This window comes from Pyrus communis, chromosome 8 (genome assembly GCF_963583255.1).
Source record: "Pyrus communis chromosome 8, drPyrComm1.1, whole genome shotgun sequence".
Taxonomy (NCBI): domain Eukaryota; kingdom Viridiplantae; phylum Streptophyta; class Magnoliopsida; order Rosales; family Rosaceae; genus Pyrus; species Pyrus communis.
Window position 1 is genome coordinate 11,319,595 of NC_084810.1, and position 72,089 is coordinate 11,391,683.

The window sequence follows — 72,089 nt, forward strand, 5'->3', positions numbered from 1 at the left end:
ATGTGGATAACAAAGAAGGGATATGGAAAACAAAGGTTTTTAAAGAAATAGTGAGCAAAGCATTTGAATCAACTTAGAATTCACTTTTGAATGAAAACTCAACTTTTGAACAAAAAGGGAGAGTTTAGACAATTTACACCCAGAATTGGTGTTTTGGAACCTTTCTTCAATCACTTATTCTTTCATTTTTTTCTTTTTTTTTTTTTTTTTTTTTTTTTTTTTTTTATTTTTTTTTTTTTATTGCATTTCTTTTGAATCTCAAAACATAAACACTTAAACATTCTCTCCCCCACACTTATTTTCTTTCATAATGTAACTCAAAAGGAATTCAATTAAGTCATGCTCACTATCTTTTAAGAACAAGGGTGGGGATTGTCCTAAACTAGGCTAGGTGAGGAAAATGTGGGTAAACAAAGAATAAAGGCTAAACAAGGCTCAACGGGGTTAAACTTACAACATATACGAAGTATGGGAAGTAAGGCTATTTGGCTATGGTGGTGGTCACTACACAACTTCTTCTTGAATATGTGTTATGCAAATCAATAACATGCTTTGAATGAAATGGGCATGAGTTCTAGCATTTAGTTCTATCATGATACAATTGCATTCTAAGTAGCAACCAAGCAAGGAATAATGAGATCATGCAACAACTTTAGAAAATAAAGAATCACAGAAAATAACTCTCCGAAGAAAGTAATGGCTCGAGTCTCACAGGGATGTAGCGTTTGTTTGAGTTTCTTCCTTCAAGCATGTTACAAAAACGAATTTTTCTTTTATGATTGCATGTGAAGTCATACATTATAACCATAACCAAGCATATACCAAGAGTAAATCAAACTTTTCTCTATGTTTATAACTCTTTCTAACCGTCATGCAATTATAAACCAAATCCTTATCATTGTGTTGGAAGGTACCCTAAGACACAAACACACAAAAACGACTTTTAAAACAACTCTTTTTGGGTTTTTCAAAACAATTTTTTTCAAATTTTTATGGGATTTTCGAATTATAAAACAAAACACACTAAAACACTCTAAAACAACTTAAAAACACCTTAAAACAGCAAGGAACAACATTAGAAGTTATGGTGGATAAAACCCTACGAATTTGCATCAAAACACTTTAGTTACCCCCCCCCCCCCCCCCCACACTTAAATCAAACATTGTCCTCAATGTTTTAAGCATAGATTCACACAAAACATAAGTAAACACACAAAAAGCAACTAAACATTTTAAACATGGCATAATGTAATTAACAAAAAGAAGAGTTTAGGGACGCAAATCTGGTTATGGAGTGTAAATTCCCTCTTCTCCTTGGTGATTGCATTGAGGCTTTGATCTTTGTGATTCCACAGGCTTACTCTTGAACTGGTTTCTGCCCATCGTTGATTTTCCTTTGTGCTACTTCTTGAACTGGGCAGCAGGATGGTTCTTTTGGTTTCCCCCGAAGGTCTGAGCTTCCTCCTGTTATCTGTTTCTTTGTTCAATCTTTGCAGGAGTGGTCCCTTCTCTGGAAGTGTATCAACCGTTGAAGATGACTACTCGAGAGCAACGCTAGGTAAGCAATCAGGAATAGATTCCAGGCAGTTGGCTCCAGATCGGAAGACTGACTCCAAGTGCCGGCTGATTGCTTCTTTTACTTTGCCATGCAAGTAAGAACAAGGACAAAGAAAAAGACAGGGAAAGAGCATGATATGAGATACTTTTGCTTTTGACCTTGATGATATGAGATACCTTTGCTTTGAAGAAGCGGTGAATGAATCAGCACATGCTTCAATCCGCCGTTTCCTCCTGGGTCATATGTACTCCAGGCATCTGGTATCATCTTTGGGGAAGAAGAAAGAATTGAGTATTTTGAAAGGCTTTGCTGGGAGTGCGCCCTCAGAGGTGAGGGAGAGTTGGGCATTTTCTTCAGGTTTGCCCTGCCATAAAAGACGAAGGTCGACATATATAGAGATAATATCAAGTGGTGGTACTTTTTACCCTTGTCGACAAACGTTTTGATCCCGCAAATCCGGTTCTTTGAAATAGTGGCGCCTCTTCGATCTTTGAATACGCCTCTTCGATTTCTGAGCAGGCGCCCCTTCGATTTCTGAACGACGCCCCTTCGCTTTCTGAACGACACGTGGTAGTGCAGATGCGGCTCCTTTTGACAAAGCTGCACGTGTCTTCTGAAAAGCAGAGAAAGCGTCGCCGAACTTTGCGCTTGTCGGCTAAAGATGTGTAGATGCGATGATGGCCTCCACGTGTTTTCAGCTTTGTCAGAAATCTTTTGACAAAGTTGAACGCGTTTTCTTGAAAAGCCGAGGGGGCGTCGCCTAAATTACGCCGGAAAATTCGGCTCTTTGAATCGGTGGACGCGTCGTCTTGGCTTTTTATAGAGCTATCAATCACCCCAACACACACACTCTGAAGATTTCCCATTCCTGAAACTCGACTCCGGCCCTTTGTGAAATTTTAACTCCATCCACCCCTTCTCTTTGAACACTTTTGAAAAAAATGGCAAACTCATCGAACCTTAGCTTAGATTTGAGTCTCAGCAGCGATCCGGTTGCGCCCCGTCAAGGTAATGTATGGCGCCCTTCTTTTTTATCTTCTAACGGTCCTCTTTCAGGTGAAGACTCTGTGATGCAGGACGCCACAACAGCTACAATAGTAGCTAAAAACCTCCTTACTCCAAAAGATAGTAGGCTGCTGTCAGGACGGTCCGATGAGTTGGCCGTTCAAGAGTCCCTCGCACTTAGTGTTCAGTGTGCGAGTTCTGTGTCCAACATGGGCCAACGCCTGCTTGCTCGGTCCCGCCAAGTGGAATCGTTGATGGCAGAGGTGGAAAGACTTAAGCAAGAGATCCAGCAGCTTAAGTACGAGAATAGAAGTTTGCATGTGCTTACAAATAACTATTCGTCGGGGATGAAGAGGAAGCTTGATGAGCTGCAAGAATCTGAGGGTCGAATTCACAGTGACCGTCAAAGGCTTGCGTCTTATCTCCAGAGGCACCTTTTTCCTGGGTCATCCAGCGCTTGGCCAAGTATTGAGGCCTGGAATGCTCTAGCTCCGATGCCTTCCGCTCCGATGGCTTCCGCTCCGATGCCTCCCGCTTCTATGCCTCCCGCTTCTATGCCTTCCGCTTCTGTGCCTCGTAGTGGGGCTTCACGCAAACAACCTTTGTGAAGCTCCACCTTTCTCCATGTTTAGTATCTTTCTTTTTTTTTTTTTTTTTTTTTTTTTATTTTTTTTTTTTATTAACATAAATAAAATCAAACGGCATGAAATTGGTCCTTGAATGGAAGGTGATACTTGAAGTGAACCGGCAGTGGTTTGAATTCTAGTGTAGGTGCCTGATTCAAAAAAAATAGCAAGTTAGTATAAAATCTAATGGAATTTGGAAAAAAAAACTTACTTGTTTTGTCCGATAAGAACTCAATGACAAACACCACTCCTTTGAAAGTTTCAGGGATATTGGATTTGGCCAGATTGCAAGTGATGGTTATGACTTGTCCAATGTCATCAAATTTAACTTCTTTGGATTTTGTGGTTTCAAGAACGTCCTCTTTGATGAATTCATGACATTCCTTACTTGTCACCTTTGGAAGGGCTTCCAAGATGTCTTTTTCACCTTCTTCTTCCTTGGAAGTCATGAATCTTGGAACAGGGTTAAAAATAATGAAATTTGGAACAACCATACCTGTATTAGATGGCATAGGAGCAATAGGTGCCTCCGGTAAAGGTGTTTCCACCCTTTCCGTGGGTTGGGTGTATTCCTCTTCCTTGTGATTTGATTTTGATGGTTGAGGGTCCGTTCCAACCTCCTTGTCACTTCTCAACATGATTTCCTTGGCAGTTTCAAATTCTCCCTTCGGATTTGCAATGGTTGAACTAGGGAGTTCGCCTTGGTCTCGAAACTGTCCTACGAACTCCGCGATCTGCCCAATTTGCTTATCCAAGTGGTCCAACCTTTGTGGTGGCTGCATAGGCGTTGAATAGAACTCCTCATATGGCTGCCAATATCCTTCTTGTTGAGCCTCATTGTCTTGAATTTGTGAGCCCTGCACCAAACAAATTAATTCATTAAGCTTTTGATTATAATCTATTGACGAACTTGAGTTTGGTTGGGCATATTGAATATGAGGTTGTGGTGGCTGCCAATATCCTCCTTGTTGAGCATTTTGAGGTTCCCACCACATAGAGTTTGAATGATCACTCCAATCCGAATTGTAAGTATTGGAAAACACGTTATTCCTTGATTGAAGATTAGATATATCAACTCTTTGCATTTGGGACCTTTCCATGAGCTGTGACAAAAGAGAAGCGTTATCAAGTGCCATGTTGTTCTTAACAAACAAAACACAAATAAAAACTAAATCTAAAAGACAATACAGAAACAAACAATCCAAGGGATTAGCAAATTTTCTAATCCCCGGCAACGGCGCCAAAATTTGGTGCGTGATTTATACGCACACAAATTAAACCCTCTTTTCGTCAAATTATAGTATATGTATAAGTAGGGATCGTTCTGGACCGGGGATTAGGAGGGATTGTTAATCACTTGGATTTGACTCAAAAACGTAAAAACGTAATAATAAACACTAAACTAGACTCAAAGAATGTAAAACTAAACTTTAAAACACTAAGACAAACCAAAGACTCAAAATGCTTTTAAAAACACAAACTAAAATGATTTCTAACTAAATTGACATTAAAGTAAAGGGGGATTTAAGTTTATACGAAAATTGAAATAACGAAACAAGTTAAATAAACTAGACAGAATGTAATTATGGAATTGATGAAATAGAATGGATGAATGCTAGCTAAGGGGGTCATCTCCACATATGTTACACTTGCATAATAAAAAGATTTCCAATTACATTTCAATAAATTATGAAACTCATCACCCCGGGTTAATTAGGTCCGCTTAAATTAACCGTCAAGTTTTCCTTAAGTTAATGAATTGGATGGGTTAGCGCAACGCAATTCACAACATTCTCCAAAAGTCCTTTACGTGAACAGCACAATAAAGATACAATCAAAGATCATTAAGCATTATGAAAACTATAAGTGTTGACGAGGCATTCGTTACTATGATGAGCATGAAACTCGTGCCAAGAATTCATTTAACGCGATTGTTTATAAGCAACCTCCACTACTTGTGAATATAAGTTCATAACGATTAGGTGAAAATCACTTATATTCTAGCGTCATATTCATGCATGAAAATTAAGCGCGCATTCTTAATAAACATACATAAATAAGTTATCAATCAAACGGTTAAACAAATTGAATCAACAACTTATGAAATGCAATTAGAAGTAATCAAATCAAAATGCAAGCATAAACATATATTTCGAATCACCCCCTAGCTAAAGGGGGTTTAGTTTATTATAACTTTGAAATCAAAGAAATACCTAAACATTCCAACAACTCAAACTTGAATTGTATGAACGTTTAGGCACTCTTCTCTTCCATTCCTCATACGTACAAACAAAGAGAATTGAATTTAAACATTGAAATCAAAGAAATACCTAAACATTCCAACAACTCAAACTTGAATTGTATGAACGTTTAGGCACTCTTCTCTTCCTCGTTGTTGTAGCACAAGGTCTAAGGATAGTTGGTTTGGGGGAATGGAAGTGTGGAATGGAGTGAGGAGTGATGGAAATGGAAAGATGGTTTTTGGATTCTAAGGGAGACTCACGGCTAAGAGAGAAAGGGATGTGTTTGTGGTGTGTTGTGTATGAAAATGAGATGTTTTTGAATGAATGAATGCAAGGGTATTTATAGGAGTAGTGGAGGGAACATATGGCTATGTCATTTGTAGGTGAAGTAGGTGGATGTTGTAGGTGAAGTAGGTGGATGTTGTAGGTGAAGTAGGTGGATGTTATAGGTGAAGTAGGTGGATGTTGTAGGTGAAGTAGGTGGATGTTGTAGGTGATTATGAGTGATAAGTGATAAGTGTATGATATGTTAAGTGATAAGTTAATGATTATGATAAGTGATAAATGAATGTATGATATGATAAGTGGTGAATGATATGTGGTGAATGATAAGTGGTAGTGTTTAAGTATTTAAAATAGGGAACAAAACCCTTCCTTGCATGGCAAGGAAGGGAGACACAAGGAAACACACGACAATGTCCTAAGGTTGCTAGGAATGTTGTTTTTGTGTTCTAAAATGCGTAGGAGTTTTCAATGATGCTCAAACATGAGGTCTTTTTAGGATTTAACTTTCCTACTTCAAGTCTTCAATTTCGTCCATCCTTTTGGCTCCAAGCATATGATATCCATTCCAATCTCTAATTTGCTCCAAAAGGCTCCAAAAGGCATCCTTTTGCATACTTTGCCCTTAGAACCTGAAAACACACAAAAGAAGCATAAAGAACTAAAATAACTAAAGAAACATAACGTAAATGTACGAGAACAAGCCATTTAAGTCGCATAAATATGCTCCTATCAACCCATTAGTAATTACCTTGGTCCACCCCACCATAGGAGGTTTTCAGACAATAGGGATGAAACGCAGGGCAGTAGACAACAAAGAAGAAACACCTAAAATCTGAAAAATAGGAGGACTTGACGCAAAAGGAACCGAAGAAAAAACCGAAGAGGCAAATTCTCTGGAACACAAAAAAATACTAGCCTTGGCATGAGAGATACATAGCTTAGCACCCTCAAAACGGATCTTGTTTCGTACAGACCCTAAATACCAGCTCAAAAACTCATGATTAAAGAGGTCATTTAATAACTATTTCGTTTTTATATTTTAGTTTTCATTTTTTTGAAATTGATGAAAGCGTTTTTTGTGAAAATGTTTTTGGAATCAATTTTTAGTAAAAATGCAAATGAATTTTGAAAAAGCACTTGAAGTGCTTTCTACAAAAAGTACATAAGGGGTGGTTCTTGCAGAAAACACTTTAAGTGCTTTTGGAATCCAAAAACATTTTTTCTAAAAATAATTTCAATCATTCTAAAGACACTTTCAAACGAAGCATTCTCATTTTTCTTTTCGTTTTCATGTTGTTGTTGCCTAATCCAACGTCTGATGTCTCATTAAATAAGGAACTGACTCCTCTTGAGACTTGAGTCACGACAAACATAGGGCCAAAAACCCCAAAAATGGAATCAATGTCCTTATTTTATTAGGCTTATCTTCCTGAACTTTTGTAAACTCAAAATCGTCTTTTCATTTTTTTTTTTTCTAATTTGTGTAAAATCCCTATTAAATAGAAATTTTGTCGCTCCTTTAATCTGCCACATTGATACCAAATTGTAGAGAGCATTGTATTTGTGTGTAGCTTGACCGGCATGTATTAAAACTGCCATAACACCTTCTAGAAAAATGTTTGAATATTGAAATTCTACAGAAAATACACATTCATATCTTTCGAAGCATGTATGAATCATCATCTAGTGAGTTGGTACATTTTATTTGGCGAAATCGAGTGATCTACATAGGCAATGCTAACGGCATAGAATTGTAAAGGCCTATTAATCTCATTATTTTTTCTTTTTAGCTCATTTTCTACTCTTTTCTTCTTACAACCAAAAAATCATAAAAGGAAAGTAAACCTATATAAAAGAGTTAAACAAAGGTGTAACACATAGAGAATTAATATGAATGAAATGTCAAATTTATGAGCAAAATAGCCCCTAATCTGAATTCCTAAGTTCATATGGTTCATATGAATATAATTTATGACTCTCTCTCTCTCTCTCTCTCTCTCTCTCTCTCTCTCTCTCTCTCTCTCTCTCTCTCTCTCTCTCTCTCTCTCTCTCTCTCTCTCTCTCTCTCTCTCTCTCTCTCTCTCTCTCTCTCTCTCTCTCTCTCTCTCTCTCTCTCTCTTAATTATATTCAATACTCTGAGCATAGATTCTCAAATCATACCTTATAATATTCCTTTTTTACCAAATATAAAGTTCTTTGTTGTACACTCACATGCCTTTATAAATAAGTTAATGATCCCAACAATACATGCATGTGCCCTAGGTGGAGCATGGTCTTATTGTATTGTCAAATGATGATAAATTAGTAAAGACTACCATATAAAAAAATTCCATTTGGTCGAATTCAATGAACTCACTCTCTATTGAGTACCTACACATTTGTCTTGGTGTTCTTTGCATGAATGACTCTAGACTAGTCATTCTCTAAAGTGAGAGAGCATATTATGAACTGATTTTTGGAATCAAATTTTTGCACATCCATGTGTGGAAGAACAATTGCTAGAATCCTACGAGACAAACAAAAAATTGTAAAACAACCTAGGCACCGTATGGTACCGGCCAAGAACTCTCTAATGGTCAAGTTAGTAAAGTCTTTTAGAACTCCAACGATGATAGAGAGCGATAGTATGTGATACTTTTAATATGAACCCTAAGGGTGGATTTATACTAGTTCATATAGGATCCTTGTTAGGATAGTAACCCTTATTAAATCGGGTTTAGAGGAAACATAGATTTCCTTCTTATTATGATTGTGATTTCTTGCAGAGTATGCCAATCCTATAGAAATTTTCAAGGTATACACTATACACTCTAATTGGAACTTAATTAAGTTTCCCTTTTGAGGAACAAGATGGTCTTTCTGGATAAGACAAATCCTGCCCATGGATAAGGGCTCATCATAATGACTTGCTGCATAGTCCGTTACAATATATTCAAACGGGACTATACAACCCGTTAGGAAGCTTATATATGTCACTTTGGTCATTTTGGCCACCTAGATCCAATAGTCTGAAAATTCACGGTTCCACACTCTTCTTAGTAGATTGTCAATGCTAATTGGTAATCTTATGATCATAAACATTCATGATATGTATATGAAAAAAAAGCTTAATAAATCTAACTTCTTTATATCTTGTTGATGTACAAAATCAGGTTGATTTTAGATCAACTTAGATCCGACCCTAAATTACATAAACATACAAAAACACATGATGTATTGTGGTTGACATCGAGTTTTCTACCTCCATTTTTCTTCCATTTTTAAGTATCATATTGTAAGTTCAATTTCGACATGCTTGATATCAAATTGCTATCGCTGTTTTAGGATTAATGAATAAATAACAAAGAAAAAGAAATTGGCACTCCATCTTTTTGGGTTAAAAATTTCCACTCCCATGCGGACGTCAAATTCATATCTCCGAGAGCTATTGGGTGGTTGGTTGACTAATTGGCCTCGTATGTGGGTTTCCCAACGCAATAAGATGCAAAATTTTACTTGTAAAGCACGCACTAAGCTAAGGGCTGCCACGCGTTAACTGTGGGCCAACACCAAAATCTCACTTTTAAGAGTTGAGCATTAGGTGGGGGTCGTCAGTTGGGTTCTTTGTTTTAAAATGATGGAAAATGATCCGGCGGATGGCGGATCATTTTCTTCGGAATTCTAGGGATTACGTGATTGTGATTCTTCATCGCATATCGTACGATTAGAAATCATTTCAAAATTTAAAAATTAAAATTTAAAATTAAATATGAATATTACCTAACGAAAATTGATCACACGATATACGATAAACGGTCACGATAATGAGATCCCTATGAAAAGGATCCGATGAGGATCCTTTTCTTAAAATGATGTCACACTTACTATGTATTATCGTTTTGTAGGGTTGTCTTATTAACACCTCATATTTTATTGACTACACCTCGCCTACTGAAAACACCAATCAGTCTCTGATTCATAGTTAATGATTATGCATGTATCAACATCAATCTATTTCCCTTACGAAAAATCCCATGGGTTCCTTGCAACATTTGCGAATTGTGATTGCGATGCGCCCCACCCAAAAAAAATAAATCTATTGAAAATTTTCTTTGAAAAAACTGGTATCTGAATTGTAGAAAATGTTTTCAAATTTGAACCCTTAGACTGCAACTCGAAAAAAAGAAAAATCTCAACATGTTCTTGAATTATTATTAGGTTTTCCGTTAAAAGAACTTAGGGAGTGTATTTTTTTAGGGCTTAAATAGTCATTTTATAACAAGATACGTGAATTATTTAATATTAGAATTTATGTATGGTGTAGTCAACAAAATGTGATTTGTTAATAAAAAAACCCTATTTTGTATTATCTCTTTAACAAAGATAAGTCGACTAACGCATATGATTCTATCTCTATTATAAAGATATACAAATGATGATACAAATAAATGGTAATAATAAATTTTTTTTGTTTCTTATGGGTTGTAATATTTTGTTTTGTTTTTTTGTTTTTTTTATTTTTTATTTTATTAATCAAAATGTGACAATCCACCATTTTGAGGGTAAGGAAGTTTCGCATAGCATTTAAATTTTTATTGGGTATCATCGTGTGATTCATCAGTACTAGAAATTGAATCAAATACGTGTTGTATGAAATATGAGCCTGAAATTCGTTCCGAGCCCTGGACTTGTGATGGTTGTTTATATAATGTTTGGGTTGTGGGTGAGAGAGGAGGATGAGAGAGGTGTTGGCCCTGTAGTTAGAGCATCTCCAAAGGAAATGTCAAAACATAAATGTCAAATGTTAATTGGATGGTTGATGTAGCAATATCAGATTTTTTTTTCTTTTTGCAACCAATATTTTTTTGTTATAAATAATATTTGTATGACCTATTTTAAAAAAGAAATCAATAAAAATAAAATTTTAATATCTATAATTAATGCATTTATAGGATCCACACAATAAAATAATTAAAAATGATTTGACATCATATTTTCTCATATGTCAAATTTGTCATATGAAAACTCATATATCAATCCACATAGGAATGACATATCGGTTGAAGTTTGTTTCTACTTTTAAATTTGATTACATGACATTTCACTTAGAATTTAATATCTCTTTTAGAGATAGTCTTAATAAATCAATCTCCAAAAATCCCATTTTCCTTAAAAAAAAAAATTAAAAAAAAATAAAATAAAAATTGGAAAGTCTGAATCTTTGTGTGTGGAAATACCAAACATGGAGTAACAAATCAGAAATCTCCTATCTCCAACATTTGTAGGTTCTTCCTTCCTCTTGGAGAAAGAAGAAGAAGAGGAAGAAGAAGACAAAGAGGGATCTTTTCCTCCTCTTTTTTATCAGATATATTTTGTTCAACTCAGCCATGGTTCCCAGCAAGCTCAATGCTACTGTAATCACCTCTCTCTCTCTCTCTCTCTCTCTCTCTCTCTCTCTCTCTCTCTCTCTCAATTATGCTGTAATTAATTAATTAATCAATCAATTTTCATTTTAAACTCCGTTGGATTTTGAATTTGTAGTGTTGTTTTTGGTGCATGTTGCATTTCTAGGAGAAGCTAATGATATATATATATATATATATATTATAATTCTGAATTTTGTGATTGCACTCAATGGCCAGTATTGGACTGATTCTGCTTGAGTACTGGTGTTTGGGCTCAATTTGTTAATCATTGTTATCTGGGTGACTTTGGATCAATCTAAAATTCCAATCTTTGAAGGAAATTGCTTAATAAGTACTTTCGTTTCCTTCATTTTCCCCATTTGTAAAAATTGAATCAAACAACTTATCCAAATCTCAATGCAATACCAGGGTGGTTATATAGGTTAGCTGAAATCTGAAGAAACTTGATTTGAGTGTATTGCGTAATCATACGAGTTAAATAGATATGGAATTCTATTGACACTACCCGAAATGAGATAACTTATAGTCGGAGTGCTGGCGTGGCGCTAACAGTTCCTTTTTGTAAGAAGCCTGAAGTAGTGATAACATGATTCTTCTCCATTGATTTATGACTTTGTGCTGATCTATTGGGCCGGAAACTAGCACATATTCGCTGAAATGAATTTATCGGAAATTTGGTAACTTTACTTACCTCTGCATCATACAATAATAACTATCCTGCTCTATGTTGTTAACAAGATATCCTCGGAGCAGAAGAAGTTGTGCTTCTTATCTGATATGCTTCCTGTGGACAGGGCGAACCAAGTGTTTCATGCTCACAGCCAGAGAACGGTTTTCTCAATTCAATTTCGCTTTTAAGTTCAGAGAAAGCAGTCCAGGAACTTTTTCATCAATCTCCCGTTCAGAGCAAAGATGACCACCTCATAGAGTTCTCAGACGCTATGAGAAGTATGGTCATGTTCTATTCTCAAATTTTTTACAGTAGTCAGTGAAACAATTATCATTAATAATTAGTATACATTGCTTATATTACATTCAACTTTCTCTAGCTGTTGAAAAGGCCCTTAGACGGGCTGCTGAAGGAAAGGCTTCTGCTCAAGCTGAGGCAGCTGAATGGAAGCGTAAATATGAACTGGAGAGGGCTCGCAATCTACATTTGGAGCATAAAGGTTTTTCAATGATTGAACAACATAATATAATTGTCATGCTGCTTTTGTTCTTTCACATAGATATACATATATTTGATATATTAATTTCTGGTGATGGAAAACACAGTTTTTCAAATATTTGTTGATATTATTCTAGCACGATTAGAAGCCTTAATACAAATACTTGGGTTCATCTAAAAAAGTGCTTAGTTTCCGTCAGTTTTTGTCAAAGCCATTTTTCCTTTTCTTCTTTTTTCATTACCTAAGAGTCCTTTTATTAGTGCAAAAGAATTCTTCTAGCACTTTGTCGTTGGTCTACATTGCACGTCACTTAACCATTGAACTGGAGCATCTTAGTTGATCATTCTTCATTACTTTGGATTTTAGCTTCTTGCAGGCCTTTTCATTGCTTTTGAGATTCTGTATTTGTGTAGCTTTTGTTTCAATAGTAACGAAAAAACAAGATTGCACGTAGTGGCTGAAGTTTGAGAAAGGCCATAGAATAAATCTGTAACCTGGTCCCAGAATTAGGTAATGCTGTTTACACTTATAAAAATCAATCTAGTTCATACGGAAAAGCTTTTCTGCTATGTATACTCGACCATAACCACAAATAGTACTACTTTAAGTTGCCCTACATTGAGTCAGTTTGGAAATCATTTGGCCTCCCTGTTATCCTCTCTATCCCCTATGTTAGTTAAATGAGAATTAATTTATTGATGATGAATTTAAAAACTTCTCGACTCTAAAGCATATAGGTTTGCATTCCTGTGTCATTTTCTAGTGATATGTTGTTAACTAATAGCTAATGATGTAAATTGGCGTGATAGGGCCTTACTCTCATACCTTGTAGAAAGTCTTTTCATGTTTCTAAAGAATTGTTCTAGAGCACAAATTAGACTCTTCAAAGAAAAGTACCAGAGATTCAATGCTGGTATCTCAAGCCCTTGGGGTTAGTTCAAATGGTGATGGATGGAAAATGGGACAGGATTAGGATAGGTCAAGATTCAATCCACTCCAATTTAACAAAAACAAAGTACCAGAATCTAAAATGACTGTTCTAAGAAAGACGCCTTTGTGAAAGAGGTTACTGAAATATTCCTTAACAAAATATCATCAATGTAATGTGAAAAATTACATAAGATAAAAGCATACAAGAAAAGATAAAAAGTATAGAACTTTTTCTTCGGAAGTTCATGGCCAAATTTACTTGTTGAAACAAAAGACAAAAGGAGAAACGCTCTAAGCATGAAGTGTCTTCCCACCCCCCACCCCCCCCCCCCCCCACCCCCCCCCCCCCCCCCCCCCCCCCCCCCCCCCCCCCCCCGGTAGCCCCTATTTTGTGGTAACATGGAAGAAGATGTCTTTAAATGTTAAGGGGGGTTTCATGTTCTCAAATATTGAACTGAGGTTGTAGAAATGAATCTTCATAAGTGAAGGCTCTGGATAATTCAATGTTTGATGGGTTTCCATTTTCCTAAACCAAATTGCTTCTGTGTTTAACACTTAGTATACTGTTAAGCCTGCAGCCTTAAGCTGTAAGGGCACCTTAGATATACATGTATACATACGTGCAAAACTATACATACATATAGTTGATGTTACTGGAGAGGGACATAGTTAGCACCTGTTCAAACAGTAGAAACACTTTCAATCTATGCTATAACATATAGAGGCAAACACTAAATCTCCAAGAGAGAAAAACTAATAATTTAAAATCTATTGTTGTTTTGCCAGAAAAATATGCTAAAATATTTCAAATGTGCCAAGGGTGCTCCGCCACTGTATACACCTAGTTCAATGAGGTCACATTAATTCATTTCTTCTCCCATCATCTCTCCCCTTTTTTGGTAAACAGGAAACTTTCGTGAAGCTTTATGAAATGATCTTGTCTTAGAGGGCCCTTCATATGTTTTCATTTTGCAATTTTCACAAACCTTTTGTCTTTTCTTCCCTTTCCTTCTGGACAGGGTCTCCATTTATTGTTTTTGCTTATCCATTCAGTAGTGCTTATCCTAGAAAAACCTTTTACTTCTCTCGGAATGCTTCTTGTGGTTGACGATCTTATTGGCCATAGTATTGAGTTGACTTCTTCGTGATACCTCTGCAAATGTTTAAAATTAGCTCAATTGCTTGGTGTTGCTGGTCTTTCTAATCATATTTGGACTCATTATCATCAGATTGTGGGTATTCCACTATCAGGCGACAGCTTTTATGAAAAGCTACGAAGTTTGTGGGCTCTGAGTTTTCTATGTAATGCAATGGGAATGATAGGATTTATGCTTCCATGTGTATTCTGCTTGGAAATTTGCAAGCAACCGGACAGGGAAGTTTCTGAAGGTACTTGCTTTGTCTTATACACAAATAAAGTCATTCCGATGCGCGCACAAAATAAAGCTGCACATTTCTAACAGAAGATAATTCCCCTTTCTAGTTCTTTTGGGGTCAATTTAAATAATTAAAATAAGTAGAGATATATAAAAACCTCTTTCCTTGAGAGGCCAGGATAGAAGAACGTTGTTAAGCTTTGAGGTCATTTGATCTTGTACAACAATATAAATTACTAACTACAAACTGAGGAGCTGTTGTTAATTTGAGTTGATGGTGCTCCGAGGACAAGGGCTAGTTATGCAGCAAAGTATCAGTAACTGTCCCAGAGTAATTTTCTATATTGGTTGAACAGACCGTGACAAATTTTTATTTGTCTAAACTTTTCCAACAATATATTAATGTGCTTAATATTTCTTTGTTACAACTTAATGTGAATGAATCTCACGTTATTTTTCTGAGCAGCCTTCAAAACTACTACACTTTTTCTCATGTCAAAAGTTTTCCCTTCCTTAACAAGAGAGTTGCAAGAGTCTTGGAGTTAGTGATGTTTTGGCTTATATATTGTGAATGCATTTGGGGTTTCTTTGTGCTTAGACTCATGCATTTGTTGGTTAAAATTATGTAGTTCTTGGTAATTGATTTATTGCATTTTTTCCGAGATTATTAAAGTTTAGATGCCGAAGGGGGTGTTTGATGTGGGGGTTTCCCCTGGTTACTGTGGTTGTTTCTCAGTTGCACCACTGTTGTGGTATCATTAGTTTTGTTCTTTTGTGCATGGTACTTGTGCTCATTCGCATAATTCGATGTATACTTTGTTTCACCTTAAACTAGCATAGGTGATGTTGCCCTGAGCTTCTTTGTTTCACCTTATTCATACCTTAATAGAAGGGATTTTCTGGCTTATGTTACAGAGCAATCAAGTAAAGAGAATAACTGCATTGATGAGAGGACAGAGAAGTTGGCCAGCCAATCAAATGAGCAATCTGAACAGTGTTGTGGGAGGAATGGGATATGCTCCTATGAAGTTCTTCGGGATGAAAGCTGTTCTGATTCCAAGGCATTTCTCAATAAATATACCAGAAAGGTACCCTTTCTTTTGTGTCCTTCCCCTCCGGTTCAGCTAATCTCTGGCGTGTTTTGTACACCGTGATTCATGAGAACTATTTAATATCTAATAAAAGTATCACTCCAATTTGGACTTGGATGGTGTGAAAAGTTTTAGGTTGGAAAAAGATTTTGCTGATCATCATTCTGCTTCCAACGTGAATTGTTTAAACCATACGAAACCACAGTAAAAGGAAAGTAATATTCCTAGTAGTTACAGGAAATTAAAGCTAAACAAAAGCTTTCCCAAACAATTCAGTCAACAGTTGGACCAAAATAACAACTATTCAGTCAACTATAGCGCTCTACACGTACCAACAGATGGTAACCCCGTGACTTTTTGTATCAGTTATTAACATTTCATTACAAACACTCAGCGTATAGATAATGAGCCTTAACAATTCTAACAACTTAGCATATGGTCAAAACTTAAGATTTACACATGTTCTGTAGCCTAATATCAAATTATTTTTTTAGTAAGATGTTCTTGGTTACCATTATTTTTTTCTTAAATAATTTATATTTATACCACCGCTACTACTACTACCACCAACTGAATGCAATTTTCTTTGGCTGTCATAATGCATTTTTCATGTTAAACATGTTGACACATTATTACTGCAATGAATTTTATTGATTATATCATGAAATCCATGTTTCTTGAGACAGGCATCATTTAAACTTTCATGGTGGTGCAACGGCGATGAGAGTGACCAGCACAAGCATGACATCGTCTCTTTTGAAAGGGGAAACATTACAACTGCAGAGCGTAGCAGTAAACAGGTATAACCTATTCTATATATGCATGCTGCTTGTTTTTTTCCCACTGTTTTTGTGTCTTTTGAATGGCTCCCATCTACTGTCTATTTAAGATCTCGATTTCATTTCAGATTGCTTTGAAGTGGGAATCTCAGCCACAGACCGTGATTATATTGACGAAACCAAATTCAACTTCTGTTCAAATTCTATGTGCCGAGATGGTCAGGTGTGGCTCTTAAGATTTCTTTAGTCTGTCATCTCTGATACCAGATTTTGTTTCCTGCATTAGCTGTTTTTCATATTATTGTAGGCTTGAGATCTGTGACCTCAACACATTATATTCAAGAAATGACGACTTGTAGTTAAATCTTAAGTATGGCAATGCTGCAACATTTTCATTATTACAATTACTGAGGTTGATTACTCTGCTTTTTCATCGCTAAGTTGTATATTTTAAGACAATGTGGTTTTTTCACTCACCTTACCAATTGCCTCCCATATGGTTATTTAAAATAGCCCCCCGTCATGCACTGAAAAAAAAACGCATTGACGCAATTTCTCAAAAAAAATGGTCATGTACATTCTTGTGATGTCCCTCATGCCAAAATTCAATTTATAGATGATGCTGTATCTTTGCATTCTTGCATGCCTATGTAACTTTGTACTTGAATGTTCGCACATGTTTTTCCTTTCCTCAGTCTTGAATTTCCCTTTCCAGATGGTTGAGTGAGCAGAAAAAGTTAAATATTTACGTGGAACCACGAGTAAGAGCTGAACTTCTAACAGAGTCATCTTACTTCAACTTCGTCCATACATGGAAGGATGGTGAGAACCATAGAAGATTGTTTCTTTTCTATTATATTTTTGAAGAGACTTCTATCCTAGAGTACATGCAACAAATTCCGAGACTTGTTTTTGTTATGCTTTTTACAAAAGATTTGTTTACAGACCTTTTCGCTACATGCATATTTCTGTGTATGTAATTCTTCTTCTTGTTTTATTTTTTTCTAAATAAGAAATAAATCTTCTATTGATAGTAGAGGGTCAGTGTAAAGCAAGGAAGGACTATCCGAGGCTAACAGAAGAACGTTAAACAAAACAATTCAAATCATTAGGAAGATACTACAAGATCATGGGTGAAAATCATTAGAATTACACTGACCAAGTATTTGGGAAATAGCCTTCTAGGGATGCTTGAAAGTCATTCTACCAGCCTCGATCGTTTTCGTGCAATTAACATGTTTCATTATTACATAATCCACAAAGATCTGTTGTTAATCCATATCACATTGATTTTTTTCATGTTGGTCAGAGTTATTATACATATGCAACTGCACTTGTGTGAGTGTGTCTGTTTGTTTTTTATTTGAGTAATGATCTTACAAAATGTCCAGCCACAGAGCGCTTTATGCATGCATACGTTCTTTCTTTAATTCCCAGTTATGGTTTAAGTGATAACAAATTGGGCATGCATTTAAGACTTTTGCATAATATTGATCTCAGGTGATTGTTTGTAACTTGTAAATTAATAAATAAGTTTTGTTTAATAATATATTACTAGCTTGCTAATTGTGCTCGGGATTTGCTGTTTACTGTTTAGAGTTTCATCTTTTGCTTTACAGAGACTGAAATAATGCTCCTGCACACAAAAGTGGACCTTGTGGTAACTCTTGGCGGGGATGGAACTGTCCTCTGGGTAAGTGCATATAATTTTGAGCTTTAACTTGATTACTTCAGAATGTTTTAGTGCATTAAACTGTTTGGGTTGAGGGAATTAAACATGTATCGGACCACTTTTCGGTTCATTTTAGTGCATGTGTGCTCCTGTCAATAGCAGATATCTGAGTTCTGATTCATGTCTGTTATCCCTTGTTTCTAAGCGGTATTTATCTTCCAATATGGTTGTTATTTTATAGTCAAAGAAGTTTCATGGACAGTTGATAACTTCAAAACCCAGCTACTGGAGTTTTGCGTCGCAGATCCTACCTTCCCAACAGCATGCAGCCCCTCGGACCATGTCAAAAGGACAAAAAAGAAAAAAAAAGGAGAATACATAAACAAAATGGTTTAACAATATACATGATGCAATTGTGCAATGGAGGGGTTGGAATTAAACACGATCATATTGCTCTTTCGTTTTTACAGTTCACAATAATTTATTGTCACACGTATTTATGAATCGCTATGCCATGGTCGAATATGTTAGACGTAATCAGTATGTTGACTAGAGAGATCAATCCATTAACAGAAAGAAAGGCATACAATTGATTAATATTTTGTTGTACTTATTTTGTTGGCAGTAACAACTGTTTTCATTTAATTTGCAGGCAGCATCTATGTTCAAAGGACCAGTTCCTCCTGTCGTGCCGTTTTCATTAGGGTCACTGGGATTTATGACTCCTTTTCGTATCCTTTTGTCATCTCTTTTGGAAGAGTTCCTTTTTAAAATGAAATACTCCAAAATTAGTTTCTAAAGTTACTCTAAATGTTTACTTGCCTTTTATGGGATCTTATTGTGTTACTTTTTATTGTTCCTGTATCTCATTCAAAGTGATCTTTAACATGCTTCAGACAGTGAACGCTACCGAGACTATCTTGATTCAATTTTAAACGGTCCCATTAATATCACATTGCGACACCGGTTGCAGTGCCACGTTATTAGAGAAGCAACCACAAATGAGTATGAAACTGAAGGGCCAATGCTAGTACTAAATGAGGTTACAATTGACCGTGGGATATCATCATACCTCACAAATTTGGAATGCTATTGTGACAATTCTTTTGTCACATGTGTCCAAGGAGACGGGCTAATATTATCAACAACTTCTGGCAGTACCGCGTATTCATTAGCAGCTGGAGGATCAATGGTCCATCCCCAGGTTTGTTTTTATACTATGATCTATAAGTGCCTGTTACAGCTATCAGAGATATTATATGGTAGTTCTGCACTTTATAGTGCCTGTTGCTTGGTGTATTGGTAGATAAGATAAGACTGCTGACATGTGATGCTCATAATCTTGACATAACTGTTTGTGTTGGAGACGTCAAATGAGCGATTCTGAATCAGAGTTACTGGGAAGACAAAGCGAGTTTTCGTCAGATATATGTTATACTACTGCGTATATTAGCCTCTTAGCGCGCACTCTGCATATTGTGGGGAGGGTTTTCTTTAATGAAATAGGGTGAAAACATAAGAGCAAAACAATCCCCGTTATAAAATGCTCAAAGGCGTGAAGTACTACGTAGATGATTAGCAGAGAAACAGAGTGTTGACGAAAACTGTTCCTAGAATATTTTAAAACTAGTAAGTAATAAATTACAGTTAAAATTTTGAAAGAGAGATTTGCAGTAAATTCCTTAAAGCTGTTATTATCTGTAGCTGTTCCATGTTTTGCAACTGTAACATTGTAATTATGATTTTTCCTTCGTAATTACAGGTTCCTGGAATTCTTTTTACACCTATCTGTCCACATTCCTTATCATTTCGGCCTTTGATATTTCCTGAGCACGTGACGTTGCGAGTACAAGTACCCTCCAACAGCAGAAGCCATGCATGGGCGTCGTTTGATGGAAAGGGCAGGAAACAGTTGGCTGCCGGCGATGCACTTGTGTGCAGCATGGCGCCTTGGCCTGTCCCTACTGCATGTCAAGTTGATTCCACCAGTGACTTCTTGAACAGCATCCATGACGGCCTCCACTGGAACCTGAGAAAGACTCAGTCGTTCGATGGCCCTCGGGAAGCATAGTGCGTATTTTATCTTTTGTACACTAATTCTCTAGTTTGCAGATCCCGATAGAACCAAAACCTAACGTGTTATTAAGGGAAGAAAGGGGGAGGTGAGTCGGGTGGAAGGTGAAGAGCAAATCTAAAAGTCCTGGGATTATTCATCTTTCATGTGTATGGTCTCCTCCTCGAATAAGTTCGAGGGTTGAAGCAGAGCACTTGTTAAATGGATGCCAAAAGATTAATTTTACCGCTTTCGTCATTAGGAACTTGTAAACTGGATGTTGATCACTGATCGAATATATACAAGCAACTTAGAAATTGTCCAGTCTTCGAATTCATACTCTCTTGCATGGAGCATGCATTTGTATTGCTTTACGTATATGTTTGTTTGGAACACTTTCGTAAGCACTTGTACTGATAAACGCTTTTGGTCAACTGCTTTAATTTTATTTGAATCGGGTCAAACAATTTTTTTGCTTCTCTATTATAAAATGCAAGTGGGCTTCTTAACAAATTGCACCATAGCAATCTAGACTCAAAAGTAATCGAATTGCTACACGCCTCTCTAATTCAGGTGAGACTTACATACAACAGCGGGGCACACCTTTGCTAAAGACATGGCCGACAATATGATCAGCTTATGTGTCAAATTAGCGTTATTTATAATTTACTATTTTACTCAAAGAATTGTTTTACAAACCAAGCGTTACTCTAATTTTTATCTGCAAGGAAATGCCAAGTCTGCGTAATGTGTTCATCTTGTGCACCTGTTGTTTGAGGTGATTTTGTTTGGAGAGATAAATCACGTGCGTGCATGGGTCAAAACAGCTTCTTACGTTCTATTCCAATCATACACCTCGCCAACTCTAATTCATGTGAATTACCCTAATGGGAGGGATTTTTTTTTATTTATTTATGTTTTTTTTCAAATTATATAAAAACCTTGTCAAGTAAAGGTTGTGATGCACTAATTTATTGAGATTATTAATAAATAAAACTTGGTTTATCTGTGAACCCTATCTTTTCACTTTAAGAACATGACTTACGGGATTTACGTTATTCCAATCCTTCTCATCCCTACACAACTCTACATATGTTTGGATGATGGGAAAGTGGTGATAATAAAAAATGGAGTTCAATGTCCTAACCGAGAAAAACTATTCTTTGTGTGACTGTGTCGTCACTTGACATACCGATGTGGTGTTACCAATCTACATGAGCGATATTGATTACTAACTTAACCCATCATATATATAGGTTTGTACATCATACATTTTGTAGTGCATTTTCTAGGCAATCAAGGGAAGGGCATCTCATCATGCTTTTTGCAAGGACTTGTCCCATAGATCCTGCAAGTATTCCACGCAACGTTGAACTAACATTTTACATGCATTAGACCTTCATGCATGGTTTTCTATGCCTCTCACGTAATGCGCCAAACGGGGTCCTTTCTTCGTCGTGCATACCCCTTTGCACGACGAAGTCTTCTCCTTCGTCGCACAACTAGTTTTTCCTACTAGTGTCACATCCTTCAAAATACGTTCCCCACAGAACACCAACTCTACCACAACCCAGCAAAAACCTTTACCTCTTGGAGCTTTATGCAAAGCCGTAGCTATCTCAGGAGTAACCCTATTGTTTCTCTACAAATATTTGTTTGAAAAATTATCACAAAACTACCAATTACCTTCAAATCTATTCAAAAACTTTGAAAGAAAGCTTTCCGGTGAATATGACTCCCGAGTCCCCCTTCTACCAATCTAAGCCGCACTTTTATCGGAATTATTGGCTCCATGAACACATGGAAGACGAAAAAAAACCAAACATTGAGGCATGGTGGCGACCTAATTTCACTGGGGTACCTCTTTTTAGACAGAGCTCCTACGCCGGAATTTCTACCTTGGCCTCTGTCTTATCTTCCTTTTCGAGTTAACGAGGCATCACTAGACTGAAGGTTTACCCCGAAAGTTCATAAGCCAGTCCAAGTACACATAGTACGTACAATCCTGGAAACATTTAGAGAGGGTGACATCAAAGATGTGAGATGGTATGTAATGGCGGATGACGATACTGTGTCTTCTTTGTTGATAATTTAGGGAGGCTCTAGCAAAGTAGGACCATAACAAGTACCACCACATTGGTATGGAGGAGTAGTGACGATAGAGGAATCATGGAGAAGAGGTCGATATGCTCGTTCCCAATCCTCACTGCCACTGGGGAACTTGAAGAGGAAGATACAGAATACATATATTGGGGGTATTTTAGTCTTTCAATGCCCAAAAATTCCTATAATATCAAGGAGCATGGAAATTTTCTACTTCTACACTGCCCTCTTTAAATTTGTTTTATTCCGGATAATTTCCCATTTGTTTATGCCTAGTCACGAAAATGACATTTTTTTTTTTGGACAAATAATATTATCTACACTGTTGAGTAGGAAGTGGACTAAGTCTCACAGTAGGTCAGCCATAATAATGTGGTTTAAATTCGCATATGGCAAAAATCAAACCTAAAACTTCTCACTTACAAATAAAGAGGAATACAACTTGTAACACCCCACCCCGCCAATTTATTTCAGGATTACATTTAATGGTATCATTGTTACCCTTCAGGTTAACAACAACCATTCTAACATTCATTTCTTTGATGATTTTCCACTAAAATTTAATCTCGTTTTATTTTATAGCTGCATCTAACTTCTGCAACAACCAAAACAAGAGTCATATAATACTCTAATAATAGCAATGCCATGGGAAGAATATAGAATGCTTATAACACAAACCCAACCCTTCAATTTCTAAAGAGAACCGAATTGATGTTAGGATTTCAATGTTCTTCCCTATATATGCAACCGATCATGACTACCCGGTTCCGATTCAACTCCTAAACAATACAACAAGCATCATCTCAAATATGCATACAAAATATCGAATTCAAATTCGAAACCAAAACTAAAAGTTTTAACCTTGGGAAAATACTTACGCCAGAGGAGAGCCCACGTGGGGAGAATCATTATTTTCACTTGGGTCCAGCCAGATTCCAGCGGGATTGCCCCAAATCAGAGAAAAGTCGCCGGAACACGTCAATATGTTTGGACCTCGTTTTCTTTATACAATGGTTTTCAAAGGGTGGGTATCGTAAGATTGAAGACGGCCTCGCTACGAAACTATAGCTTCCGACCTCACGTGATTTCCTTATCGTATGAGGAAATTATGATGAATATAGTTTGAAAGGGATCCCGTGAGCGAAGGAGGAAGGAGGAAGGAGGAAGGAGAAGAAGAAGAATTCCTTTTTCCCCCTTCTCCCCTTTTCCCCTTCTTTTTCCGTTTCTTCCCGATCCTCCTCCACCTCCCATCTGTTAATTTTTTTTTTCTTTCCTTTATTCTATCATTAATATTTTATATCTAGTGCTATTATCTTTTCCACTACTTTAAATAAAATGATTTATATGGGTTTCGTTCATAATAACGAGTGCTGTTAGGATATACTAATTAATATATCACACGTGACATGATCAGTAAGTTAATGAAAGTCGACACATACCCTCTAAGAGCATTTTTGTCTTTTTACTTATCGAACAAATATCTGTCGTAAATTATGATTACAAAATACTTAATTTAATAATCAAATTCAGAAACAGGATTTCACATTTCCTCACTGAAATATTCTTAACCATTTAGTGATTCATTTCCCCATTTTGCCCACATATTCATAAATATGAATATCCTATTCATATACTTACAATTTTTTTTTTCAAGGTATTACACCACTAGACCGTAGTACTAAATGGCTAGTCACGAAAATGACTTACATTGCAAACTTCACAAAACACGCTGACCAAATTGAAAGAAATTAAAAATTTAGTGACCGAATTAGATTCTAGCCATAAGTTCTAATCATTTATGGCCCTAAATATTTTGTACTCCGGATAAGGGTGTAATACTAGGGAGACTAAATTTGTAAATCAAATGACATGTAAGTTGATGATTAGATCATCACTTAAGTGTTGATTAATGTGCTTATTTTTTTTATAACACATCATTTGATTTGCAAATTTAGTCTACACTACATCTAAAAATAATCTCTCTAATAAATGTAAGGTCGACAATACAAGAAGGTTCCACCTAGGAGTAGAGTTTAGGAAAGATGTTTTCAATTTCCAAATTTTGGATGACTCAGATAGAAAACAACATTTCTAATTTCCGTTCCAAAATTTCAAAATCGGATCGAACATAATTTTCAAATTCAAAATTTTTGAAGTCATGGTAATCTCAAAAATTTCGAAACATAATTCGTAAATTCATATTTTATAGATTTTTTAATATTCTCAAACTTTTTTTTATAATGAAAACTAATGAAAAATGCTTGAAAACTTTGAGTTTTAACAATAAGGACAAAATAAAGGATAAAGTGAATAGTACCATGATTGACTTTTTAGTGTAGAAATGTAATTTTTCGTTAAAGTGAATAATACCGGAAGCTTTTCTTTAAAGTTCCATTTTTTATATGCAATTTATTGTTCTTTCTTAATATTTGGTATATATTTATATATATATATATATATATATATTCAATTAATTTTTAGGAAAACTAACGAAATGTCCAAAAAAAACTTTAGTTTTAATGAAAAATGACAAATAAAGGTGCAATGAATAATACCAGTGAAAGGTAAAAATGTGGTTTTTCGTTAAAATTCCCTTAATTTTTTGGTATACTAGTATGTTTATCCTTTTAATATGAAAGTGTATTTTAATATAAAAACAATGAACAAAATATATCCAAAACTAACCATAAAATACAAAAAAAAAAAAAATTTGATTATAACATACATAATTTGAGTAAATGACTACAAAACATCAGAATATTCAAAACTATTTTTTTTATTGGAATAGGTTCGGAACACAAAAAAAATATTCAAAATCGGTATTTTCAAGCTCAAATTTGAAATTTTTATTGAGAAATACCATTCCAAGTTGCACCCCTAGTCCCAACTTTATTAGAGAAATGATTTAAATGCGATCTCCCTAATTTTACACAAGCTCAATATAATTTTGTAAAGGGACATGATTTGTATACGCCATTTTCACCATGTGCACACCCTTCTTAATTTTGACCCTCTGATTTGTTTAATCCAACCGTTGATAAACAAAGGGTATGCAGAGGTGAAAAATGTGCAGATATCATTTCCCAACTATAAAATCCATTTCCTGCTGTTCAAAATTCTGTAGCAAAATCCTTACAACATCTAAGGGAAGTAAAACGAGAGAATGTGTGAAAGAAAAATGCAAGGGAAAGTAAAGAAGAACCAAACACAAAAAGTTAGCTCAGCCATGAGCGGTATAAGTATATTTGCGGAAGAAAAAAACCGAAATAACCTAGCACTTTTAACTCGCATTACTTCAATTATCTCAGTTTTGCCCGATTTATGCAACGAATTGGAATTCATCAAACCGACAATGACGCCTTCACGAAACTTAATCAAATGTGGAAATGATCCCATTGGTATACTAATGAGCCTTCTGAATTCCTATGAAACGAGCATAGTCCACCCACCTGCAAAGAAAAGAAGTAGAAAGAGGTGGGTGACAAGGGTGGTGGTGGGGGGAATAATTCGAACCGGTGTAAAAATTCAAACGGCACAAGTAAGGCACAAGTTCTCACAATAATGAACCCAAGAATGTGTTTCCAGTCCGAATGGCAAAGCAAATTGCGCTTAGCATGAGCTTGTTTTGATGTAATAGTGGTTCCAAAAACCTTTGTTCAATAACACCAGCCAACACTTGGTACCTGCCAAAGAATTTTGCATTTTATTATAAGCTTGTGCTGGTAAAAAAACACAAGTTATTGTTCCGTTTCCTCGAGCTTTGTTATTATATGCTTATGCCCGACAAACCAATACTGATAAAAATTTTCGTACCTGAGATTGCTAGAAACTGCCATGTAGACACCATATGCAACGCTAGTGGACACTATAGGCACATTCTCAAGTTCACCTGCTTTGTCCTTATCAACCGCCTTCCTTGCGTTGATCAAGGCATTTGTCACAGCTGTGCCAACCTAATCAAAGACAAGATTCATTAGTGCTACTGAGTCACATAAGTTAGCATAGAAGTAAAAACTTCTGCAAGAGATTTGGATGGACTCATAATTAAAACTGCAAAGGCATACATACTAGCTAAAAGTAGTAAAGCATCCAAAAGCCATGTAAAGCTTTCAATAAGATGTATGTTTGAGCGTGTGCTTGTGCGCTACATATCAACTATCCATGCCAGTTGGGGAACTGTGCAGATGTCGTAGAGGTTAAACGTAAGGCATTTGAATTCATTCCAAGGAAAGCACTGATTACTTCACACTTATCTCTCTCTCTCTCTCTCTCTCTCTCTCTCTCTCCCTCCCCGAAGAGGTTCAAATTGGGTTTCTCTAAACATCGTTGGCTCTTCTTAGAGGTTTTCTAATTTGGAATAGAACACCACCAACAAGAAATGCCCTCCTTAAGTTTCGGTTGCCTTAAAAGATGTCTTGTCCACCTGCCTTCTCTAAACTCTAAAGATGCCACAAAGGTTGGTATATCATTAATAGATATGTGACCATGTGAACACTAAAAAGCAAGAAGACAAGTTACTCAGCTGTAGCAAGGACAAATCCATTATATATCTCAACCTAACCGAAGCGTGAGGTCCATGGGCCTCCAGGCAAAAACAAAGGGGAAAGAACCTAAAATTGGCTCAAATGCTCAAACACAGTGCATGTCGGCTGACTTCACCTTGTGGACAGCCAAAGTAGCCTCTGTAGTACAAAAGGTCACCACTGATCCAAACCAACCCGCAAAAAAAATTGCTCCTCAATTTACATGCTATTAGGAGCAATAACATTATCGCATTGAGGTTACAAATACAAGGGCTACACAAAGAGTTTTCTTTCATTCAGCTATACCTTTGGTGCTTCAATACAATTATAACAATTAAGATGCTTTCTCACCACTTCCAGCACTAGGCAGAAGAATCGACTCAACATATCAACTGAACATTTTGCTTCTTTACATTAACCTATTGAATGTGATGTGAAAAAATTCACAATATGATAAGCTCGTTGTGAGCTTTACTTTACCAGCTTTACAAGATAATGAAATTTACAGGACGTGTCTACGATGCATGAGAATTGCTGTCACCTCAAATTGAAACGAACATGCAGAGACAAATGAACATGAAAACACACCAGTGGATGGACAAGTGGATCACTTCACTAATCAATACGAAAACAATTCTCGGAATCACCATTTCGAAGGAGTTAAAATGTACTAACCAGTGACGAAGCAGTACCAACAGCAAATAGCTTGGTCCCATTTCTCTGCCAAAACAATTTAAATATGTGATTTCGTTCTTACCTTCAAAATTCAGATGAAATGAAAAACAGTTACCAAAAGTATCTTACCACTACTCCACCAATCCTCTGTAATAATGAGTATGATGTTCCAGACATAGCGATCTGCATAGAGAATTTCATAATCATTTTAAGTAACTGTATCTGGCTTCTGATTTGATCTAACAAAACAGTCAGTACAGATTCAGGAATTCATAGAAAATAAACCTGGAAGGCATTGTCGGGGCAGCCATGGAAAAACCTAGTGATTGCTCCTGCATTGAGCCCAAGTGGAGGTCGAAGAGATACAGTTGGGGCAGGAAGATAAACAAGCATGAAATCTGCAAGTATGGCCATTACCTAAGGGAAATACACTGCAAACATAAATGACAGAAGCTAAAACATATATAAGATGCAGTTTGATGTTAACTGAAGATATTTCAACAAAAAAAGGCTATTTGCTGACTATTATGCAGCTAATACATAGTACGCATCAAACAAATTTCTTGTCAATTAATCTTCACATAATCATTTGAATTCATCACTACGAAAGTCCAGTACCCACAAATGGATCGAAAAGCATCAAACTATCTCACTGTGGCTTACATTATTCATCTACAAATACAGCAAGAAATTGGAAGAAAATAGATTGCTTATGAGATGATGCATTAGAATCATAATTTGAGGACTATAAAATTGATCATGTGCTTGGCCTTCGATTAACATGCCGAATAAAAGGCTATGGACTTAAACATGCCTACTCACGACATATAATACATGGAAAGCAGCCAATTCTACCCGAAAATACCCCGTAGCTAAGCAAGCACTATAAAACTACTTCCAAATCAACTTCCATAAGCTAGAATGTGTAGCTTCAAGCACGCCAAATGCCAATAAAAAGTAACAACACGGCCAAGTTGATCATCGATATGCATATAAAAGAACAACGATGAATCACGAAAGTAAGTCGATATCGAAAATGTGCAATGTTAGCTAAAACCAATGTGATTGGCAGAAAGCAAAACTCGTACCACATCTGCGAAAACAACTTCCAGCTCGTTGAAAAAGTTCTCTCTCCGCCTCTCGTACTCTGCAGCAGTCTACAAAAACCGAAACAAAACCAATTAAAATCGAAAAAAATGAGAACTTGAATCAAATTTGAATTAAAGAGAAAACAGAGGAAACAGAGAGAGAGAGGACCTTAGTGAAGAGACCAACGCCACATTCCATGAAAACCTTAGCAAAGAAAAGATCATCAGCGAGCAACCTCTCTCTAAACCCAGCGAATTGCATCAACCACCGGAACAGACCCGACTTCTCCAGCTCAAAGTACCGCCCCACAACCGACCCGGGGATCCGACCCGCCTGGACCGCAGCAGCCAAGTCCTTGGGCAAGCTCTCCAACCCCCGCTTAGACTCCGCCAACACCATCAACGCCTCCGCCCTGTTCTTTCCACCGGCATTGTCGGACCCTCCGTCGCTGTCGCCGTCATCTCCGCCGCCGCCCCCTCCTGAGGAGTCACGTCCGTTAATGCCCCCGTCGTCGCCGGCGGCGGAGAAGAGGATGCGGCGGAACTGGCGGTGGCGGTGGGTGAGGGAGGGAGGGGTGACGGTGAGGCGGAGGTGGAGGAGGGGCGAGGAGGCGGAGGCGGAGGCGGAGAGAAATGGACGGTGGGGATTGAGTTTGGAGAGGGAGGAAGAGGATGCGGCGGAGGAAGAGGGAGCGAAGCAGAAGGCGATCGCCATTGTTGGTTGGAGTTTTTTGTGAGGTTTGGGGTGGGCGGAGATTTTATGCGGGAGGGTGTATGGGTTGGCGGTGGGCTGTGCGCTCTCTCTCTCTGTTTCTCTGTCTCTTTTGTTCGGTAGGTTGTGGGGAAGGGCGTGAGTTCAGAGGCAGGGAGAGAGAGAGAGAGCGGAGGGGAGGCGGAGAGAGGGAGGAAAGAAGAGAGAGAGGTTTTATTTAAGTAGGGGTTTTTGGCACGCTATGCCGCCAAGTCAACAAGAGTCCAAAACGACTTTCTCGTAGGCGTCGAGCGCGCATTAAGTCACTCTGATCGTGGGGAAATTTTGACTACCAAATTTTGTACTTTTCTTTTTTGAAAAAAAATAAAGGAATTATTATTATTTTTAAATAAAGGAATTAGTTTTAAAAAGTAACAAGGGAAAGTCTAAAACCACATTATTACTCATCTATTGCGAAGATAAGCTCATCTCCCTCTTTTTAGAGAATTTTCAATGTGGGCAATGACAACAAAGTAAATCCAATCCCGCCCCCCCCCCCAGCCCCCCCCGCGCGCGTAAACCCCTCCAGCCCACCTTGAGCAAATTGGGCTAAGGGGAGCCCAACTAAGAGGTCAGGCTAAAATCCAAGGCCCGAGTGCTTGGATGGATGTAATGCAAAGCTGACGTCATGTGGTGCAAGGTTGACGTCAGCACGTTATAAAAAAAAATTGCGTTAGGCGTGTGGGGCTGCGTCTCCGACATATTTTCAGATAGTGGGGCCCTGTGTCAGCCTCACTCAGTTACCGTTGAACCCGGACCGTTTGATTTCCAGATCAATGGTTCACGTTTTCAGCTTTAAAAAAAAAATTAGAAATTTTACGATGGGCCATGTGTCATAATCTGGACTGTTGGATTTCAAAATTTTGTAATCCAATAGTCCAGATTAATTAAGTTAATAAAAAATTAAAAAAAATTAAGTAAACGACATTTCAAATTTTTGTAATCCAACAATCCACATTACACCACATTTCAATATTTTCAACAGGTAAGTACACATCGCGCTACAAAATTGGTTAAAAATCTTATCAAAATTTATCTATAAAAATTGTATTTTCGGATAATGACACGTGGCGTGATGAGATTAGTTAAAAATCCTATCCGAAATTAAAAATAAAATTATTTTATAAAATAAAAAAATACTAATATTTTAATATGAATTGCCTAAGCTATTCTATATATGGGTGGAGATGCAATAGGCAATTGCTGTTCATTAAAGATAGTGACTATTCACTTGAGGGATTGAATTGTCTATTGCCAAGGGGAGCCTTTACACACTGGAAGTGCTCTTATTGTAGATAATATCGTTTGTCAAAAAAAAAAAAAAATTAAAAAGTCTCGAGAACACCCAAGACTTCTAGAGTTAAACATAAGACAGTTTTTGATTTGGGAAGGGATAACCCCATCTCAATACACATACTTCTACTATGATGACTTACAGAAGTAACAACACCCTCTATAAAATTCGCTTCTTTGAAAACATGGTTTCATTTAACTGACTCAAATGAGGATTCCACCCAAGGAACACTTGCTAGATACAGTACCCATCTGTTTTGTAAAGAACTAGAACTCTAACTACTCGTAGTTACAGCCCGTAATTATAGTTAGTCTTGCTCCTGAGCTTCCAAATCCTTACTTCAAGAGATGTTTTTATGTCAACAACAGAAGCCTAAGCTCATAGATTTGTTGATCTTTTAGTGATTGAATAAAAAAGAAAAAATAACAAAAATTTCAAACGAATCGGTGAATTGAGATTTTATCTTCTTACCAAATTTAAGATTCTATTCATTAATATCTTAATATAGCTTCAATAGGAGTAGTGACTAGCATTATAGGTCGTTAGGCTGCTAGAAGGTTGCCACAAGTCAGTCAGTTTGGGGACTGAAGGGTGCACCAGGCACGTAACTTATCGAATCCAGTTGCTACAAGAATGGGAATGCATGCTACAAAAGATAGAGTTAAGTTTGATACATCAAACGTCTAGTCAATATCCTTCTATGAGTCCACAATCAATACACAAGGTAAACCTTGGTAGGTTGTGGGGAAGGGCGTGAGTTCAGAGGCAGGGAGAGAGAGAGAGAGAGCGGAGGGGAGGCGGAGAAAGGGAGGAAAGAAGAGAGAGAGGTTTTATTTAAGTAGGGGTTTTTGGCACGCTATGCCGCCAAGTCAACAAGAGTCCAAAACGACTTTCTCGTAGGCGTCGAGCGCGCATTGAGTCACTCTGATCGTGGGGAAATTTTGACTACCAAATTTTGTACTTTTCTTTTTTGAAAAAAAATAAAGGAATTATTATTATTATTTTTAAATAAAGGAATTAGTTTAAAAAAATAACAAGGGAAAGTCTAAAACCACATTATTACTCATCTATTGCGAAGATAAGCTCATCTCCTCTTTTAGAGAATTTTCACTGTGGGCAATAGCACTATGAATTGGCAACAAAGTAAATCCAATCCCCCCCTTCCTTAAACCCCTCCAGCCCACCTCGAGCAAATTGGGCTAAGGGGAGCCCAACTAAGAGGTCAGGCTAAATACCAAGGCCCGAGTGCTTGGATGGATGTAATGCAAAGCTGACGTCATGTGATGCAAGGCTGACGTCAACACGTTATAAAAAAAAATTGCGTTAGGCGTGTGGGGCTGCGTCTCCGACATATTTTCAGATAGTGGGGCCCTGTGTCAGCCTCACTCAGTTACCGTTGAACCCAGACCGTTTGATTTCCAGATCAATGGTTCACGTTTTCAACTTTAAAAAAAAAAAATTAGAAATTTTACGATGGGCCACGTGTCATAATCTGGACTGTTGGATTTCAAAATTTTGTAATCCAATAGTCCAGATTAATTAAGTTAATAAAAAATTAAAAAATTAAGTAAACGACATTTCAAATTTTTGTAATCCAACAATCCACATTACACCACATTTCAATATTTTCAACAGGTAAGTACACATCGCGCGACAAAATTGGTTAAAAATCTTATCAAAATTTATCTATAAAAATTGTATTTTCGGATAATGACACGTGGCGTGATGAGATTAGTTAAAAATCCTATCCGAAATTAAAAATAAAATTATTTTATAAAATAAAAAATACTAATATTTTAATACAAATTGCCTGAGCTATTCTGTATATGGGTGGAGATGCAATAGGCAATTGTTGTTCATTAAAGATAGTTACTATTCGCTTGAGGGATTGAATTGTCTATTGCCAAGGAGCCTTTACACACTGGAAGTGCTCTTATTGTAGATAATATCGTTTGTCAAAAAAAAAAAAAAAAAAAAAAAAGTCTCTAGAACACCCAAGACTTCTAGGGGATGTTTGTTTGCCCTCACTAACTCGGACTGAACTGGATTGGACTAGCTATTAGTCCAATACTGTGTTTGTTCCATGCTAGGACTAACATTAATGAGACTAAAGGGGACTAGCATGGACAAAACCCTTCACTAAGAGGTCTTAGTGAGACCCCCCAATAACCATGGGACTAGCTAAGACTATCCTCTATTTCTCGTCCTTGTCATGCTCAACGACCACTCTCGACAGACTCCTCGTCATTGCCGGTCATCTAGATCAATCATTAACTTCCCGACTCTCTTTTAGATCCATTTCACAACCAACTTACATATAAAATATACCAAATTGAAGCTGGGAGTGACAAGATTACGATTTTACTTGAATCGAGGCCAAAATGTGGTTGAATGTGGCCGAAAAATGGCCTGGAAGTCTCGACCTGTTTGGGCTTCTTCAAATCCATGACAAATTCGAGCATGCAAAGCTAAGATCTCGGTACAGGGATGGTGATGAATTTTTTGGCGATGCTAACTTCATCCAATTTAATGAGGGTTGGCCAAAAAACACATCGGGAAACCTGCAACTCGTCAGGAAAATTGTAACCGTGAGGTTTCGTTCGAACAACGCATAGCTAGAAAGGGAGGGAGGACAGAGAAATAGAGACTGGAATCAATAAGGAGTTTGACCAGGAATGAGAAAGAGACATGAATTGAGAGGTCTGAGAGGAAAAAAAGAGGGAGAGGGTGGGACGATGAGAGAAGAGGAAAAGAGTGGGACGGAAATGGTAGGAAAAGATGGAGAAAAAGATAAGATCATAATAAAATATTAATAATTTATATATTAAATAAAATAATATTAGAATTTGTTATTATCCAGCTTTTTAGTCCAATACTGCACCAAACGCTTCACTAAGTTAGTCCAGTTTAGTCTAGTCTAAGCCAGTCCAGCTTAGTCCTTGAAGCTAATCCAATCCGAGATAGTCCGGCGCAACAAACGCCCCCCTAGAGTTAAACATAAGACAGTTTTTGATTTGGGAAGGGATAACCCCATCTCAATACACATACTTCTACTATGATGACTTACAGAAGTAACAACACCCTTTATAAAATTCGCTTCTTTGAAAACATGGTTTCATTTAATTGACTCAAATGAGGATTCCACCCAAGGAACACTTGTTAGATACAGTACCCATCTGTTTTGTAAAGAACTAGAACTCTAACTACTCGTAGTTACAGCCCGTAATTATAGTTAGTCTTGCTCCTAAGCTTCCAAATCCTTACTTCAAGAGATGTTTTTATGTCAACAACAGAAGCCTAAGCTCATAGATTTGTTGATCTTTTAGTGATTGAATAAAAAAGAAAAAAATAACAAAAATTTCAAACGAATCGGTGAATTGAGATTTTATCTTCTTACCAAATTTAAGATTCTATTCATTAATATCTTAATATAGCTTCAGTAGGAGTAGTGACTAGCATTATAGGTCGTTAGGCTGCTAGAAGGTTGCCACAAGTCAGTCAGTTTGGGGACTGAAGGGTGCACCAGGCACGTAACTTATCGAATCCAGTTGCTACAAGAATGGGAATGCATGCTACAAAAGATAGAGTTAAGTTTGATACATCAAACGTCTAGTCAATGTCCTTCTATGAGTCCACAATCAATACACGAGGTAAACCTTGGTTTGGTCCACATGTGAGGAAACCTGCATATACAATATTTAGTGGGGATATTTAGTTAAAAGACCGGTCGGCGCCCACTCGACCAAAGGGACTAAGAAATTGATAGAGTGCAAAACTTATCTTTAAGCTTTACCTTATTCTGATTGTTTAGAGGGCAATCGCAGAGTCACTAAATGAATTCCTTCGTTTTTTTTTGGAGGTGTGGGCCTGTGGCGAGGTAGACATGACTAAGTGAGATATGGAATATGGTGACGACAGCATGTCATAGAAGGAGATAACAGGTGCCTTGATTAAGGAGTAGTTTCACAAAATAAAGATGAATTAGCGTAACGTTCGATCTTGTTTCTGGATTGAGTGGAAAAGGTGATAGGAGCATATTTAGGCGACTTACTTAGCTTGTTTTCGTGCATTTATATTGTTAATTCATAGTTGTTTTAGTAGTTTAAGCCATTTTCGTGTGTTTTTAGGTTCATATGGCTAAGGAAGCAAAAAGATGCATTTTGGAGCATTTTGGAGCAAAATTGGACTTGGAATGGATAGCTTATGTTTGGAGCAAAAGGAATGGACGAAATTGAAGGATTCCTAATCCATTGCAGCCACATGCACATTCAATCATTCACACCAAAACCTTGCACATGTTTTCCCATTTCATTATTCATTCACTTTGCAGCCACCATTCACTCTTTAATCCACATGCATTCATCATCATTCACCCTAGCTTTAATTCACATGCAAACACATTCATTTTCAGCACCAAACACCATCATTGACATGCACTCCCATTTTCTCCCAAAACATTGCACACTCATTCATACACATTTCAGTCACAACACACTTCCATTTCAGAAATTCATCCATTGTACATACCACAAACACTTCCCCCTTTGTGCCGTGAGTCTCCCTTACAATCCAAACACCATCCTTCCATTTCCACCACTCCTCTTCCATTCCTCCACCACTCCCCAAACCATTCACACCATCAAACTATCCTTAGACCTTGTGCTACAACGAAGAGGAAGATAAGAGGGCCTAAACGTTCATACAATTCAAGTTTGAGTTGTTGGAATGTTTAGGTGTTTCTTTGATTTCAATGTTTAATTTCAATACTCTTTGTTTTGTACGAATGAGGAATGGAAGAGAAGAGTGCCTAAACGTTCATACAATTCAAGTTTGAGTTGTTGGAATGTTTAGGTGTTTCTTTGATTCTCTTTGTTTTGTACCATGAGGAACTAAACCCCCCTTGGCTAGGGGGGGATTCGAAATAAATGTTTATGCTTGCATTTTGATTTGATTACTTCTAATTGCGTTTCATAAGTTGTGGATTCAATTTGTTTAACCGTTTGATTGATAACTTATTTATGTATGTTTATTGAGAGTGCACGCTTAATTTTCATGCATGAATATGACGCTAGAATATAAGTGAGTTTCACCTAATCGTTATGAACTTATATTCACACGTAGTGGAGGTTGCTTATAAACAATCGCGTTAAATGAATTCTTGGCACGAGTTTCATGCTCATCATAGTAACGAATGTCTCGTCAACACTTATAGTTTTCATAATGCTTAATGATCTTTGATTGTATCTTTATTGTGCTGTTCACGTAAAGGACTTTTGGAGAATGTAGTGAATTGCGTTGCGCTAACCCATCCAATTCATTAACTTAAGGAAAACTTGACGGTTAATTTAAGCGGAATGATCTTTGTTGAATGTCTCTATCATGCGTATTCCATGTTAGGGACTTTGATTAGGAATAATTTGGTTGTAATGCGTATCCCATTCAATCCAATGAATCTAGGGAAATCTGAAGGTTAATTTAAGCGGACCTAATTGACCCGGGGTGATGAGTTTCATAATTTATTGAAATGCAATTGGAAATCTTTTTATTATGTAAGTGTAACATGTGTGGAGATGAACCCCTTAGCTAACTTTCCATCCATTCTATTCCATCAATTTCGTTTGTACAATCTGTTTTATTTCCAAGTTTCTGTTTTAGTTTTAAATTCGTCAAAACCTAAATCCCCCTTTACTTTAATGTCCAATTTAGTTAGAAAGTGTCTTAGTTTATGTTTCTAAGTGTTTTGATTCAATTTATTACATAAATTCGTCCAAATTCACCAAAGTGCTCAAAACTGCCCAGAAGTGTTTTTAAGGCAGTTTTGAGTGTTTTGGGTGATGTTTGAGTCTTTTGGTTTGTTTTAGTGTTTTAAAGTTTAGTTTTGCATTCTTTGAGTCTAGTATAGTGTTTTATATTATGTTTTTACGTTTTTAAGTCAAATCCAAGTGATTAACAATCCCTCCTAATCCCCGGTCCAGAACGATCCCTACTTACATACTTACTACAATTTGACAAAAAGAGGGTTTAATTTGTGTGCGTATAAATCACGCATCAAAAGGGATATATGAAGTTTTCTATGTTTCTCTATGCATCTCCGTGATGGGTAAATCTCGATGAAAAAGGGGCAACTTTCGTGTAGTTTGTGATTGAATGTAAATGTTAAGATTTTTACTTAGATAAATCTTTCTCTTAATAGATCTCTTCTTGTTCATCAATCTTCAGAGAATGCGGCATTGTATTATTGTAAGTTCACTATTCCAAACATTTCTTGAAAGTTGACGACAAGTTTCTTAATGCAGGCATGACATATCTCGTTGAATCAGTCTTTTTCAAACCTGAGATTCATCAATTTGAAACCATGTGGCTAATTTAATAGAAAATTTCCCATGGTTGAGGACCCCAAATAAATTCATCCTCCTTAAGCTGCAAGGGCATAGGAATAGCCAAGATTTTCTCTGGTTACATCATTAAGAACAATTGACAAATTAACTCACTATTCCACATTCAATCTGTAATCACATTACTTACCTTAAGATCCCAATTTAAAGATCTTCTTAGTTGAGTATGGATGAGATTTGAAAGAAGGAAAGGCAAAACTCAGTTATGGTCCAGAACATAATGTTTTGACCATTTCCCATAATCCATCTCAAACCTTGATGAAGAATATTTCATTTCTTAAGTACTTTGTTTTCACAATTTGAACCTACCAATTGTTTTCATTAGTTGGGATTTTTCAAGCAAGTTTTATTAAAAAAGCAAGGTTAAAATGTTTAGTTTTTCGCCACTTAGTACTACGGTCTAGTGATATTTCTCTTCACTTGTAAGTGAGAGGTCTTAGGTTCGATTCTCGCCAAAGGCAAATTTGAACCACATCCCATTGTGAGGCTTAGCTATGCCCCTCCCCCTTAGTATAGATAATATTGTTTGTTAAAAAAAAAATGTTTGGCTTTTCGCCCAATGTTTTAGGTAAACAAACATCCTTCCAAGTTATTGGAGAGAAGTTTGACTTTTTACTCCAGAGAAATTTCTGATTCTCTCTATTATAGCATCAGTAATCTTGGGGGGACACTTAAAACATGCCATCGTGTGGTTATGCATCCCAGCTAGACAATATTTAATAAGAGTAAGCCTACCAACTCTAGATAAAGTATTGGCTTTCCAACCAATCAATTTATGTTGTATCAAATTTTGTACTATAAAAAGTTTAATATATAGGTAAAAATAAAGTTTATAGTCAAATTTTGTACTATAAAAAGTTTAATATAAAAAGTTAAAAATAAAGTTTATCTTAAAACTAAGGAAAGGGTTTCATATATAGTTCTTGGCTACGTAAATGAGTGCTCTATCATATAATGATTAAGATTCGTATACTATTGAATTGTAATTTGTTGTTGAGCAAATTAGTTTAGGGTGTTTGTCGGTTCGTGTTAAGTCTAGAACTTAATTAGGTTTGGTTTTCCTTGATCAAACAATGTACTCTCTATAATTTTACTATTAGACAAAACTCAGGAAAAAAATAATTTTGATCGAAAAGTTTTACATCAGTATCAAATTCTTCTGTTGGTTTTTTTCTTTTTTTTTTTTCAAGAGCAAAAGTATGTTTTGTCACATATCATGCTCTTTTCTAGTCTTTTTGTTTGCTCTTACTCTTTCCTGCAAGTAAAAAGAGAGAGAAAACGATGAGTCCAAACCTAAAATCGAATTTCTAGTCTGGAGCTGATTGCTTGGAAACCTTGCATGATTGCTTACCTGGCATTGCTCTCAAGTAGTGATCTTGAACTATTGTTGGCAACAAGTTCAATCACCAATGCCCCAAAAAAATTAATACGATGTCGGTTCTTTACAATGAAGCCACTAAACATGAATAAGTCACTGAGAAGTGATGCTTTGAAAGGTAAAGGTTGTGCACCACTTTTGTTGTGCATGGGGCTAAAGCAGAAAGATCTATAATGAATCCATAGAAGATTAAAGGGAGAAAATGAGTGGCTGACTAAATGAATAGAGAACCAAAATTCAATGATAGGAATCCTACTCAGTGCCCCAAGATTCAACATGGAGCATTGCAATTGTGTTGATGTTCCTGTGAATAAAGGTTACAAAATTTCTCGATAGCAGAGTCCAACGAATGAGTTAGACAAAGAAAAGATGAATTTGAAGTCATATGCCTCTCTTGTAGGTAGTTTAATGTATGCTAATATTTGCATAAGGCCCGATCTTGCATTCATAGCTGGATTACTTGGGAGGTTTCAATCAAATCCTGGTGAAGCACATTGGGTGGCTGCAAAGAAAGTTTTGAGGTACCTACAGAGAACAAAAGGTTACTCGTTGGTATATGGAAGAGAGAATACACTGAAAGTTGTTGGATACACAGATTCGGACTTGGCTAAGGACTTGGATGAGAGGAAATCGACTGATGGATATATATTTATGTTGAATGGAGGTGCCATCTCTTGGAAAAGTGCCAAGCAATCTATAATTTCTACTTCTACTATGGAAGCCAAATTCATAGCATGTTTTGAAGGTATGAAGCAAGCGGTGTGGCTTAAAAACTTCATTAGTGAATTGAAGGTTGTTGATTCAGTTTAGAAACCATTGAGAATGTTTTGTGATAATAATTCAGCCGTGTTTTTCTCAAACAACAATAAAAGGTCTTCGGCTTTTAGGCTAATGGATGTGAAGTTTCTTAAAGTTAGAGAGAAAGTGAAAGAAGGTGCCATTGTTGTGGAACATTTGTCCACAAATATGATGATTGCTGATCCACTAACAAAAGCCTTGCCTAATGGGATTTTTAAAGCACATGTTTCTCATATGGGTGTTGTCGATGCTTCGAATAAGTGGGAGTAGTTGATATTGTCGAGCTTCTTGAAGATAGCTATAGGATGCTTTTTCATGAAGAAGTGTGCTGCAGTAATGTTTTTTGGAGGCTAGGTATTTTGGTTTATCTATTTAGATTTTGTTTTCATTTTAGAAGTTAGTTGAGGTTTTCTTTTGGTTCAACTAGTTCAGATAAATCTGTGACTAGTTGTTCACAGGAAACATTGTGATAATTCAATAAAAGCTCTTGAGTCAATTTTTGTTTGTTTTTATTTTTATTTATTTTTATGTTTTTTTATTTTGACAAAGCTATTGTGAGAATTATATTCAGTTGTTCTTTTTGGTGAATGACTAAAGAACTTGTGTTGTATTTTGGGCAATATGAGTGAGAGTAAACTTTTGGTTTGCTCGTATGCAGAGTTAATTTTTTGTGAACCTGTGTTAGACTTTGTGATTTATAAGTTGATTTTGCACATTGTATTGTAGAGGAGATTATGAGTTCATTGCCTTGACACATGTTTTCAGTTCTGTGCTTTACTGGAGAAACATTGTTGTGAGACTTATGTGATAATTTTATGTTAATACTTTACCTTTTTAAATCATACTCAAGTGGGAGAATGTTGGAATGTGAGTATGTTTTCACACGGTTAAGTTATTGTGGATTAACATAAAGAAGTCTCAATATGTTTATGAGAGTGAATCCTATTTGGTTTTGGATTAGAGCTTTGCTTTGGGACATGAGTTTAGTACTCATGATTATACAAGGATTTAGTTTCCTTGTAGGATTGTTATAGGTAGTCTAGAACTTGTAGTATAAAACCACAATCCCTGCTCTCACAAAGGCTCGCTTATATTGTTCCAATAGCCTATAAGTTGGAGAGTATTGTGCTTTGCAGAGAGAAGAAGGTTGTGTGCAGATTATGTAATAGCCTTTACATTGACAAACATGTTTGCAAGTATGCTTCGATCAACATGTTTTGTATCTTATTTGCTTTTTTTTACATAGTTCATGATTTGTGATTTACTTGATCAATCCTTGTGTTCTTGGTGGTTATATTGAATACTTGTTTACTCTTACACAAGCAACAACCCTCATTAACCACAAAGAAGAATTAGGAGGAAACTAATTTTCTACAACGACAAGTTCTTTTCCGAACTTGTCGAAAGAAGAAATATGCAACTGATGATGACACTTTAATCATCACTTGTTTATCTTTGGTTGCTTGTTGCTGCTCTGTGCTTCAAAGAATGCTCAGAAAAGAGGAAGCAGAAAAGTCTTTTAAATGACTTGAATGTGTAAGAACCATGTTTTTTTTTTTTTTTTTTTTTTTTTTTTTTTTTTGAGCTAATGATATTATCTACACTAAAAAAAAGGGGGGGGGGTGGGCTTAGCCTCACAATGGGCTAGAAATAATGTGGTTCAAATTCACTTTTGACAATAATCAAATCTAAGACTTCTCACTTACAAGTAAAAAGGAATGTCACTAAACCGTAGTACTAAGTGGCGTGTAAGAACCATATTGAGTTGCCAAGGGTTGCGTTGTGAATCACACGAGAATGAAAGCAGGGCAAGTAATTTGCCTTCAGTGTGATTGAATGATTGATTGGCAAGAATCATGGAGCCGTTGAAACATTTGTTGACTTTGGTTAAAACTAATTTGGAAGATATCTTGTACATGCCTCAGTGAGACAACATTAAGAATTGAATAGTGATTAGGTGTATCAATCCAATCACCATGATAGGCGGTATTGAAGGAAACCCTAATAGCTATAAGTAAGGATTTCCCTGCTCTCCCTAGAACATGTTCCATTCTTAAGCAATCCGTATTCGTTGCTGGAACAATATTAGTAGAGAGTAGGAGACTTCTTGCGAAGAGATCAGTGAAGCATGCCTCCTCTTGGTGCAGTTTAGTATTTTTTTCATGCAAACACTTCACTCCATAAACCCTAGCAGCCTTTGTATGGTGCTAGTTGCATGTTGATCCAAATGAAATCTTACAGAATGAGGTCACAGTGGACAAAGGCACATCAACCCGTAATCAAATACAAATGTAATAGGTGTGGAAACAAAATGACAAAAGCTACAAGATAAAAGTTAAAAAAGGGGAAAAAGCCAACAAGACATATTTGCTCTCTTTTATTGACTAAACGTGTGGGATTCTAAATCCCACAAAAAGTCTTTCGGATTTTCAACTTTGGGCCACAAAAAAGGAACAAAAAGCCTCTTGAAGGGAAGATGTCAATTGCTGTCTCTGTGTTTCCTTTGTCCAAGAAACAAAGGGATGGCTGAGGGACACTGTCGAGTGATGGGGTGCTTACATTAGGCCTCAATAAAAAAACCAAACAGGAATTAAAACCTAATTAAGTCCAAATACATAACTTAAAAAAAAACCTCAAATTTAAATATTGTCATACAAAACATAAATTTAAAACTATTATTTCGATGGTCCTGGTCCATTCTGTAAGACTTCATAACGCCATCGATTTGTAACCTGCCTCCAAAGCATCCTCCATCAACTTCATCAACTGTTCATTCGTATCATTATCCGGAGTATACTTACATTGTTACACATATATGCAAATAATTAATTCCAACATATAACTAAAAATTTCACAAACTTAATTATTGATCCATCAACAATATACTTACTAATAGTTCATCCATTACAACCTTCTTCACATTCTCGGGCACATTTTTTCAAGAACGCCACTTAGCAGTGGGACAATTATTCCCCATGGCTCGCATGCGCGAACTCAAAATGTTGCCTTAAATCATTCAGGTTGGCGGCGGGCACGCTCTGATCCTTATTTTTATCCTTCATCTATTCTTGAAGAATAAGGAGAACATAATTGTGAAGAATAAGGACAGCAGAAGCGCATATTTATAGGAAGGTTAGGGCCTTTGCGTGATGAAGGCTTTGTCACGCAAACATCTGTATTAAATGTAGTATTGATTCCTCTGATTCACCTACAATGAATGGTCTAATTGAAAATTTACAGGAACTAGCGCGACGAACCCTTGGTCGGGCAAATGTCTCCTTTTCCTCGCGCAAGTTTTTCACGCCAAAAAAAATTACCCCGTGTTTTATTTCTGATTTTACGCGAAGACAACAAATATTCGTCATGCAATTTTTTTTTCTTCTTATCCTGTCTATTTTGCACAACGAAACAATTTTTTCATCGCCCAAGTACGTCTTATGCAACGAAATATTGTTCGTCGCGCAAACTGTTTTTTCTACTAATGAGAGGAAATATTTTCTCTATTCCAAGTATGATTCTCTACAAATTTGTCAGCAGAAAGAAGTTGCAAAGGAAGAAAAAAATTAATCAAACGCCTCTACCACTCAGCTGCGTCTTTTATAATCATAATCCAACAATTAGTAATGATTTTTCCACGTACAAACTGTGTAAAATTTTATCCTCCAACATGTGTGACGTTTATTTTGAATTACAAGGTAGAATAATAATGGCTGAAATGGCAACATAAGTAGACTAAATCAATTATTGACCGAATACATCACTCATGAGAGACTACAACTACTTGTTTTCCAAAGTTACGACCCTTAAAAAGTCCAACAAGCGCTGCTGGACCATTCTCAAGGCCTTCAACTATGTCTTCCACATAAACAATCTTCCCTTGTCTAATGTAAGGCAACATAAACTCAAGGAATTTAGGATAGAGGTGATAGTGTTCAGAAACTGAAAATCCTTGGAAACGAATGCGCTTGTATATGAGCTGCATCAAATTAGTTACCCCTTCAGGCTTGTCAAGATTGTACTGTGAAATCATTCCACATCCAGAAATGCGCCCATGGAGTCTCATGTTAAGGAGCACAGCATCCAGCGTTTTACCCCCAACATTTTCAAAATATATATCAATGCCTTCCCGGAAATATCTGCAATCGTAATCACAAATATATATTAAGCATGTGTTTTTTTTATTACATGCGATATTCTATACTAATCTACTATACTAAGTTCGAAGGGAGAGTAATAAAAAAAAAAAAAAACAAAAATTATTAAATCCTTCCTAAAATCATGCAAAGATTAATACCAAATAGGGTTTTATAAATTTTTTTTCATCAATTTTGAATTGTGTGAAATCTAATTAGATTTTGTGTTTTTTTAAAATAAAATGTTTTATTTTTATTTTTAAATATTGGTAGGTTTAAACTAAAAAAGAGTACATTTTATTATAAAGTATGGGTACATTATAAATAAAAAAGTGAATAGATTTTACATTTAGACCATTTCTAACACTTGGGTTAAAACCTAAAATTTTAAGCCCAGAAAATTTAGGTTTTAATCCATAAACTTTTTTGCTCCAACTCTTCTAGGTTAAAATTTTAGCCCCAGATGATTAAAGAATAAATTTAGGCTTTTTTTTTTTCTTAAAGTAACTTTTCTAAAAGAAAAAAAAAATTATGGAGACTATCCTAATTTAATTTTATGAACAAGTTAACCTAAAACTATTTAGATTCCGACAAATATTGAAAAATCGCTAACCGACACCATGAAACTCATGAAACACTATGAAAGAATATGAAACACATAAAAGATTTTTTTTTTAATTACTTTAGCTGTTGGATTTAAATTTGGACAGTTAGATTTTTTTTTTACCGTTGGATTTCATCAAATTAGATCTTAGCCGTTGGATTCAATGAATTTATAAATATAAAACTAGAAAAAAATATACATATATGGTGGGCCAGCCCCATTAACCTAGGGGGAATCCTAGGCTAAATTTGGTCCAGAAATGAGTTTTGAGTTTTAATTCATATTTGCCCCAAGGGCTGGAGCAAGTTGCGGTAAGTTTAGAACCTAAAATTTGAGTTTTACTTCAAGGGTTGGAGTAGATGAAAAGAAAATGGGTACATTATAAATCAATTATGAGTACAAATAAAAGATTAAAAAAACTATGAGTACAATGAGATTTTTGAAGTGACAATAACAAATTCTTTAAAAAATGGGTACAAGTTAAAAGTTAAAATATATGATACAAAACTTAGTCATAAATATAAATATATCAGATTCAATGTTTCTAAAACTTGAAAAATTAAAAAAGAATAAGGTTTTACTGAAATACAAAAAAATGAGGGATGGTATATTATGTAGGAAACGTAACGAAATATACATTACCTTTTCAAAGCCACATTCATGTCATTTTCTTCTTTGTAGTTAAAAGCCTCGTCAAATCCAAACTTATTCTTCAAAAGATCGACCTATAACAAGATCAGCACAGAAGCCGAATATACTTAATTTTCATGTGAATGAAATGCTAATCTAAAAGAACCGTGTTCTACAATGAAGACCCAAATGAAATGGTTATGAAACGGATTGGTTTTAGTACCTTTTCGTTACTACCAGCACTTCCAACAACATAACAACCCATCAATTTTGCAAGTTGTCCAACAAGCTGACCAACAGCACCAGCTGCTGCTGAAATGAAGACGTATTCTCCTTTCTTAGGAGAACATATTTCGTAGAAACCAACATAAGCGGTCATACCAGGCATACCTGCAAATTGCAATGAAAATTTCTCGATTCATTAGTAGAGAAGTTACAGTACGTATCGGATAATAGGGGTGTATTCGACCAATAGTATGCGATAGGTACGTATACTCTACTATACTATACTATGTATACAAAGAAAGGTATATATACTGGGCGTGGACTTAAATTATTACCTAAAATTCCAGTATAATAGGATAGGGGTATATCGGTGTGGTGGATTTTGAAGAGGACTTGGGGTGTAGTGATTAGACTGTACTCTTCCCAATTGGTCGTCCCCCAAACTAAGTCTCCTGCCTTAAAATCTGGGTGCCTAGAGTCCAAAACTTGAGCCACTCCATATCCGTGTATCGTCTGCACGAAGAAATTATGTTAAAATGTGTTTCACGCGTTTCACCTGCCTTAAACTGTACACACACACACACATATATATGATCGATGGGTTTACTTACAGAGCCAGGTGTATAGGAGGACGTTGGTGGGACGCCGTGCCCATGGACGCTTTCCATACGGAGTCGTTGGTAGGGATCGCAAGACAAGTAGAGGTTCTTAAGTAGGACTAGTTGTTCCTTTGAGGAAGTAACCGCATCAGCTGGCTGATCAGTCTCTGCGGGAAGCTTCAACTTGATAGTAGCAGTGTTGATCACACACAAGTCTGACTCTTTGGGAAAGGCCTTGACTACATAATCCCTCAGTATCACCTGCTTGTTACTCACTTCTGCCATTGCTCTCTCTCTCTCTCTCTAATCAATATCTTTTACGTGATCTGTCTGCCCTTAGAGACCGACCAAACCTTATATATAGCAGTGGAGGACGTTCTACTAGAGCAACAGCTTTCCTTAATTTTACTAAAAGCACCTTCATACGTATGTGGTGATGAAAGTTGCACCATATGAAAAGCACCTTCATACGTATATGGTGATGAAAGTTGGACTATATGCTTGAGGAAGGAAGAACTAAAAATAGAATTTTCTACTAGTGTTCTTATTTTTTTTTTCTTTTATCTCATATATATATATATATATAATATATTCACCACATCATATCAAGATAAAGCATAATGAATTTGAAGTGTACAATATATTATTAGCTGACACTCTCTAATACAAATAAGAATTATCATTGTATATGGGATAAATATATATTAGACAATATCATTACTTTTTCATATAAACTGAGTAAACTGTCAACTTAGTCTCTAAATTAGTATTCAAGTAAAAATTAAGTCTTTAAATTATTGTTTTTGAAAAATTAATCCCACTTAAAGCACTCCCACTTAATACCATGCAACAAACGGGGCCTAACTACATAACGCCGGGTTGTCGTACGGTTTCCCTGTACTTGCACAGTTGCACGTAATTGCACACCCTCTAATGCAAGTAATTGCTTGCGTGCTGATTATTTTATTAGTCAATGTGCCACAAGGGATGAACTAGATATGACCTGTTGACCAAAATGTTGTCATGCGGAAAACTCAAATACGATATCAAATTGAGTTTGAGATTGATGTATATTTTAAAAAAACTGTTTTTATGTGCTTTAAGAATAATTAGTTATAAAAATAAAGCGGTTAAGTATTTAATAAATTGTATTTTTTAAAGTGTTGTGAGTATGAAAATTAATGTAAAAGTATTTGATAAATTTTAATACAAAAAAAAGATATAATTGTATATAATGATAAAAATGAATATAGTAGTGAGGCCGATGGCAGTGAGGTGGCAAGGGTTGTGATGGTTGTAATGGTGGTGGTGGTGGTGGTACGGTCAATAGTGTGATGTGGTGGTTGTCGTGCGGAAGTACAAAGGCGCACTAGTAAAAAAATCTCTTGCATGAAAAAATTTTAGACTTCGTCACATAACATGTTTAAAATAATAAAACAATAATTTTTTTTTTTTTAAAAAACCTTGGGTGACAAAATCCAAATATTTTGTCGCCCAAACCCAATTCATTTTCTTTTCTATTTAATTTTATACTTTAAATTGTGAAAAAAATTATTTTCATAGTTTTTATTATTTTTTAAAAACTTTGCGCAACATATACTAATATTTGCCTTAACCCTATTTATTTAATTTTTATTTAATTTTATATTTTAGATTGTTAACCTAAATTATTTTCTTTATTTTTTATTATTTTCTTTGCGCGACGAATCAACATTTCCTAAACCCTATTTATTTTATTTGATTTATGTTTTAAATTGTAAAAAAAATTATTTTCTTTATTATTATTTTTTAACAACTTTGAGTGACGAATACTAATATTTCGCTGGTTTATTTAATTTTTTATTTTAAATTGTCTAATAAAATTTATTTCTATAAATTTTGAGCAACAAACCAATATTTCATCGCGCAAAATAGTTAAATTTGGGCTAGTGCCGAAAATGGGACATGGGAAATTTAATTTTTAATTTTTTTAAAAACTTTGTGGGAACAATCTTTCGTTGCGCAAAGTTTTGCACAATGAACAAATGTTTCGTAAGGCAAAACCCTAAAAATTTGGGTGGGTGTGTGACAACCCGTCCCTAATTTTACGATTTTATTTAAAAGAGTGAATTGACGAAAATGCCCCTAGAGGCAAGGATTTTGACTTCCATTGACCGTCTTTTTGTGACATGTACAAGCTACTATTTTACTGTATTCTTGAAGTACTCGACGATACGAACGTGTAGACGCAATCGGAATCGAATTCGAAGCTACGATAAAGATTTTATGACTTACAAACATAAAGGGCGATTTGGTAATTTCAATTGGAGGGATATTTTGTGTCTTGTTTTGTGAGCCACATGGAGCCCACACACCACTCCTCCATTGTCCCCTAGTCCCCTTCCATAAATTTGGATATTCCCTCTCACTAGTTTATTAATTTTTTCAAAAAAAAACTCTCTCTCGTTTTCTTCTCCCCCTCACACCGAGTCTCGCTCTTTCCTCTGCAACAACTAAGAACACTCATCAAACCTCATGGATCGGACCTTGAGTCACCACCATTGTACTCCTATCATCCCCACAAGTCCATCCATACGAGCCGATTAAAAAATGACCGAGTTTTAAGCTTCCAACTTGGACATCTAATCGGGTGTAGGTTCTCCGGTGACCTTCTGTTCGATTTGCAAGGTTTTGGAAGGTCTAGAAGCAACTACACAACTCCCTGAGGTCATTCGCCTATGTTTGAAGTCAAGCCAATGTGTAAACAAGCAACTTTGGGACGTTTGAATAGGGCTGAGATCTTCGAGGCATTTTCAGTCCATTTCCGTCTACTTTTTAGACTTTTAAAAGGTACAATCTTGTTTTTCTCTTCCCAAGCTTCATTACCATATAAAGTATGTCGACAATGGTTGAGAAATGAGAAAGATATGAAGTTTTAAAATTTTTACAAAAATTCAGCCAAAATTTTCCAGATTCCAACGAACCAGACGATGGCAACGGTGACCGAAAAATTGGAGAAGATGCAGAATATTCTATTAAAGATGACAAAATATTCTGACATTGTTAAGGTACTACCGTTAAACTTAACGTAATATTTTGTCAAATATGACGGAATATTCCCCTGGGATCTACAATCGCGTGTAAGTGCATAACCTGCACGTGTGGCCATGAGTTGGAGGTACATGAGGGCGCGTGGTCAACGTGTACTGGTCCATGACATCGTGTAGAATGTTTTCATATATTTAAACCCTCCGTAATTAGAGGGAGCATCTAAGAGGATGCTACATTGCCCATATGAGCATATTATTTTTGTTTTTGTTTCCTTTATACCATTCATTCATCTTGTGAGTTATGATGAAAGAAGTTCTAATGAGGCAATTAATCGATGACTTGTGACCATCCGAGAAGAGTGTTGTAAATGTGGATGGTCCCACATGTTGCAACAAAGTATTAAAAACAATCCGTTTGACGGGTTGGTGGATTTTAGTGAAGACATGTTAGCTAGCCTTTTGCCTATAAAACCATAGGTAACAAGTGTTCTAGTGAAGAAGAAAAATACCAATGAGCTATATGAAAGTTAAAGAGGAGAGAAAAATAGTGAAAGCTGTTTTTACTCCTATTATTTTAGATAATGAAACAAACAACAAAAATTGCCCTGAGGACATTAACACATTTGCCGAACCTCGTAAATATTGTGTCTTATTTATTTTATGTCACTACACGCATATTTTCCATTTCAAAATACTTGTACTATTTTTTGAAGTCAAGTACGATATTCATTTCATGATGGAACAATGCACAAACAAAGGGAAGAGGTGCTAACAATGGGCCTCGATAAAAACCTTCCTGGGAAAAGAACCCGAATGAAGGGAAAAAGAGCATCCCGCACCAACAAAATTAAGAATTCAACTTATCGTCCAAAAGTAGATAAGAAATTACATTAGGAGGTTCTTCAAACCAAGAAACTGACCGCTCAAACGTTAAACTACATTGAGCTAGCTGATGAGCCACAATATTGACATCTCTTTGCATAAATTGTGCCTTCCATTGCTGGAACCTATTGTAACAGTGTAGGTATATCATTCAATACATGCCCAAAAGGTCCATGATTAACATCTAAATCATTCTGAATGGCAATCTTGCAAATCAGTCACATCACATCTTATACCATAGAATTAGCACAGAACCCGTGTAAAATCTTTAATTGAGCGGCAGTCACCAAAAATCTAATAACTTCTTCTTTAGACATCGGAATCACAAACCGTAAAATTATTTGAAAACTAGACATCCAGATCTTTTCATCTATATATGACTCACCACTTGGCTCTTTCTGGACTGTTCTTCACAAATTATTCTAGTTGACGTATCTTTACAGCCATACTCTAGTACTTGACAATTCCCGGGATGTGAGCTCTTAGGGAGGATCAGCCTGTTATTCCTAGAGTAACTTTTATCTATTGAGCAATAGCCCTTCCACTTGGCACTGTTGGATCACTAAGGAAGACTTTTGTCCCCGCTCGACGGCTGGGGCAAATTCGTCGGATTTTGATATTATCGATCGATTTGTGCATATATGCAGAAATCTTTCTCATCATTACAATGGATCCTCAAGAAAAAAGAGTTTGTATCGAACTCCAGGTTGAGGAGTTACTTGAAATGTTGCCAAAATATCAGTATCTTTGGTTTCATAGTAAGGAGTATAATAAGTCAATTTATAATCTTTAACACTAGCTTTGAATCCAAGCTAAGCATAAATCAATATGCTGATATCGTAAATAAGGACCAATGAGATAGAAAAAAGAATTCATAATTTATAGGGTTTGGATTCGAATTCCATCTTGTTCAATTTCTTCAAAAATTATTTCTCTATCACCTTTTGTACCAATTGACCTACAAAAATAACATAAATGGCTCAAAAACACAAGAAACCAAGCAACAAATATTAAGAAAAACTAGTGAAAATAATGACCAATTAAGCACGTATAGACTTACCCCAATCCCAGATCTTATCTTTTGATTTGTTTTTAGAATTTTAAGAAATTAAAAAAAAAATATTTTTGGTATAACCCACATGGTATCTTATATTTGTGCAATGGGTCCCACTGATGTTCTAAATCAGCAAATTAAAAAAAAAAAAAAAAAAATTTAATGGCAGAGACCAAATTAATGCGCGTGAGTCGATTTCAAGGACGAAATTGATCAATTTTGAATTAAGGAACCAAAATAAGAAGTCTAGTTAGAGACCATTTGTGATAAAAATAAATAAAAAAAAAAAAACTATTTCTCTATTTAAGTTCTAAATGGACTTCAAAGTTTAATAAATTTTGGAGATCTTTTGTGATAAAAATTTATTTGACATCCTTTTGAAGCTCAATTGGCTTATGTATGTATATGTTGAAACGTATAATGGTTATGTTGAACGATATGAGTGATGCTTATGACATGAATGATGTTCATGTATGCGTGTCGCTTATGAATGTTTTGTTATGTATGAACGAATTCATTGTTTGGATATATGGCCCATGGTTTGGGTTAATGAAATAGATGAATATGCATCATAATGTTGCTCTCTTGTCGAACTATGTTGGTCGCACCACTTAGTTTTATTTACTTTGTGATAACCTATGCATGCCAAAGCTCTGAGCTAGAGTATAGAGTTAGGCTAAAGTTAGGCCAAGTGTTTCATTGTCTGGAAATTAAAAGAGATAGGCGAAGTTGTCTGAATTGCCTCTTCATTAAGTATTTGCCGAATGGTTTGTGTTACAAAGGATCTCGATTGGTTGAAGGTTAAAACAGTTGTAGTGTGTATGCTCACTAATAATAGTAATGGTTCTTCCGTTTGAGTCTTTGCCCAGGTAGCCTTTTCTTCAATACTCTATCCCACCCTCTAAAAGAGTGAGGTTTGACCCCAAAATCATAATAGTTGGAGACACACTCACCCTTGGTTGCCTCGATATGACCCTATATCTCTCTTGTTGAGGTTGTTAAGAGTAGAAATCCTTCCTCGTGCCAAAGGATAAAATTTTTTGATGACTTTAGCGTGTTCCTACAATAAACATATAACTCTAGTGCTTCTTGCAAGAGACACTTCAAATGCTTTTGGAACTCAAAAATATTTTCTTTATAAGTGTTTTCAATAATTTTAAAAGAACTTCCAAATAAGCCTTATATTATTAGTATCACATTCAATTAAGAAAATGGTTTAACACAAACAATCTTTGTAAGTGCTTCTTGGTATGGGTATAGAAGTTGATATGAATTTAAAGGAATATAATTTTTCTATTAAGAAAAGGGTTTATTATAATAGTCCTTGAAGTGACCAAACTATTCATTTTGGATCCACAATTTAAAAATCAATCAGTGTTGTCATTGAAATTGATTCTCGCGTATTAATTTGATTATTTTGTTAGAGTTTTGTCAATTATCATGTTAATATGCTGACACAATACATATTTATAGTCTATAAGTTCAATAATATAGTGCCACACGAATTATAAAAAATAAATATTCATTTAAATTATTAGAAGTCCTAAAATTTGTAAAAATAAAATAAAAAGGAAAAACAAAAAATTCAAAAGGCAGAATTTTACAGCGCTCGTGACGTAGGATTTGCTCCTGAAGGCGTCAGCGCTGCCATCTCTGGTGAAATATCGAAAATGAAACCTTCGAATGAAGGATCGGCGTTGCCATGTTGGACGAATTTGAGGTTATTGGTTGATGGCTTGCAATCTCTTGTGCGGCCCGTGACTCAGTGAGTTGTTGTTGCTGGAGGTTGCATAAAGACGAACACCTTCAAGGGGCGGGATGGAAGGAGTGACGAAGTTCAGTGCTAGCTATTCTCGCGGAGCAGCGGTGATGCCTGAGATCAAATTACTCATGCCTTATTTATATTATTTTTTTTGTCGAATCATCGAGAGTAAATAATTAGTATATCAATAAAAAATTCGATTGAGTAGCTAAAATCCTCCAATCTTTTAGTGTCATTTTAAATTGGTTTTCACTGTTTTAAACATTAAATACCAACTTATTGAAAATATCACATTCATTAAACCCTAGCTAAAAATCTATTAAATTACCTTGTCCAACATAGAGGATGGTTAAGAATTCAAATGAGGTTTGAAGGAGCTTATTTCTACTCATGTGATTTCCTCATAAGCCGATTCTTGGTTCAAAAAACTTTCAGTTCCTCTTTGTGGGCAGTGAAGATGGTAAAGCCGAAATCAACGAGGGCACAACTATAAAAAAAATTAATGCCCCAGGCTCCAGGATGGGGTTATCCTATAAAAAGATATGTGGCTGCATATGGGAGTCCATTCCATTTCAATAACCTCCATGACCTTTTCCTTGATGTTGGCGGCTAGAGTTGTAGCGTGTAGTTACTGGTTTTGTGTTGGGCTTGGAGGTGATGGCATGATGGGGCTGATGGTGACCGTTCGTTAGTGGATGCTCACCCTCCTAATATAATTTCAATATGAATCCATTTTTTATTCAATTCAATACCCGTTTGTTTATTGGGTTCCATATCACATAATATATGTTTGAAATTCAAATTTTAATGCGACTAATATTGTTGACCATAATATACCCAATTTTGTGGATTTTGGAAATAATTTATGTTTGGAATATAAATTGGGCTTGACGAATGTAGTATTTTTAATACTTTAGATACTTGTTTAAAAAATATTTAAAAAGATTAAGACCAATTTAAAATGACAATAAAAGATTAAGGTGTTTTTAGTCATAAGAAATTTAACGAATTTTAACAGTAATGACCAAATTAATGTGCATGAATCAATTTCAAAAACGACATTTATCGATTATGAGATTATAGGACAAAAATAAATAGTTTAATCACTTTCGATACGTTTTATTATAAAAACCTCCTTTTTCTATTTAAGTTTCAAATGAACTTCACAATTTTAAAGTGTTTTGAGAGCAGACAGCTGTCACAAAAGCTAGCCAAGGGACACAAAAGGGCAGGGGCATTTGGAGAATTCCATCACATCACACAATTGGTATCGTTGGATTAGGATCCTATACGGATCCTCTTATCGGAGATCCGAAGAATTAATCAACCGTGTCTATTTATCGTAAATTGTGCATTCATAAATTATTTTATTTAAATTGAATACAAACAGTACTTAATAAAAATCTGTAGTACAATGTATGATAAACAAACACGATTAATTGATTATCCAGATCTCCATAAAAAGGGTTCGATGAGAATCCTGTTCGCTCACCAGTCTCTAGTATGGTCTGACTTTGCCATCTAAGGTAATTAATTTGGTACCAACGGCTTGGTGACAGATTTTTGTCTAAATGAATAAATAAAAAAACATTATTAAATTGTTAAATAATACTACGATTTAGTAGTATTTTGCTTTCCTTATAAATGAAAGATTTTATGTTTAAAACGTAAATAAAAAGTTTGTAACTAATTTGTTCCCCGACCCTTGAACTAAAAATAAAACGCTTGATTGGTACCATTTGAGTCGGGACACTCAAAAGTAGGTCATGTAATATGACTATATGATCTAATGAAGGGGATTCGCATGTAATTAGACGTGTGTGATGGGATGCAATTATATATTTACATTAAAGAGGTGAAAAACAAATTGAGAACAAATTCATTAAAAAATTTAATTTTTCACTTACGAGAATAAAGTATATATTAAAAAAATAAAAGCGAAAACGAAAACGAAAAGGAGATCATATTTTATAGCTTGCGAATGCCATTGCGCAACAACTCGCAAACCGACAAAATTCAATCGTCAATAAAAGGAGCTTCGAAATTTCGAGAGTGAGGAGAGAGAGAGATGAGCAGCGGAGCAGGGAAGGTCGTGTGCGTCACCGGTGCATCTGGATACATTGCTTCATGGCTCGTTAAGCTTCTTCTCCAGCGCGGCTACACCGTCAAGGCCTCTATTCGCGACCCAAGTCTGTACATTTCTCCCTCCCTTTGCTCTCGTCAAGTTTCGGTTTTTCTTGTTCGTTTTGGCGTGTGATCGTATGGATTCTTGTAATTTAGATTAATGCATGCGGAATTGGTGAATACCCATGTTTCAGAAATTGTAATATTTGATTGATTATTCTTTGTCTTGATTGAAGATTTTGATGGTTTTCTGGGATTTTGAGAACCTGTTTGTGGGTATTGCTTTGAAATTGATGGGTCCGATTCTTCATTTCTTGAGGTGTGGAAGTGAGGGAATTGCAGTTTAGAGATGTGTTGCTTTTATGGGTATTATTTTTGCAAAATTGATCAAGTAATTAAGTCATTAACTGCATCAGAATGAATGGAAAATCGGAGATATGGACATGACTGGTTGGTTTTTCCTCTTCATGTAAAACTGTGCTTGTTTGTGCCTACCCAATTTTGGGTTCGACCTTCAACAAATGATTTGCTTTTATGTGCTTTCCTTGTTGGTTATACGTGTTGATTTTGATTTGATGTTAAAAGACCCCTTTTGTTACTTTAGTATAAGAACTGGTGAAGTATTCTAGTTATGGAAAGTTCGATTAGCATGGGTACTAACTTTAAGAACGGGAGGTGATGCTAGCCTTGATATAGTTGTCTAGTATGTATTAGGCTTTCCATCTATTCTTGCTCTCTATAGTCTAAGAGCCGTTGGGCGTCCTTAGCTTATTAGCAGGTGTTGCAGTGCCAAGTTCTATGCATGGACGTGACATATTTCCGTTTGCTATGGTTTTATTGGTTTAGATAGGATAGGTACAGGTTGGTATGATTATGCTTGGGTGCTGAACCAATACCATATTGTTTGGTTTCAAGTAAGATCACATTAATTGGGTCACTCATCTAAATGATAGGCAAAACTTTATTCTGACTTCCTGTTTATAAGTTAATAAATGCGGCTAGTATTAAAAAAAATTAATTTACCGAGTTCATTTTGTATTTTCACATAGATGATCCAACTAAGACAGAGCACCTGCATGTGCTTGATGGAGCTCAAGACAGACTTCAACTTTTCAAAGCAAATCTGTTGGAAGAAGGTTCTTTTGACTCTGCTGTTGCGGGTTGTGAAGGCGTATTCCATACTGCATCTCCCTTTTATAATGATGTCACAGACCCAAAGGTTCATCCACTAACACTTTTTCAAATGAATTATGATCTTTTTTGTCTGTGCGTTAGATTCTTCTCTGTTCCTGAAGGTACTTAGCTTCTTTTTTTATAAGTTATATAATTCGTAGTATAAAAAACTTTAAGTTACCGACGACTAAAGCCCATATTAACAATATAATTATTAAATTCATCATTATGCATCTACTTGTTGAAATCATAAACACTAGGAATTAGACATGCACTCAAGAGGACTTTTCAATTTTATCTCACAATTAAATATATAGGCGTGAAGTCAATTGTGGCATCTGCCTCATAGGCTATGTGGTTCAGCACCTGTAATGTCCTCTTTTAATTAGTGTGGTACACCATGAACCATTATTTCAGATCCTCTGGAACAGTGAATTAAATATCACTTGAGCTGAGAGGTCATAATTATAGGTTGATATAAGGCATATATATCATAAGAGAGAAATGGTAACGTCTCCAACAACATACTAAAGATATATTTTCTCTTAATTGGAAAATGCCCCTTTTTGTTCTTCTAACTGAAGTATTTGAATGCTTTTTCAGTCAAAACATACAAGAACATCTATTTACATATTTACCTAGTTGCGTTATGAAACAAACTCAGGAGTTTGATAGTGTTTTTGGGTTAAAAAAGCACTTGAAGTGCATTTTGGAAGAAGCACCAGTTATGTGCTTCTTGCTGGAAGCGCTTTTCCAGGATTCACTTGCATTTTTACTAAGGATTGGTTCCAAAAGCACTTTCATGAAAAGCACTTTCAACCATTTTAAAAGCACCTCCAAACATATTGTTAGCATTCTGCTTTTGCATACCAATAGGTAGCTGGTTTGTATGGTTTTTAACTGCTACATAGTTGTTGCCTCATTTCAGGCAGAACTACTTGAACCTGCAGTAAAGGGGACCCTTAATGTTCTTAATTCGTGTGTGAAATCACCATCAATCAAACGGGTGGTTTTGACATCTTCTATGGCTGCTGTAGCATATAATGGAAAGCCTCGAACTCCTGATGTAGTAGTTGATGAGACTTGGTTTACAGATCCCGATGTTTGTAAGGAATCAAAGGTATGCATACTATCATTCTTAGTGCTCTTGTGAAAACAAAATGTGGTGATACATTGTTAGTCATTGTGTTGTAATGGTACAGCGGTAACTTAGTATCATTTTTTGAATTTGGTTTCTATTCCCCGAGAGTTAACCAACCCAGAATAATATGGTTATGACTTGTGAGCCTACTTGTTTATGAACAAACAATGGATCTGTTTATAATATGCAAGTTTCTCTTGTTCTATTTAATGGTTGATGAAAGTGTACGGTAGAGAAGAGGATTTAGAAGTGAATGGAGAAACTGGTTCCTTTGTCACATGCACATTTTAAAGTTCAGTTGACTCATCCATTTTCTGATAAATATAACCTTCTGAAATATATGGATGAGTGCATATATGTGCATATATGTCTTTACATGGAACATGAAATTATGGTTTGGAGAGCTGAATCAATTGGAACCTAAAAGATATATAACTCTTTTCCTTCTTACCAAATAAGGGTTTAAAAGTATTATAGATCACTTTGTGTGAGAAACTTCCCTGAGAGTCTGTTTTCCTTATTGTAAGTTAAAAAAGCATATATGTTGACCATGTTAGTTGTTTCTTATGTTGTGATGTCTTGTCATCTTAATCTCTCAGTCTTATGTTACATTTTGCTATGTGCTTGCATGTTCTCAATCTATGAACTCTGGTACCTAAGAATATGGTGTAATACTTGTGCTTCCATGTTGAATGTAAGAAATGAGATTTCTTCATTGTTTAATGGTTAGTACTCAAGATTTCATTTATTCTATTCCATGGCCGAAACCAGTTTTTTGTGATTGGAGGTTCCCATGCCAATAGGTATAATTTAGTCACTAAACATGTGGGATTTTGATGTGTTCTCAATGCCATGCATTTATTTCATGTTATTTATCTGCACCAGGAGAAGTTATGCCAGTCCTTTAAGGTTTTAAGTGCCTCGTGAAGGATTTTATTGGCTTCTGCGTTGATTAGAATAGGGATTCTTTACTATTTCGCACTAATATGGTGGTGAATTTTTCATTATTTTGTAACAAATTATGTTTTCATTTCTTTTTTCCCTTAATTTTTTCCAGCTTTGGTACGTGCTTTCAAAGACTTTGGCTGAAGATGCTGCATGGAAATTTGTAAAGGAGAAGGGTATTGACTTGGTTACAATTAACCCCGCAATGGTGATAGGTCCTCTGTTACAGCCAACTCTTAATACAAGTGCTGCAGCAATTTTAAATGTTATTAAGGGTAATGTTTCTTTACTGGTGTTTGTAACATTTCTTCATATCAACAAGTAAAACGTTTCTGCTCAACAAGCTAGAAGAAAGACTTAATGTCTTAAATAGAACATTAGATGATAATTTAAATTGGTTGTTTCTTCATGTTGAGTCCAGGTGATGCCCTATGGTGGCCTTTTTCTCCCATTTTCTTCTACTGTATATATTTCAAAAAATAATTTCAAGTTTTGTTAGTTATCTCTTACCTCTTAGCGTCCCGACCAGAGGTGTTTTATATCTGAACTTGCAGTATCTTACTTGGATACCGTTCAGTGAAACAAACAGTTTCTGTTAAATATATTGATAAAAATGTTCCAACTTTTAGTCTAATACTTGGTGCTCTCTTTCTCCATGAAGTACCTGACTAATTCTTCACTTCTTTGTGTGATGCAGGAGCTCGAACATTTCCAAATGCAAGTTTTGGATGGATTAATGTTAAAGATGTTGCCAATGCACATATTCAAGCATTTGAGAGGCCTACCGCTAGTGGCAGATATTGTTTGGTTGAGAGAGTTGCCCACTTCTCAGAAGTTGTGAGAGTTTTACGTGAGCTGTACCCTACTTTGCAACTTCCAGAGAAGTAAGTCTGTGTCCCCAGCCAATTTAAATTTGGGTATAACTTTGGGATTGGTAATAGTCACTTCATATTTTCCACTGTCCCATGATTCCGATACTAATCGTTTTCTTTTTTTTTTTCATATTAAATTGCAATTTACGACGTAAATGAGCATTGCTGTATTTGAAATTTTATGGTATTTTTGGTTTTACTGGTTATTTTGCATTCACAATATGCCCTCATTTCGCATCCTTCTCACCCTTCAATCACGCTGAAGTTGAAGTTGCTGCACTTTTACTGCCTATAGATGCTCTTCATTTTGCATACCTTTGTCAACTAAGTTTGATTAAAGCACACATAATCGTTGCTAATTTTTTCACCATATAACGGGGCTCAAGGCAATAGATATTTTCATAATTATCCATTTTCTTGCAATTTGCAGGTTAACAACTTCGTTTATATAAATTAAAAGTAAAATATAAATTCCTAGCATGACCTGCATTGTTCTTGATAGTGTGTGTTGATTCCAACATTCCTCTTTTCTTATGCTTCTAGAAACTACGTTAAACCCCGTCATTTTCCCAGTTGTTTTGATTTGGTGGTTCCATGGAAATTAATTTGTGTTATTTTCTTTTTCAACTGGCATTTCCAGGTGTGCAGACGACAAGCCTTTTGTGCCAACATATCAGGTGTCCAAGGAGAAGGCGAAGAGCTTGGGTGTCGAATTTATTCCACTTGATGTCAGCCTCAAGGAAACAGTTGAAAGTCTGAAGGAAAAGGGTTTTGTCAATTTCTGAGTCCTTTCAGTACAGTGAACATCTTTGAAGTAAATTCAGTCGCGGTAAAACATATTCTCTGCTTCCAGCCCGAATAAAAGGAACCATATGGTCTTGTCTATGTTTCAGTTTGTGTTTCCGGTTGGCGACTTAAACTCCGGCTACCCTTTTTCGGTTTAAGACTTGCTGTCCAGCTTGTTGATTCCTATAGATCACCATTGTGTGTGCAGAATAAAAGAAGAAATGAACTTTTTAAATAAAATCTTGTACTAGTTTGAGTATTAGAGTTTTTAACGCTTTTTACTTCTTATACACTTTTTTCAATTGTTGGCTGTTAAATCAAATGAATTGAAGAAGATTATAAACTAAATATTAACAACAGTGTTTGGAAAGTAAAATTCAATTTGAAATTTGGTGAGTTCAGAAAGTTGAAACCCTAGAAATAAATTTTGTTATTTCATATGAAATGATAGTAACCCACTTTTATTACAACGTATTATTTGCAAATGTATTTATTTTGTGAGTCTAAAATATGTTTATTAATAGAAAATGATAGAAAGACCATCCTTGTATAGTACAATATTTTTCACATCTTTACTATTAGAAAGCCACACCCCTATTTTGGGGTCACAAGGCTTCACCGAAAAAGATAGACATAAAACCCCTAAAACAAAATAATCCAAAATTAGCAGAATAAAGAAGGTAAGAATTAGTAAGAGTAGTCGCCTAATATTATGGTTTAGTGATATTCCTCTTTACTTATAAATGAGAGTTTAGGTTTGATTTTCGTCAAAGGCAAATTTGAACCGCATTATTGCCAGTCCATTATGAAGCTAAGTTGACCTCTCCTTAATGTATATAATATTGTTTGTTAAAAAAAAACAAAGATTACTTTAAAGAAAATATACAACAATGATTAGCAAGGTTATTACAGTAACGAAAATATAGAAGGCGAAGAAGGCGAAGAAGGCACTGAGGGGTAAAAGAAAAAAACCACCTGTCCTCCACGTGCAGGGTGACGGGTGAGGTCGGGGAGAGGCAGAGCGTGTCGGGTTGTTTCGTGTGACTGGGAGGGTATGGAGAGGGTGGCCACGAGACGGGGGACCTGGGGTTGTATGGTGTGAACTGGAAGAGAGAGAGAGAAACACATCTGTGTATAAAATGGTAAGGGTTATATTTGAGTGAGTTTAAGAACTTGGACATCCACTACCTGCAATGCGGGAATGCTGATAAGAGAGAGAGAATTGACAAATAGAAATTGTGAAAATTAGTAAATAACTATGTAAGCGGTTTGTTTGAAAATTCTTGTCTAAAATCGACACATATATTTTCAATAAAAATACATTAGAAATTTACTTGAAGTGCTTTTTATTGGGAGCATATAACATTAACAGGTGCTTTTTTTTTTTTTTGGCCAAAAATTGGCAAAACCGGTTTTGATAATTTAAAAATGTTATTTCAAAAGCACTTTAATTTAACCTTACACTAAAAAAAAAAAATGTTCAAGAGAGTAATAATTACTTTATTTGTAAGGAAGAGATATTATGTATGCGTGTTATGAAAATTCTAACTTTCGATCTCAACAACAATACTAGGATTAATAAAAAAAATTAATACTAGCCGGTGTTCAGAATTTGATTGGAATAGATACTCGCTATATTGAATACCAAGACTTGATTCTCAAAATGACACACCCCGATCGAGATTAGGGCATGCTGGCCGTCACGTGGAAGTGACGTAACCATGTGCACAGTGCAGAAGTTAAAAAATAATAATAACAATAGTAGTACGAATAAATAATATCCAGCTTTACACAAGGTAAGAACATACATGTGCAAGCATAAGTGTGAAAACAAAGTTCAGAGCACGAAGACCTAATGCAGTCCGAGAGAACAATACTACGTAAACACACCCCAAAGGTGGTCCTACACTGGTAATAATCTGTCAGATATGCCGGGGAAATCCTCTGGGAAGCCACCAAAAGTGCAAGCCAACTAGAATCTGGAGGGGCGCAAAACAAAAACGTGAGTGGGCAAAAACAAAGCTTTTCAAAAACCATTTCATAAACAAAGTTCTAACCCCTCGCCGTAAAACCTGTATACTTCCCAGAAAATAGAGTATACACATACACACACACACACATATATATATATATATATAAGTCATGCTTAGAAATATGCCATGCCAAATGCCTCGAAGTAAAATGCAAGTGCTCAGGAAATGTCAAAACCAATGCCTTGTAATCTGTCAGCCAGAGTCACCTAATGTGACCTGTATGGCTGAATCTAGAGCTCAGATCTCTAACTCACTAACTGTACCTGCACACGAGTCGGAACCACCTAAAGTGGTCTGTACGACAGGACTGGGTGTAATATAAGTACGCTCAAGTGCTACGATCACGTGAAGGCAGGGCGAACAATCGCGGGTCACCTACGAGTCGGAACCACCTAAAGTGGTCTGTACGACAGGACTGTGCACCTAACTTGGATCCAAGATGAGCGTGTGGTGCGGGAGGTGAACATCACGTGAAGGACTGTGCCTAACTCTGGGCGGGAGCATTAACACCGGGGGTGCAGGTTATGAGCTCTCTATGCATCTCAAATCACTACCGAACATAAGCATAAATCATACTCACCTGGCACTTACCTGTGCGCCCACAGCACCAACATACATATATATATAGGCTACTAACAATGCATAAACAAACGGCAAACATAATGCATGGCATATAAACGAATAAACGTTTCAATTCATTTTCTAGGAAAAGCATAAGTATATAGGTATATACGGAAAACCAAAAGCCCACTCACTGGTATGTAGAAGGGTCGTAACCCCCTTGCCTCGAGTGACCGCGCTTGTCCTCGGGATAGGTCTCACCTATATGCGAAACAATTATAAAAACGTTAATTTTAAAGCACATAACCAACCTTATGAAATAACTTCTCATACAATGCTCAAATGGGGTGTATGAATACACCAACGTGATCTACTTAACCTCAGGAACATCCCCATATTTTTAGAAAAATTTTCCACCGTCGCACGCACCCCCACGCGTCGGCCAAGGCACGGCCACACGCGCCGGCCACGTGCAGGCACGTGCCTGGCACACTGACAACGTCAATTAACACCGTCAGGAATATTCCGTTAACCTTAACGTATTCCATTAACGCTGTTAGGAATATTCCGTCGTCTTCTCCGGCGAGGCTCCGACGCCGTCGTCGGCGCCGGAAAATCGTGAAAATTTCAAAACTTCATATCTTATTCATTTTTCAACTAAATTTCACAAAATTGGTACCAAAATGAAGCTTACAATGAGAGGAACAAATCTATACCACTTTCAAGCACTAAAACACACAGGATCTCGCTGGGAAAACACCACCAACTCCGGCCAACCTTGTAACTCACAATCTCGACGTCCAAAACCTTCAAACGAACCACCCCGAGCCTCCTAAGGACCTCACCAAGCTCCCTACAAGCTTGAAATTCCCAAAAACACAAGAATTAACGTGTGCATGAACAGTGACAAAATCGGGGTATCGCAAGTTCGACGTGAAAACAAAGGTATCTTTACCTGAAATGGGTATAATTGAACTTCTACGGACCTCACGAGCATGAATATGTACTTTGTTTCCTCGATTTGTGAAGATTTGGAGGGTTTTGGGGTATGTCCGTACAAATGAGGATGGAAATGGGAGAGAGAAAGGGCTCGGGACAGGGGTGTAGGGCAGGGAAAGGGTGAAAGAGGTGCGGGGGAGTGTGTGTGGTCCAGAACCTGCCAACAAAAATCCCAAAAACAACCACACAATGAAACAACCATGCTAGGGGTAAAATCGTCATTTCACCTCTACGGTTCCAAAATCTGGAACGGGCTGTCACAACCTACCCACCTTATAAGAATTTCGTCCCGAAATTCAAAACAACCACATAAAACAACCCCTAGCGATCAAAGAACAACCGAGGATACAAATCTCTCATCCGATTTTCAATTTCCCACGTAGTTTCCTCCACGGAATGATTCCTCCACAAAACTTTCACCAAGTTCACTGTCTTGTTCCTCAGAACCTTTTCTTTCCAATCTAGAATTGTCACTGGTTCCTCATCATAAGTCAAATCCGGATTGATTTCCAAGGGTTGAGGAGGTATCACATGAGACAGATCAGCAACATAATGTCGAAGCATGGACACGTGGAAAACGTTATGTACTCTAGCCAACTCCGGAGGCAACTCCAGCCTGTAAGCTACCTCGCCAACTCGCTCAGTGACCATGTACGGCCCGATATACCTGGGACTCAACTTACCTTTCTTTCCAAACCGTACAACTTCTCTCCATGGTGAAAGCTTCAGAAATACCTAATCGCCAACCTCATACACTCTGTCGGTAGCATGCCGATCTGCTAAACTCTTCTGCCTATCCTGGGCTGCCTTCAGGTTAGACTTGGTTACTTGAACATTTTGAGTAGTCTCCTCAACAATCTCCGGGCCCACCAAAACTCTTTCTCCGACCTCTGACCAACACAACGGTGTGCGACAAGATCTACCATACAATGCCTCAAAGGGTGCCATGCCGATACTCGAATGAAAGCTGTTGTTGTAGCCCAAATTCCATTAAATCCAACCGCTTATGCCAAGCATCACCAAACTGTAATACCGAAGCTCGCAACATATCCTCCAAAGTTTGAATGGTTCTTTCTGACTGTCAGTCCGTCTGAGGATGATACGCTGTACTATAAAGTAGTCTCGTACCCAAAGCTTCCTGAAAAGCTACCCAACTTAGATGTAAATCTTGGATCACGATCCGAGACAATACTCACAGGGACACCATGGTACTTCACGATCTTCAAGATGAACAACTCAGCTAATTGGCCCAAAGAATACTTCTCCCTTACTGGAATGAAATGTGCTGACTTAGTAAGCTGATCAACAATCACCCAAATGCCGTCAAAACCATTATGTGTACGCGGAAGCTTGTACACAAAATTCATAGTAATATTTTCCCATTTCCACTCTGGAACGGGAAGCGGTTGCAATAACCCAAACGGCTTCTTCCTTTCCGCCTTAACTTGCTGACAAACAACACACCTACTCACATACTCAGCTATCTCCCTCTTCATACCCGGCCAATAATAAAATGGTCGAATGGTATGATACATTTTAGTAGCTCCTGGATGCATAGCATAAGTCGAGATATGTGCTTCATCAAGAATTGCTTTCTTTAAATCCAAATTATTAGGCACAAACATCCTACCCTCCTGCATCAGCATGCCATCCGAATCACGAACTCCGAGGTCTCTCCTCCTCCCTCGATCTCGAGCTTGGATCAATTCTTGATTTTCTCTATCAGCTACCTGAGCTTCAAGCACCCGATCAACTAAAATTGGTCTAACTTGAAAATTAGCAAGTAAAGCTACCTCTCGATCTTGTGCCTCTAACCTCACTCCCGTAGATCTTAAGTCTGCCAGAAGAGGAATGCGACTAGCGTACAACGCATTGATACGGCCCTGAGACTTCCTGCTAAGTGCATCAGCCACTACATTTGCACGACTAGGGTGATAATCAATCGTGCAGTCATAATCACTGAGTAGCTCTATCCACCTTCGCTGACGAAGATTAAGATCCTTCTGCGTAAAAAGATACTGAAGACTCTTATGATCTGTAAAGATCTTACATTTCTCTCTGTAAAGGTAATGTCTCCACAATTTCAACGCAAAAATAATGGCTGCTAACTCCAAATCATGTGTAGGGTAATTCAACTCATGAGATTTCAGCTGTCGTGAAGCATAAGTAATTACCCTACCATGCTGCATCAACACACATCCCAGACCATTCAAAGAAGCATCACTATAAACCTCGAAATCACCACTATCGTCCGGGAGCGCCAAAACAGGTGCATGAGTGAGACGATACTTCAACTGCTGGAAACTCTGCTCACACTTATCATCCCACTCAAATTTAACATCTTTCCTCGTTAACCTCGTCAGTGGTAAAGCAATCACAGAAAAATCCTTAACAAACCATCGATAATACCCTGCTAAACCAAGGAAACTCCTCACCTCAATGTCGGTTCGTGGTTGCTCCCATTTCTCCACAGCTGCCACCTTTTGAGGATCCACCAAAATACCCTGAGCTGAAATGACGTGCCCCAAAAACGCAACTTGGTCTAACCAAAACTGGCACTTGCTAAACTTAGCATACAATTGGTGCTCCCTCAACCTTTTCAACACCAAAGTAAGATGTCGAACATGCTCTGCTTTAGATTTAGAATACACCAGAATGTCGTCGATGAAAACAATAACAAACCTATCCAAATATGGCTGGAACGCTCGGTTCATCAAATCTATAAAAGCATCTGGTGCATTCGTCAATCCAAATGGCATAACCAGAAACTCGTAATGACCATAACGAGTCTTGAACGCCATCTTAGGAACATCATCCCTACTAATCTTCAGTTGATAATATCCAGACCTTAAGTCAATCTTGGAGAATACACAAGCACCTCGAAGTTGATCAAATAAATCATCAATACGCGGCAATGGATAACGGTTTTTAATCGTCACCCGATTCAATTGCCGGTAATCAATACATAGCCTCAAAGTTCCATCTTTCTTTCTCACAGACAACACTGGAGCTCCCCAAGGTGAAGTACTAGGCTGAATAAAACCCTTATCCACTAATTCCTGCAACTGAACCTTCAATTCCCTCAACTCAGCGGGAGCCATACGATAAGGAGTCAAGGAAATAGGATTAGTACCTGGAAGCAACTCAATGATGAACTCTATGTCTCGGTCTGGCGGCAAACCAGGTAAATCCTCAGGAAAAACATCGGGAAAATGTCTGACTACTCTCACATCCTCTACTTTACTAGGAGTAGCCTCATCCAACACCACATGAGCTAAGTACCCCTGGCAACCCTTAGATAACAACCTTTTGCGTTCGCATAGCAGAGATAACGCCATGTCTTACCCCACTCTGCTCGCCCACAAAAGTAACCACAGGTAATCCAGGATGATAGAACGTAACTATTTTCCCGTAACAATCAATATTGGCACGATTGAAATGCAACCAATCCGTGCCCAGAATCACATCAAAGTTAACAATATCCAACGGAATAAGATCAGCTGGCATAACAACATCCTCCACTATCACTGGACATCCTGGGTACACACGATCTACAATACATCTCTCCCCTCTAGGCATAGCAAACTCTAAATCATACCTTAGAGGTGTGGGGCAAGGTTGCGTCACTTGAGCAAATGTATGAGAAATCACAGAATGTGTAGTACAACAATCAATTAATACTCTAGCAAAATAACCAAGGATATTTAACGTACCCATGATCAAGTCTAGATTGTTTTGAGCATCCTGCAGAGAAATATTATGAATACGCCCCTGGGTCTGCTGTCGTCCACCTCGACCTCTGCTCGTCTGGCCACCACGACTCTGCGTACCAGGCCTCTGACTGGGCTGACCAGACTGCCTCGAAGACCCCGCACTACTCGTAGCAATCTCCCCCCGCTGAGTCTGTCCTCCCTGAAACCACTGAGACCCACCTGCTGGAATTGGAGGATACGACATATAGCCACCAGAATACTGGGGATAACCACCCTGAGATTCCTCGTCCTGGTAGTTATCGGCCCGTCTGCCCATAACTACCAGGACGAGGAATCTGCTAAATCGGTACAAGTGGTGGCAAGAAAGTCTGCTGTGGCTTCTGCTGACTCTGGGGACAATTTGCAGCCCGATGTCCCATCTGCCCACAAGTAAAGCAACCACTGCTGCCTCGCCTACACTCACCAAAATGTCGATTATTACACCTGCGGCAAACTGGGGCCCTACCTCTACCAGCATCACTCTGTCTCTGGCCTCTAGCACCACCAGCAAACCTACCACCACGACCCTGACCAGTGGTGCTAAAACCACCGCTAGAAGAGTTAGAACTAGTGCCACCCCTCTTGAAGTTCTGTGTCCTACGAGGTCCGAGCGACGCTTGACCCTTGCCCTTATCATCCTTCCTCTGATTACCATCTTTTTCTTCCTCCTTACTCTCGCTCGGCATATTTTCTGAATCCTCAATTCTCAGCAGAATCTCATAAAACTCCTGGTAGGTGTCACAAGGGGTAGTGGTCGCCATTGAACACCACTTCTTCTTAGTGCCTAAACGGAAACGACGAAGCATCTCCGTTGGATTGCCAGCAACATCTGGATGATAGCGAGACAAATCAGTGAACCTCCGATAATACTCATTTGCTGTCAACTTCCCTGTCTCAACTCAGTGAATTCCTGCTTTTTGAGGTCAATATATTCAGAAGGCACAAACCTTCTCTTGAACAACTCTCGGAATACATCCCAATCAGTCTTCTCCGCTGGAGTTAAACGACGAAGTTCCTGCTCCAACCAGGATGCAGAATCCTTACCCAAAAACCACGATGTTGTCTCTACCCACTTCTCGACAGGGAGGTTCCCCTGATTATGCAAAACACGAAGGGTCTTCTCAATATGTTTTAGCCACCGCTCTGCACCCTCAAAACCCTCATTGCCTTCGAACTTATCCAACTTCAAATTATACATAGTCTCTAGAGGAGTCCTCTGGGGAGGGCGGAGCGCCAAATGAATAGCTGTAGCAATAGTTTCCCCCAACTGGGCAACATAGGGGAAACTAGGCTCAGCAGAGCGACGTGGTTCCCGACGAGGCGGCATAATTCTGACAGAGGACACCAAAACCATTAGAATACTCACAAAAGTACAGGACTGCCAAACCTAGGCTCTGATACCAAACTGACACACCCCGATCGAGATCAGGGCATGCTGGCCGTCACGTGGAAGTGACGTAACGATGTGCACAGTGCAGAAGCTAAAATAATAATAATAATAGTAGTACGAATAAATAATATCCAGCTTTACACAAGGTAAGAACATACATGTGCAAGCGTAAGTGTAAAAACAAAGTTTAGAGCACGAAGACCTAATGCAGTCCGAGAGAACAATACTAGGTAAACACACCCCAAAGGTGGTCCTACACTGGTAATAATCTGTCAAATATGCCGGGGAAATCCTCTGGGAAGCCACCAAAAGTGCAAGCCAACTAGAACCTGGAGGGGCACAAAACAAAAATGTGAGTGGGCAAAAACAAAGCTTTTCAAAAACCATTTCATAAACAAAGTTCTAACCCCTCGCCGTAAAACCTGTATACTTCCCAGAAAATAGAGTATACATACATATATATATATATATATATATATATATATATATATATATATATATATATAAGTCATGCTCAGAAATATGCCATGCCAAATGCCTCGAAGTAAAATACAAGTGCTCAGGAAATGTCAAAACCAATGCCATGTAATCTGTCAGCCGAAGTCACCTAACGTGACCTGTACGGCTGAATCAAGAGCTCAGATCTCCAACTCACTAACTGTACCTGCACACGAGTCGGAACCACCTAAAGTGGTCTGTACGACAGGACTGGGTGTAATATAAGTACGCTCAAGTGCTACGATCACATGAAGGCTGGGCGAACAATCGCGAGTCACCTACGAGTCGGAACCACCTAAAGTGATCTGTACGACAGGACTGTACACCTAACTTGGATCCAAGATGAGCATGTGGTGCGGGAGGTGAACATCACGTGAAGGACTGTGCCCAACTCTGAGCGGGAGCACTAACACCGGGGGTGCAGGTTATGAGCTCTCTATGCATCTCAAATCACTACCAAACATAAGCATAAATCATACTCACCTGGCACTTACCTATGCGCCCACAGCACCAACATACATATATATATATATATAGGCTACTAACAATGCATAAACAAACGGCAAACATAATGCATGGCATATAAACGAATAAACGTTTCAATTCATTTTCTGGGAAAAGCATAAGTATATAGGTATATACGGAAAACCAAAAGCCTACTCATTGGTATGTAGAAGGGTCGTAACCCCCTTGCCTCGAGTGACCGCGCTCGTCCTCGGGATAGGTCTCACCTATATGCGAAACAACTATAAAAACGTTAATTTTAAAGCACATAACCAACCTTATGAAATAACTTTTCATACAATGCTCGAATAGGGTGTATGAATACACCAACGTGATCTACTCAACCTCAGGAACATCCCCAAATTTTTAGAAAAATTTTCCACCGTCGCACGTGCCCCCACGTGCCGGCCAAGGCACGACCACACGCAGGCACGTGCTTGGCACACTGACGGCGTCAGTTAACGCCGTCAGGAATATTCCGTTAACCTTAACGGATTCCGTTAACGCTGTTAGGAATATTCCGTCCAAACTGATGGAATATTCCGTCGTCTTCTCCGGCGAGGCTCCGGCACCGTCGTCGGCGTCGGAAAATCGTGAAAATTTCAAAACTTCATATCTTCTTCGTTTTTCAACCAAATTTCACAAAATTGGTACCAAAATGAAGCTTACAACGAGAGGAACAAATCCATACCATTTTCAAGAACTAAAACATAAGGGATCTCGCCGGGAAAACACCACCAACTCTGGCCAACCTTGTAACTCACGATCCCGACGTCTAAAACCTTCAAACGAACCACCCCGAGCCTCCTAAGGACCTCACGAGCATGAATATGTACTTTGTTTCCTCGATCTGTGAAGATTTGGAGGGTTTTGGGGTGTGTCCGTATAAATGGGGATGGAAATGGGAGAGAGAAATGGCTCGGGACAGGGGTGCAGGGCAAGGAAAAGGTGAGAGAGGTGTGGGGGAATGTGTGTGGTCCAGAACCTACCAACAAAAATCCCAAAAACAACCACACAATGAAACAACCATGCTAGGGGCAAAATCGTCATTTCAACCCTACGGTTCCAAACTCTGGAACGGGCTGTCACACAAAAGCTCATTTTATTTTTCCAACTGAAAACACAAAACGGTGATACCATAATTTAATTTATTTTTTAATAATTAAATCATATGTTTGTTGATGCCATTCATAATTAACACATGACCTAGAATGTTCATCTGAACTTCGAATCCAGCTGTGCTGGCCGACACTAATAAGGCGACAAAACCATAAAAAGTGATGATGTGAAAAATATGAATAAATTTAAACCTAAAAGTGACTAAATGCAAGAGTACGCATGTGAGCGGAATTGAATCCATTTCACATATGATGTTAGAGCATAAGTAAAGTATAATAAAATGTGAATAAGAATGCGCATGTGAGCGAAATTGTATTAGTAAAGAATATTAAATGCAAAAGTGCGCATCAGAGCATAAGTAAAGTATATTAAATGGTTGCTTGAAAATATGTAAGAGTGCATGTGTGCAAGATTGAATCAATTTCATCTAGAAACGAAGCTATTTACGTAAATATATAACGTACTAATGTAAATTTGCATATTCGTACAAAATATGACTAATAAATGAACTATTTTAAAACGATCGGATTTCGACAAAGGGAGGGTGGATTCGGGTTTAGAATGTGAAAAAAAAGCGGGACCTTGGGTTCCACCACAAGCTATCACAAGATGGCTGCACGCGCCGACCACCCACACGTGCCCACGCACTTACGAGTTCAGGCACACTCGCCTTCCTTGCGAAGCACAGGTTTTGCCAGTTTTTTAGGCCGATTTCCAGAGCTGATTTCTAGTTCAATTTTCGACCAAAATCAATGCTTCAAAAGCCAAAATGAAGGTAGGAATGTAAGGACTAGATCTATACCAATTCGAGGCCAATTCATGGTCAGGGTTGACGGGAAAAATGGCCTGAAAGTGGCCAGATGGTCACGGATTCTTGCTGGAAAAACTGGGGAATTTCTTCCTCCGAGTTATTTCAACGTCAAACCTTCACCAAAACGCCTGAACTAAGTAACACATCAACAATTTCGAAGAGAGGCAGTTAAAATCTAGTGTTCTCGAACCTTACCTTCACTAGAATCAACGAGATCCTCGTCGGGAAACCACAGCTCCTCGATGGAGCTCTTTGGCTCGACGGCAGCAGTTGGGTTCTCGGGGTGGCTAGAGAGATTTGGATGTTTGGGTTGTGGGACTCGCCAAAGTAGGTGAGGTGGTGCTGCTGTGCGTCTATGTACAGAGAGAGAAGGGACAAGAGAGTTAAGAGAGAAGGAGGGAGCGTTTTAAGAAAGAGAACTGAGAGTGAAATGAGAGACAGTTGAGAAAGATGAGAGAGTCCCCGAGAGTTCTGGAGGAAGGGGACATGGGGACAAAGCAGGAGTGGGATGTGTGCCATGTGGCTCACAAAACAAAACACAAAATATCTTCCTAACATGAAATTATCAATTTGCCCTTGGTATTCGGTGCTCTGTAAAATTTCATTATAGTCCCGAATTCAATTTTGTTTGCACTTATGTATTCGTATTGTCAAATACTATGAGAGTATACATGTGTGTATCTTTGGGTCAAGCCCAAACAATAATTAATTAGGCATGAGATTTAATTAATAAAATATTAACGTAGACGGGCCTACTTGCCCACTTGTTTAACGAACTCAACAAATAAGCCATCGATGTTACGGTCTGTAACCCGCAATACCAATACCTCATTGTTGTCTTGATTAAAAAGTAATAAATTCCCAAGAGTGAAAATTATTATTTTGCCCCTCATTGGGAAACGTGCGTAAATCGTATGATTTACGTTTGTTTGTGCTTACGTGCTCGTAAGAACACATTTTACCTAAAAAGATGTGCAAGGGAACAAAGAATGTCAAGGACTCGAATGTCTACGTAGGAATTCCACTTAATCCGTCGGGAACATAATCTTAATTTTCCAAAGTTAGAGAATAAAATAATATTAAATCTGAAACGGGATATCACAATTCATATTAATCAAATATCGTATTTAACAGGATAGTTTTTGTATTAGACTAAAAGAAAAAGATTTACGATGCATTTGAAAAACTAGAAACGTATGGTTCACACATGTCCAAGCATTTCTCTTTGCTTTTCTTATGTTTTTCGTTTAAAGACTAGTAAAAAC

At 37.1% G+C, this 72,089-nt stretch overlaps 4 protein-coding genes and 1 long non-coding RNA gene across 6 annotated transcripts; 2 read left to right on the forward strand and 3 right to left on the reverse strand.

Annotated features, from left to right (window-relative positions):
• The first annotated feature begins 10,934 nt into the window (after positions 1-10,934).
• On the forward strand, positions 10,935-20,502 carry LOC137742476 (NAD(H) kinase 1-like). 2 transcript variants are annotated; one of them, XM_068482357.1, is made up of 11 exons: positions 10,935-11,111; positions 11,918-12,071; positions 12,173-12,292; positions 15,514-15,686; positions 16,376-16,489; positions 16,597-16,691; positions 17,184-17,290; positions 18,088-18,161; positions 18,793-18,871; positions 19,037-19,344; positions 19,903-20,502. In XM_068482357.1, the coding sequence occupies exons 1-11, from the start codon at positions 11,085-11,087 to the stop codon at positions 20,209-20,211; spliced, it is 1,560 nt and encodes a 519-aa protein (XP_068338458.1). In that variant the 5' UTR covers positions 10,935-11,084; the 3' UTR covers positions 20,212-20,502. The 2 variants fall into 2 exon arrangements, with proteins under 2 accessions (XP_068338458.1, XP_068338459.1); XM_068482358.1 differs by lacking the exon at positions 10,935-11,111 and adding an exon at positions 14,452-14,611 and having other exon boundaries at positions 11,936-12,071.
• A 2,410-nt stretch (positions 20,503-22,912) lies between these two features.
• Positions 22,913-23,538, reverse strand: LOC137743882 (uncharacterized). The gene is made up of 2 exons (XR_011069541.1): positions 23,175-23,538; positions 22,913-23,075 (listed from the first exon to the last, which is right to left on the reverse strand). It is a non-coding gene; the product is annotated as an uncharacterized lncRNA (long non-coding RNA).
• A 1,776-nt stretch (positions 23,539-25,314) lies between these two features.
• LOC137743553 (protein RETICULATA-RELATED 4, chloroplastic-like) lies at positions 25,315-29,530 on the reverse strand. Its single transcript, XM_068483469.1, has 8 exons — positions 28,752-29,530; positions 28,583-28,651; positions 27,780-27,911; positions 27,624-27,677; positions 27,495-27,539; positions 26,110-26,249; positions 25,854-25,979; positions 25,315-25,745 (listed from the first exon to the last, which is right to left on the reverse strand). The coding sequence occupies exons 1-8, from the start codon at positions 29,295-29,297 to the stop codon at positions 25,700-25,702; spliced, it is 1,158 nt and encodes a 385-aa protein (XP_068339570.1). The 5' UTR covers positions 29,298-29,530; the 3' UTR covers positions 25,315-25,699.
• Positions 29,531-42,850: 13,320 nt separating this feature from the next.
• Positions 42,851-45,688, reverse strand: LOC137743460 (2-alkenal reductase (NADP(+)-dependent)-like). Its single transcript, XM_068483355.1, has 5 exons — positions 45,402-45,688; positions 45,126-45,303; positions 44,789-44,955; positions 44,578-44,660; positions 42,851-43,334 (listed from the first exon to the last, which is right to left on the reverse strand). Exons 1-5 carry the CDS (start codon positions 45,672-45,674, stop codon positions 42,956-42,958), a joined length of 1,080 nt encoding a protein of 359 aa, XP_068339456.1. The 5' UTR covers positions 45,675-45,688; the 3' UTR covers positions 42,851-42,955.
• An 8,422-nt stretch (positions 45,689-54,110) lies between these two features.
• On the forward strand, positions 54,111-59,413 carry LOC137741943 (phenylacetaldehyde reductase-like). The gene is made up of 6 exons (XM_068481645.1): positions 54,111-54,305; positions 55,290-55,459; positions 56,342-56,533; positions 57,612-57,774; positions 58,197-58,383; positions 59,012-59,413. Exons 1-6 carry the CDS (start codon positions 54,185-54,187, stop codon positions 59,154-59,156), a joined length of 978 nt encoding a protein of 325 aa, XP_068337746.1. The 5' UTR covers positions 54,111-54,184; the 3' UTR covers positions 59,157-59,413.
• The last annotated feature ends 12,676 nt before the right edge of the window (positions 59,414-72,089 follow it).

Bases quoted from the DNA above. Each gene is read 5' to 3' on its own strand.
- LOC137742476 (XM_068482357.1), top strand. From the start codon at position 11,085: ATGGTTCCCAGCAAGCTCAATGCTACT. The intron at 11,112-11,917 runs GTAATCACCTCT...TCCTGTGGACAG, and splicing joins CCAGCAAGCTCAATGCTACT to GGCGAACCAAGTGTTTCATG. The intron at 16,692-17,183 runs GTGTGGCTCTTA...TTCCCTTTCCAG, and splicing joins CTATGTGCCGAGATGGTCAG to ATGGTTGAGTGAGCAGAAAA.
- LOC137743553 (XM_068483469.1), bottom strand. From the start codon at position 29,297: ATGGCGATCGCCTTCTGCTTCGCTCCCTCTTCCTCCGCCGCATCCTCT. The intron at 28,652-28,751 runs GTCCTCTCTCTC...CGGTTTTTGTAG, and splicing joins GCGTTGGTCTCTTCACTAAG to ACTGCTGCAGAGTACGAGAG. The intron at 27,540-27,623 runs GTAAGATACTTT...TTGTTTTGGCAG, and splicing joins AGAGGATTGGTGGAGTAGTG to AGAAATGGGACCAAGCTATT.
- LOC137743460 (XM_068483355.1), bottom strand. From the start codon at position 45,674: ATGGCAGAAGTGAGTAACAAGCAGGTGATACTGAGGGATTATGTAGTC. The intron at 44,956-45,125 runs GTAATAATTTAA...TGCAATTTGCAG, and splicing joins CTATTATACTGGAATTTTAG to GTATGCCTGGTATGACCGCT. The intron at 44,661-44,788 runs GTACTAAAACCA...ATCTTGTTATAG, and splicing joins GTGCTGGTAGTAACGAAAAG to GTCGATCTTTTGAAGAATAA.
- LOC137741943 (XM_068481645.1), top strand. From the start codon at position 54,185: ATGAGCAGCGGAGCAGGGAAGGTCGTGTGCGTCACCGGTGCATCTGGA. The intron at 55,460-56,341 runs GTTCATCCACTA...GCCTCATTTCAG, and splicing joins ATGATGTCACAGACCCAAAG to GCAGAACTACTTGAACCTGC. The intron at 58,384-59,011 runs GTAAGTCTGTGT...TGGCATTTCCAG, and splicing joins ACTTTGCAACTTCCAGAGAA to GTGTGCAGACGACAAGCCTT.